At 34.9% G+C, this 72,089-nt stretch overlaps 1 protein-coding gene and 1 long non-coding RNA gene across 2 annotated transcripts; both read right to left on the minus strand.

The window, feature by feature from the left end:
- Window positions 1-5,018: 5,018 nt before the first annotated feature.
- Window positions 5,019-20,325, minus strand: LOC149784641 (uncharacterized). Its single transcript, XM_089932697.1, has 3 exons — window positions 20,188-20,325; window positions 14,801-15,582; window positions 5,019-11,278 (listed from the first exon to the last, which is right to left on the minus strand). The coding sequence occupies exons 2-3, from the start codon at window positions 15,462-15,464 to the stop codon at window positions 10,707-10,709; spliced, it is 1,236 nt and encodes a 411-aa protein (XP_089788823.1). The 5' UTR covers window positions 15,465-15,582; window positions 20,188-20,325; the 3' UTR covers window positions 5,019-10,706.
- A 9,221-nt stretch (window positions 20,326-29,546) lies between these two features.
- Window positions 29,547-52,987, minus strand: LOC149784642 (uncharacterized). The gene is made up of 3 exons (XR_016414175.1): window positions 52,938-52,987; window positions 48,700-48,808; window positions 29,547-31,290 (listed from the first exon to the last, which is right to left on the minus strand). It is a non-coding gene; the product is annotated as an uncharacterized LOC149784642 (long non-coding RNA).
- Between the last annotated feature and the right edge of the window lie 19,102 nt (window positions 52,988-72,089).

A 72,089-nucleotide genomic window follows, 5' to 3' on the forward strand; every position in this document is an offset into this window, starting at 1 on the left:
ATATTATATTACTACACGTACAGCACATTATATTACTACACGTACAGCACATTATATTACTACACGTACAGCACATTATATAACTACACGTACAGCATATTATATAACTACACGTACAGTACATTATATAACTACACGTACAGCACATTATATAACTACACGTACAGCACATTATATTACTGCACGTACAGCACATTATATAACTACACGTACAGCACATTATATTACTACACGTACAGCACATTATATAACTACACGTACAGCATATTATATTACTACACGTACAGCACATTATATAACTACACGTACAGTACATTATATAACTACACGTACAGCACATTATATAACTACACGTACAGCACATTATATAACTACACGTACAGTACATTATATAACTACACGTACAGCACATTATATTACTACACGTACAGCACATTATATAACTACACGTACAGCACATTATATTACTACACGTACAGCACATTATATAACTACACGTACAGTACATTATATAACTACACGTACAGCACATTATATAACTACACGTACAGCACATTATATTACTGCACGTACACTATGTTAGATAGCTGCAGATGTGTGCGTGTGGCGTAGAATAGGTAAATGAGAGTTATGTAAAAATGTCGAAGATGGAGAAACATCTATGTTACTGAATAATAATCCTACATTAAAATATACGCCTTTATGTACTTTTTATATTTTCAGGAACATAACTTCGTCAGCTGTTTGTAATATTCTGAATAATCGTTTAGAAGCTCAGATACATTTGTGTATGACGGGTTCCTCATTTGTTGATGGTGGATCAAAAAAAGACTTGTTGAAATCGTAACACAGCTACTCGCCAGATATGAAAATTGTGACAGGAAATATTTCAGTGAGATTTATTACAGGTGCTGAAATATGGCTGCCCATTTTTTTTTTCTCAATACAAACATCACAATCAAACAGGTATATATATCTAACCGTAGTAGTGTCTCAGGAAATTTTTATATCCTCACATTTTGCCAAAAGCTGTCGAACACTACCGATCCATCCGTCCGGGCACCAGTACTTGATTTATCTGTCTACCCTATGACATCGTACCGACGCATAAATCCGTCCTGACAGACTTCCAGAAATAGCACAACGTCCAAACTTTGCCATAACCTCCATACAGCCCGGACGTAGCTTCCGTCTAATTTTGACCCAATCTTGTTAACACAAATTTCCTTAAGGGTAAACGATTTTGAAGCCGCCATGTTGATAGAAGCGCGGTTTTTTCTGGATGTACACAACATAGCAAACAGTCAATAAAATATGACATAAATATACTGGATATTGAGACTGAGAAAGTATGCATAAGTACATGGATAGGACATTGAGTGGATGCTCTGACGTAATGATCACTAACAAAAAAAAAACTTTGTTATACAGTCAGTTATGTTCACAACATTTTACATATGTATGCACAAAAATGTACTGGCCTATTGTCGCTGCTTTCATTTTACATAGCCCTCGTTAATATACATGAAAGTATATCCGGCTATTGTCGCTGCTTTCAGTTTATATAGCCCTCGTATATATGTATAAAGATATCCAGCTGTTGTCGCTGCTTTCATCTTACATAACCCTCGTATATATGCACAAAAATATATATATCCGCCTATTGTCGCTGCTTTAATTTTACATTTCCCACGTATATATGCATGACGATATACCCAGCTCTTGCCAGGAATCTATGAATATTTCTTTCGTTTAACTTCTTCGCGTTGAATATATGCTACTTTGCATCGATGACAAAAAATTCTCATTAGCTGCTGAGATAAATTCTATTGGATGTCAGTTAAGCGTTATTTTCATGTAGGACCAAGTAGACATCATTATAACTCATTAGATGAAAACAGCGTGTCAATACGACTCGCCATTCAGGCAGAGTAGTGACAATACGATTTTTAAGACAACCGTCGTGTAAGCCATATAGTACATATGCATTGCACAATTTTCATTTCAGAAAATGAAAATTAGTAAAAGTCTGTTTGTGGAAGTCCCTTCTTGATTTAGCCGTTCATTTAGGAGGAGTAGAAATAATAATATTTGCAAGACAGACACCGTGGTGGCCATACTGGTAGGCAGACATTGTCATTTAGGACCAAAACGACATCATAGAAACTCGCCTGAAAAATAATCCATGTTCACATTACTTCACATTTAGGAGTAGTAGCGATAATACCATATTCAAGATGGCCGCCACGTGGTTACACTACCATACCACGTGGTGAGATAAGCATCAATTCAATTTAGGACCTATAAGATATTGTAAGAAATCTTATTATGAAAACCCATGCTTACATGAACATTGATTCAAAAGAACTAGTGATAACAAAATGTTTAAGATGGCCATGTTATTATGATCATCTATTCGGAAGGACGAGCGATAACAATATTTTTAAGATGGTAGTCGTTGCGGCCATAATGGAAATCCCATAGTAACCATTTTCAATTTGGATCATGGGAACATCATGAGAAGCCTTTCGTTAAAACACCGTGTCAGTATGACTTTCCGTTCGGGATGATTGGCGATAACAGCGTTTTCAAATTAAATGCCATGGTGGCCATATTTCTTATCTGTGCGGCAGCATTTTCATTTAGGTCCAACTGGATCGTCTGATAAATGTGTGTGCAAATTTTAATGGCATTCCTCAAAGTTGATTACGGAGGAGTAGGGGAAACAAGCTTGTGCCCACAGACGGGCAGATGAAGGACGAAAGACCATCTCATTCATAGTCTTCTAGTCTATTACAAATATCGATATAATTGATGAGGCGTGTCGTTTTATTTTTGATATGCCTTTCAATAGGAACATAATTTCATGTGGAAACAAAATTACGTAGTTCGACACGGACACATGCTGTTTCATATGACACATCTCAGTATCAAACGTCTTTACTCGCCCGACCAATGAAATCGTATGTCCCAATTAAATTAAGAACTATGTTTAGTATAACTGTTCACTTGGCGGATGGGGTGAGCTCTCATATCTCCAATAAATGTAAAGCTGTAAAACAGCGATCATGTGCTCTTTACATCTATTTCTCGTCAATTCAGTTGATAGACTGTTATATTTGCAATGATACATGACTATCAGTTTACACGATTGAAATATATTTAGACGATGGCTCAATACATAACTAGAAAGTTTCCAGACTACTGCTTTCACGTCTATTACTGTGGAAATACATTGCGTTTGTCTACATGTCACTGGATAAAGCGAATAATTCCTCTGTTACGGATATCTAGACCCATATACATGAATATTTAATTACCTCCACAACTCTTGATCGGGTATTTCATTCAGACGTTTTAGAACTAAATGCAGAAACCAATTCCGGCATTGTATCTGCTGTCACCAAAACTTCATTGTACACAAGTTATAAAAAAAATATACATTTTACAGAACACGGGCCACGGGCGTGTCTTATAAAAGCCGATTTGATTATTTTTTTCAAGACCTAAATAAACATAGTTAATGTTTTAAAGATATAATATGGTCCTGTTGTCAATTCTCTTTATTTCATAGGAATATCTTTGTTTTTATAGCACCATCATTGTATGTGTTCATTATGGCACAATCGTCAGGTTAGATGCAGGTAATGTTTGATAATTCGTTAAGATGTAATGTACCAATGAACGATAACGGACTTGATTTTTTTTGTTTTCATTTTTCACATGGTCCACATGCGACGACCAAAACAATATTTTTGCATTTTGTTATTCGCGCATGCCTTTACAGTCTGTAAAATAATAAAGTGTTTGTTGCATGTATACCACTTGAATTGTTTAAAAATAGCTCCAATTGTAGCACCAAATGAGCATTGTATTGTCAAAAGTGACGGCATGAGCACGCGCATATTATGCTATATCTACAAGATATGTAAACATCAGTTGCAATTGCAAGTGTTTCTAAGGCTGATCAATGTGTCTGAATAATTGGCGTTTGTTTTTAGCAAAACGAGTCCTCATACTACTTACCCTTTTTATACATAGACACAATATTGTTGGATAGACAGACATTGTACTTTTGCATAGACAGACAGGGCACTGATGGATAGACAGACAGGGTACTGGTAGACAGACATATGATAATGTTGGACAGACAGGCAGGATACTGTTGGACAGACAGACAGGACACTGATGGATATATATACTGGATCCAACTGGAGAGACAGACATGATACTCTTGGACAGACATACAGAATACTGGTTGATGACATACAGGATACTGGTGGATAAACAGACAGTATACTGGTGGATAGACAGGCAGGATACTGGTGGATACACAGGCAGGATACTGGTGGATAGACATACAGGATACTGGTTGATGACATACAGGATACTGGTTGATGACATACAGGATACTGGTGGATAAACAGGCAGGATAGTGGTGGATAAACATATAGTATACTGGTGGATAGACAGGCAGGATACTGTTTGATAGACATACAGGATACTGGATGATAACATACAGGATACTGACGGATAAACAGACAGTATACTGGTGGATAGACAGGGAGGATACTGGTGGATAGACAGGCAAGATAATGTTGGACAGACAGGCAGGATACTGTTGGATAGACATACAGGGTACTGATGGATACATATACTGGATCCAAGTGGAGAGGCAGACGTGATACTGTTGGATAGACATATAGGATACTGGTTAATGACATACAGGATACTGGTGGATAAACAGATAGTATACTGGTGGATGAACAGATAGTATACTGGTGGATAGACATACAGGATACTGGTGGATAGACAGGCAGGATACTGGTGGATAGATATACGGGATACTGGTGGATAGACAGGCAGGATACTGGTGGATAGACAGGCAGGATACTGTTGGATACACATACAGGATACTGTTGGATAGACAGGCAGGATACTGGTGGATAGACAGGCAGGATACTGGTGGATGGACAACATTTAGAACCACATATTTAAGAAACAAGCCACAAATATCATTCCGTTTTCATAACATTTTCTCATTTTTTAATTAACATTTGAATGTGCAGTTACGTATAACTGCAGTTAACGATGCACGTGGTACATAATCAACGTTATATTAAATACACAGAATGGCACATAGAACAGAGTCAGATGCCTGTGTATGATGTATAAAATATCTACGATAATCATCTCTTTGAATACTTGCACAAATATGTCTAAGAGCACACGTTTATATGTGTGAGTATAGCTTCTGACTCTAGCGCAATTATTAACAAACAATCATGAATGAATAAACAAATAAAACTCACACACAAAGAAACCGGTCTACATATAAAGTTGGATGATAACATAAGTAACATTTTTAAGGGACTGATCATCTTGTTGTAGAAATATTTTATGAATAAGTCAGGTGACTGCAGTTAGATAAAGATTTTGGTCAACAATGGTTGCAATCGCAAAGTAAAAGTCGATACAAAATATAGTAAGCGTGTTTAATAAAGTATATTGACACAATAATGCAGCACGTTCGTACTCACGGATAGTGTGCTGCCGTGTTATCTACACCTAATTAGACACAACAATATACAAAATAAATAAACACGTATATGTATATCACAGCCCAAAGCTTCGTTGAAACAAAGAATGTATGGTTGCGTTGCACAAAAGTTTACTTTCTTGTCTTACAATAACTAAATATATAGATAGGGTGCTACTCTATTATTTAAAAAAAATAATTAAAAAAAAAAATACAGTATGCCGGTGTTAAAGCGTATAAACATAAATTAACTGTATGTATACAAGGTTTTGTGTATACAGCGTTTTACACTGACGTTTTGCTGTGTGAAGTTTAAACACAAGACAAAATGTAGCTCAATTTCAGATGGATTATATAACGTCTCTCTTCGATGACTTATCTTTATGACAATTAATGCAAACAAAGGTACATGAAATTACACCATATCTTGAAGAGGTGTCCATTTTGCGTTAACTTTGTGTCATTTTCCATATATTTGTTTGGCATTTTACAGTTCACAAATTCGTACTGTCACGAGAAACAAATTTAACACAATCCTATCCTGTACTCTTAATCAACGAACATCTTAAACAATTACGTACTGGGCAGGGTCACTTCTACGCTTTCTAATTAACATAGCACCATGAAAGACACGTGTATAACCAATATTTAAGTATTTACATGCGTAGTAGGAAAGCTAATATTGACGGAATTAGTACAAAAACAAGCTTTTAAAAGACTAAGATCCGGGAAACAAGTCCCCTTTATTTACTTGGCACAATGGAACCTTTGTTCATGTCTTGGACACAGCTTTTCTCAGTTGTCAGAAATGTCATTGAATATTTAATGACTATAAACTGTTATCTTTTATTTTTAAACAAAATGAATCGTACCTTCTGTGAAATATCGATTTTGATTAGATAATGTAGTTCCAGATAGATTTCCTACTTTAAGCCGCTATACATAATTCTTCCTAATTCTTCCTTTGTAAACCATCTTAATTGTGTGACAATAAATATAATTTATATATTAGGATATATATATTACCTTCAATGCTTATATCTTTATAATCATATGAATTTTTGTAGAAGTTATGGTCTTTTTATTATAGAAGTAGAAACGTTTGGGAATGGTACAATCATCACTTTTCAGGGTGTGTGTGTGTGTGTGTGTGAGAGAGAGAGAGAGAGAGAGAGAGAGAGAGAGAGAGAGTAAATCAACAATACTCTTTTAATGTTTCTTTTATACATTTAGCTTTAGTGTTTACTCATATTTTAAATCATTTCTCTTGTCTGATTTTGATCGAACTAATTAAATGTTTCTGACATGACTATATAACAGTATCTGACATTACTAAATAACTGTTTCTGACATGACTATATAACAGTATCTGACATTACTAAATAACTGTTTCTGACAAGACTGACAAAAGGTGCAAGACATTATACATCTCAGAATTCTAAAAATACACATTTGGTGCTCTCCCAAACTACTTCCCAGGTGGCGCTCTCGCTTCTCTAGGAACGCCACTGCCACCAAATAATTTACACAGTCCACAAATCTCTTTTCAAAAACGTCGACAAAGCTAAAGGAAAAAATAGCATATAGCTAACGGCCTTAGCAATAATGGTTAATTTTCGCATTTTCATTATAAAATAAAAAAACCCACAAAAACAAATAAAATGAATAGAAGACTGAAAGACTGACAATGCGGTCAAACACTCCGTGCTGGCAATGGCGTTGTTTACCCACGTCACTGGAGAGCAGTTTGGATACTCCTTTAAAGTTATTGATTAATAAAATATAATTCATAACATTACATGTTTACTTCGTCGGGTTTACAAGACTACGTACTACTTAAAATAATAACTTTTGTACGAATAGACGAGTAGTCCACAAATCGTATTGCTTCAATTATGAAATTCATCGACTATATGAATATTTCATATATTTTTCCTAGAAACAAAGCAAAGAATATGTTTTGATACAGAGACCTTTTAGAAAGTTTTTTGAAAATATGTTTTTACAAAATACAGATTCACCAGCAAGACTTAAATTTCCATTGAAACTTGTATCTAGATTGCGGCGTTCTGATTGGCTGATATTAAAGTTAGACTTGAAATGGAGACACCAGTTGTTTTAAAGCCAGAGTTAACTGTAAGATTTATCTTAGTGAAATCAAGCCGGGCCAGATATCCAGCATACTTACGAAGCGTCAAATCTCAAGAATATTTTAGTCGTTTAAAAAAGATAAAGATTTTAAAATAATAAATAACAAATGAAAATATATACACACACGTGGATATTGATACATCACAAATACACATTAAATGACATCCAAATGGGAATCGCTTAATGTTTTCGAAGTAGAGTATGATGAGAAATACAATTATTGTTAAATATATTGTCCGTGTTATTTTTCGGTTCAATTGCTAAGTTATTTATTTTTTTTTAATTATAAAACTCTTATATATAAACATTCTGTAATGATTGTTCAACGTCATTCAAACTTGACAGCGAAATTTGAATATTGTCCCCAGAAATAGCTATGTATCACTCATCTAAATCAACTAAAGAACCAATGATCTAATGATCGATTACGAAATCAAGTCGCAGCAACTTCAAGAAATTGACGTATTCGATGTCGAAATGTTTGGACTGAAGAAAGATTCATCAATACACGCTGTAAAAAATTCTTTAAATCTTACGTTCCCATTAGGATAGTTAAATGCATGACTCGTATCAACAACCAGATATTTTTAGTAAAAAGCACGAAAAATGGATTAAACTATCTCATAATCCCTTAGCTTTGTTTCTTGTGTTGATTTTGAACACAATAGAGAATAAATCCCCTACCAACGACACATACGCCCATCAATAATTTGGACTCAATCAACATACAAAAGCTTTCGACAATCCAGTGCACAAGAAAAGAAATTGCACAAAAGGCTTTGTGGACTTGACAGGTAAGCAAATGACTGTGTCTTTTTGTACTATCTACCAGTTGTGTTATACAGAACACTTCATTAGAATATTTAAATTTGGGTCACCGACTAATTACAAATGTAACTTGCACATTTTGCTTTATATTGTTATGCAAATTATGCTACTCCATATCTATCTCCGGTGTGTCAAAAATTGTGTCGGAAGAGCAACATGCACAAAGAATCACTCAAATCAATGTCTATAGCATAACTTCAGTAAATTTCCGTTGCCTCACGCCCAGAAAGCCTGATATCAATAGGATCATTACTTATAAGGTAGACCAGTGGGGCACACATCATACAGATTAAGCCGCCCACCTTTTTTAACACCCCTGATTAGCAAAATATACCTTAATGTGAAGACACATTTAAAATTATAAACTTTTTTTTCTAAACGCAATTCTCAGCGTTTTGCTTTATATGATTTCGTCTGGACTTCTGAAACTTTGGAAGTAAGTTGACTAATAAAATAAAATATCTTGTTCTTATTCTTACTTCATTGTATTTTAGTCGAATTCCGATCTTATGGACACTATCGAACGTTTACCAAAACTGTAAAGTGAATTTCGTGTTTCAACTATTTTGATATAATCTCATTCTAGTTTACAGAATATCTCAAGGGAGCGCGTAACCAAGTACAAATAGTACACTTCAAATTAAATAAGTTTTACTCTGTTTGTTCGTTTTAAACGTCCATTTTTGAATAACAGTTTTGGATCGAAACATAGCTTCCGTATTTCAGGTGTTCGATAGGGATTTTACAGTACACTTTTTTTGTACGTTGATCTTTATAACACAAAACCATCGTCAGCTTGGCGAGGATTATGTACCAGCTCAGTGACTGTAAAATGTGTGTTGGAATTTACGTCTTCATGATCAAACGCCAAATGATGAGATATTGGAAAATATAATTGATTGTGGCTTTTCGCTTTCAGATAAGCTGATTGTCACTACGAAAATCACATAGCTAAATACGATCCGTAATGTGCTTCCTGTCAAATGTTAGATGCAATTTATAAATAACATGTTGCAAATTAAGTGGGTGTAGGTCAGGAGGAAGCACTAAAGCATAATTATTGTTTCAGTCTTATATGCTTATCACGCTCTTCTGTTTGTATTATGTGCAAACTTTTCATGGGATCTAACTTGCGAGGAAGGCTCGGGCTTTCAATGAATGCTGTTTTATGCACAAAAATGATAAAATTTTACGTAAAATTCCTAAAATGCCATATCAGGACTATGTAGTTAAAAATGTCTAGGCACATACACTTTAGTGTTTTTTATATGTATTAGGACTGTCTAGGCTCAGACATTTTGGTGTTTGTTATTTAATAATTTTAAGGCGCTTGACGATCACAAGACTTTTGCCCTTTGAAATAACACTCACATTGGTACGTGTACCATATAACGGAGTTGAAAACTGTTACTCGGTAAACCGAATATTTTGAACGATTTTTGTGTTAGTCAAATAGAAAAGTAAGTTTCTATTAGTAATTTGGTACTTATTATAAACTATAGTTTTGCAGCAACTGTGCCAATTGCACTGCTCGTCGAAGCAAAATTGTCTAATTCAGGTAGTTACTTTCCTCCTGTACAAACAGAACACATCTATAAAAAACCAAAACATGCTACTGTAAATAAAAATATTTTTTCCCTTGCTGTTCTTGCCGTATCATATTAAAAACTTTCGTTAACATTCCTTTTCCATACAGCCGTGATTATCCTTTTGCAAATGCTGATAGTGGACCTAGTCACGTTCAGAGTTCGATTTCATTTCATGTCAGAGATACTGTAGCAAATACGTATAATCAAATTAATTTTAAACACAACAGTGTCAGCGTGTAAACCACACATCAGATGAAACTGACGAGGCAAATGGCAATAAATACTCACAGAGAAGCAGTGAAATAAAAAACCACTATACTACGTATCTCTGAAACAGTTTTCCAATTCTAACAAAAGACAGTCGTTATTAACTGGCATCTCCCATTAGTTTGTTTTTCATAACATTTTTACATGGAGCGAAACATGGAATTTAACTTTCCACACTGCAGCCGTCAAGATTTTGTATTATCGCAGTTGTCCTAACGCATGATCCCAGCGATTTTAATTATATTTGAACATTATCTCAAAAACCTAATTTTGTTAAGGTTTCGAACTCTAAAAAAAGAGTTAACCAAATATTCCACAGAACACAATGGCTATCATGAGTCTCCTTCGTACACAATTCTAATTGCAGTGTCCCGTTGAGGGGGTTCATCTAGATATTCAATCACAGGTTCTTCCGGAGGTTCCGCTACCTCCGTGGTTCCAATTATCCACTCAATGATCCTATGACCTTTATCCGAGTCCTCAGAATCACTTTGTTCCTCGTTTATCAATTCCCGGTTTTCACTGGGACTCGGAGTTTTAATGTTTAGTCCAAGCGTGGAAGCATATCTCCTCATTCCGTTTACAGTCCCCGAGGCATCCTTCTTCTGGACGGAAATGTTGCTTTTGTTCTGAGCATTTTTTAAATTTTTCTTTGTTTCGATTGATCTGCTCCTAGACATTGCTGTTTTCACGCCGTTTTGTTGAACCGGCTTCGGAACCTGTTTGACTGGCGTTATATGAGGCTCACTGTTGCTATGGTATCCCAAATGTTGTGGATGGATATTGTTGTTTCCGCTATGGACGGATCTCGTTTTTGAGAATGTTCTTTTGTAATTCACCGACCGAGGAGTTGCAACCATCCCCTTCTTGTTATTGTTTAATGCTTCTAGTTTCATTGTGTGGCCTGTGACAGAAACAAAACCGCAATAAGATTGTGCATAATAAAGTCCTTATATAAACTTTTTTCGTGCCTATTCAATAACTTATATCATGATTATAAATAAATAAATAAATAAATAAATCCATCGATCGATCGATTAATTAATTAATTAATTAATTTTGATACTTTAAACAATATAACCGCTAAATTTCACCCAAGTTTCATTAAACAATTGAACCCGCATTAAAAATGCAAATCAACATGAAGGACACATGCAAGAATCTCAACAAAATCTTATAAATGTCTTGTTAATAAAGGGCAACCTATCTAATGTGGACACATGATATTTGTTTATATTAAAAATGTAATTACTACTGCACACAAAGAACACTCTATTTACTATGCAGTATATCATTTTATACAGATGTTCCTCCTACTGAGTTTTAGGACTGACTTTGTTGACGGCATATTATAACACTGAATATCGACATATAAGTGGAAGGAATTGTGTTGCAGACAACATTATTGTTACTGACAACATTATTGCTATAGACAACATTATTACAGACAAAATTATTGTTACAGACAACGTTATTGTTTCAACGTTATTGTTACAGGCAACATTATCGATACAGAGAACAATATTGGTACAGACAACGTTCTTGAGAAAGACAACAATACTGTTATAGACAGCAAAATATTGGCTAAAGTATATACATGAAGTGAGAGCGAATCTAAAGTTTCGATTGTATGAAGGTCATCCATATATAAAAGACACATCTGGGTCTAATTATTTAATTCCTTCATCCTGTACACCTTCGAGCAGACAAAAATTTAGTTTTTGTTTAGCATTTTAACACACAGAAGGACATTGATTTTTGTTGTTTTATTTTTTTTTGGGGGGGGGCGGCGGGGAAGGATGGTTTGGGGTTTAATTTTTACTGCCGTGACAATAGAAGTATAATAATATTGCCGAAAGATATTTAATGACAGGCGTTCCGCTTTTAGGAATTGAAACAGAACCCTTTAGGTCGCGGCTCTATCCGCTAACCACTGATCTTGGGTGACCTCTGCCTTCGATAGTCGCCTACAGCGACTGTATTCAAGCAAATTGGGTATATCCAACAAACCTATGTCTGTAGTGCATTCGATGAGGATTTTTTTTTTAGCCTGATCAAAACAAAAGAAAAAATATTTGCATTTCAACATGTTTATTGACAGAATAAATAAATATGTAGCCGTCTCTTGGGATTATTCCTGGCCTGGTGGTCAATTAGAGAAAGCAGTAGAAACTTGGCTGACTGTTTCTCGATAAAATAATAATCTATGCCTGTTGGAAATTTTGACGCGATTGTTATCATCCTAGCACGAGGAAAATGTCTTAGATCTATCAACGAATACCCTCTAATACCAAAAGTAACTAATACACCCAGCTCGGATAAAGAGGTATTATATAGATATGTATTATATACGCCATGTTCATCGCATGCAGGAATCACAGTAACTCAGTTGGCAGAGCGTCGGACTCATAATCCAAATTTAGTGGTCTCGATACCAGTCAAGGCCATTTTGGATCGGTTGACACGTTATGTCTTTTTTTTTTTTTGATATGCGCTTAGTTCCGATTTCCTCGGCACGGGATGCCCACCCTACTCCCTGTGTTTAAAAGTCACACAATACAACGCAAGTTAATTATTTCTTTTAAAATGTTGTGCCAGGGCTAAAAGAAAATTACGTCACAAATGAGCAAGTAATAAATTTCTTTAAAGGTTATTAAGTTTAAAAACTTAATAATTTCAATGCCATTGGCAAATTGTTGTAAATTTCGCGTCAACATATCGATTATGTCGACATCGCTACTATATCACAAACATGTGTCTAACATCAACTATCTGTGAACGTATACTGTGCAGGGCCGGATCAGGTAAAGTGTTTTTTATTATGGGGTGGGTGGGTGTAAAAAATGTAAAATGACCACGACTGTTCTCGAAATGGCACAAAAACAAAAGTCTATGTGTCTAGATTCTCAAAGTATTCATAATACAGAATATAAATGTGCGCAGAAAATAAAACAATGGTCAACATTCAAATGACTGTACGTTTGTGTGTGCGTACGATTTTTTTTTTTTTTTTTTAGTCTTGGAGGACGGAAACCCTGTACACTTCCGACTCCCCGATCCGGCCCTGCTGTGTCAAGAAATAAGAACAAACGGTTCACCTTACACAAAAGAACCGCTACCAAAGAAATTCATTTCAAACCACAAGTTCCAGCGTTGATCTCTGATAATGGCACACCATGCGAATCTGTCCTTTTTCGTTGTTCTGTACTATCAGAGAGTCATCGGGACCAATAAGACCCTATGCAATGCACTTCTTGAAAAGATTTCAAACCATAACGCAACCAAAACCAAGAACACTAACAACGTAACAATCAACCATTCTTCAAGTGACTTATTAAATTAACCATAATATTTTATAATATTTATTGTTAAAATCAAATTGTTAATCTCTCGCAAATAGCCGACACCTAAATGTCAACGATATCGGAACATACTGGTCAATTTATGCCATATCAATTCTAGAGGTCTACTATACGGGTAAGGATGGTGTAATTGAATAGTTTTAGTCCCGTATCAGCTGATTTTCAACATAATACCAGTAAAGCGTACCTTTGATAGCCAGTGTTTTTGACAACAAAGCTAAAAGGACTACTGTTTATGACAGTTACCAATTATGTGGCCGACAGGGCAATATCATATACTACTGAAAAGAGACACATTGCAGTCTATTCTTCCGTTCAGAAAATTAGAACAATGACACAAGCCCTGGCACAGTACAGTTTAAACCTTGTCACCCTTGTTCCATTTTCCTACTATTTTAGCATTTATTTAGCTTTCAACATGTAGTTTCTTTTTCTTCGAAGTATATTAACACTAACAAAACCTTTTAGTATCTTACAAATTCTATTGACATCGGATTATTTATATCATGAACTCTATATTTTCGGTTTCATGAACTGGTCTTTTTCGCAGAAGTTTCGCTCCTTTTTGCGAGAAATAGGTATAGTTCATGGCATATCGCCTTTATTTCAATTTTACTGGAAAGATGTTGTCTTGGTATATATATATATATATATATATATAAAACAAAATGTGTTTTCATAAAATAAAAACAAATAAAACGTGAACCGTAGGTCATGATTTTGTGACATATTCGATAAAAAGGGTTAAACATCAAGTACAAATCACTGATACAAGAAAACAGAAGAGGATTAATTAGAAAATGTGCGTAAGGAAGGTCGCTGAAAGCAGACATGGCAAACTAAGTATCACTGTCAAATCTGAATGGGAGTATGGTGCTGTTTTATTATTGGATGTTATTCTGGATTCTTGTCTCTGACCATAAAATCAAATTTCTCTGAGTACGACGTTCATAAACCACATTATATTTCCAAAGGTGCAAACACGAACATTGTGAAAATGGTACCAATGCAAAGTTTGAGAAAACACTGATAAATTGTATTTTAAAGTTTTAAAAAATACTCACCAGAGGCGCTGATATTTTCCCTTTTCATGGTGTGTTCCAAAATAATTGTCCTGTTCACTGCTGTTTGTCTGTCCGTATCAGCGGACAATACTCGACCACGACTCCGCTGACTAGAACCTGAAGAAGTACGACTATGATCAGTTCCTTGAGTATATCCTTGTATGGAGGAATCACTGTGGATACTAAATCTATTTATATAATTCCTTGTAGTGTTGAAAAAAGTTGTGCTCCTGGGTGTAAGTAATCCTGATACTTTTCCACGATTCGATATTGGGGGAAGTTCAGGAGCGCTCATTCTGCGGGAAGAGAAGTCCGGGGCTGAAACTTCATTTGCATCCTCGAACACGTCTTGCTCTCTGTCATCTTCTTCAATGGAATAGTCTACAGTCAAACAGCTTGCACGTCTTCTGTTATACCGGGCCGATACGAACGGCGAGTCACCGATGTCGATACGTATGTGGTTACCTGTCGAATAACCGGTCGCCTTAACCGTAAGGTTATCATAAGCATACGACTTCGAGTCTATCGAACCTTCGCGCACGCGCGTTGGGGATTTCATTTTTGGTCGGAGGTGGCTTTTGTCAAGTGTATTCAGTTGATTATGTGCTTTCTCATGGTTGGGTACAAGGATCCTTTGCAATCTTTTGTTCTGCTCTGGCACCATATTAAAAGAAACCGCTAACAAATCAAACTGCTGACGTAATGGCACATCAGGCAGTTTGTTCGCTGATCGGGTGAGTTCATTCAAATACAATTACGGCTCGGTGGGACGAATTGGACATCTGAAAACGAGGAAAAGTAATGTAAATAGTAAATTCTAAAGGAATTGCACTTGTTTATTAATCGTACAAACCTTGTAGCCCAACATATAATTATAGATTATTATTATAGGCTAGTAGGTGTTAAACCGTTCATTAAGGTGAACAGGTCAATTATATATTTATACCTAAATAAAGGCACCAATTTTTGTATCCTCATAAGTGTATAAAAAAGGAATACTGATAAAAGTATTTTTCTATTTAATCTGAAGGGTCGATTATAGCATGTATCTACTTTTGCTTTGGTCGGTAAAGATGGTGTATAAAATAAGTTGTTGCTATATAAGGCTGAAAGTTTGTTTTCTAACAAGAATATTTTAGTTAAAGGATCAACTTCTTTGATGGCGCCACAGTAATAAATTGATTAGAAGAGACTTCGCAACAGACTTCACAATTGCAACTTCATTGACTATGACGTTAGTATTTTGAGAAGGTATTAAATGGACTGGACAATGTTTTACTATTTATGAAAAATGCACGAATTTAAATAAGTTCTATGACAAATAGAGCGCAACCAGTATTTAATTCCAACAATAAAAATTTAAAAAAATATTTGTGTATGACGTTTTTACAAAACAGCTTTGCAAACACACATGGTGGATAACCCATGCTCTAGCCGTTATGTTCTTCAGTAGTTTCGGTCTAAGCAAATTACTACTAAAGATATATATACCAATTGCGTTTTTACATAAAACAAAAAACGTTGACGCAAAGTTCTTTCTTATCGCATTTTCTCTATTGGTATAATGTTACCTTCGCAATTTTTTGGGAAGACTATTTATCAAATGATGACGATATGTACTGTACCGGCCGTCTTTAATCGCTTATAAATTAGGCACAACTAAATAAAAAAAAAAACAAATACAAATAAAAGAAAGAACTCGATCTAACCTGGCATAATGCACCGGCAGACGAGAGTGTATTTTGTTTGTTCTAATCATTACTATTAACGAACTGATTTGTCTTAGATCTGCCGACGCATTATGGTACGGCAGATGAAGGGCAAAGATGTTTTCAGTTGGATCCCAGTTATAAACAAGTACAAACGGTATGTTACTGAAGACATGCTTGTGACTCAGGTAATGAAAATAAAAAAGAGTGGGACAAAGTCCGAAGAAGTCCCTATGACTAAGTGACTTATTCAGTACCTGTTTGAACTTACTACCTAATCAAAAGATATGTAATCTTTGATAATCACCAACTTAATTAGATCACTTTTGTCCGACTTAATTACGTCATTTAAAGAATAGAACCATACAAAACCTACGGTTTACTAAGAAATAAATGCACACCTTGGTTCGGTTGCAATAACATTTTCAATCAATAAAAATCGTAGTCGAGTTAACAACACCCCTCATCTTTGGCTACCAAAGATCAGGTCAAAGAACTCAACAAATTGCGAGTTTTGAATACAATGTAAATATAACACAAGGTCGTTCTGTATCGTTTGCCATTCAGCTGAACATGAATGAAATATACATCAAATTAATGAGGAGCTAGTTTTAAAGGGCTTGTAGGATTGAGATCAATAAGGTCGGACCTCTGGTTGAGGTTATTTCGATTAGGTCAGAACTCCGGTATCGGAAAGACATTTTATTCCATTGGCATATCTGTGAATTGGAAGAGATGCTAAATAAATAATCCACAAATTATTTAGCAAAAAATGAAGTTTACTTTGTAAACAGGATTACAACTTAACTATAGTAGTAAATAAATCCCGCAAAATTTGGATCATTTCATGATGGAGGTTAAACTGAACACACACACACACACACACACACACACACACGGAGAGGACCGAAGATAATTATAGTTAGGCCTATAACACTTCAACAGTAATACAAGATTTCATAAGAAAGTTTAGTTCAACTTTCTTTAGGATCTGAATGGGACTTTTTGAAATGATCATGAAGCATTCGTGTTAGTAGTAGTAGTGGTGGTGGTGGTGGTGGTAGCGACGGGAGGAGGAACAGAAGGTGGAACAATGAAGGATATCAGGATAGATAGATAGATAGATAGATGTGTGTTTGTGTGTGTGTGTGATTTGGAGTTTTAACAATTTTGCAGTCATGTCGCTACGATGTCTGCAGTGTGGAAGTTTATAGTGATGTCTAGCACTGGAGCACCGTGCAGCAGACATGTAGCATGATGTCCCACCCAGTCACATTATCCTGACACCAGGTCGACCAGTCCTAACACTAACTCTTGATGCTGAGCGCATTGCGAGGCAGCTGTTATTACCATTTTTAAAAGTCTTTGGTATGACTCGGTGTGGGTTCGCACCTGCGACCTCCCGATTCTGAGACGGATGCTCTAGCCACTAGGCCACTGGATCGAGATAGATAGATAGATAGATAGATAGATAGATAGATAGATAGATAGATAGATAGATAGATAGATAGATGCAGAGAAGGAAGGAAGGCAGGCAGGCGGGCAGGCAGGCAGTAAGGAAGGGACGAAAGAATACTAAGAAGAAGACGGAGTAGTATAGTAATTGTCGGAGTGTCAGTATTGATATTGCAACTAACATTTATGCATGATAATTTCTGATCAATGTCAACGCCTTCATATGTCGGCCTTAATATAATTCTTTCCGCTATACTTTCTCCTTAAACCGTTAAACACATATTACTCAAATATATTTATTTAATGCATTGGCAATGAATAATCTGCGTCGCGCGAGTCAAATGAATTAACTTTAAAAGAAGGGCTTACAAGGAAGAAGATTTTATAACTGTGAAAATAATATGTCTAGACATGAATATTCGAATAAGGCAAACAAATTTCTTCCGCATATTAAAACCTACCTAACTTAAGCCAGTCTGTTCCGGCAGTAGTTTATTTACAACTTTTATTTAGTATATGTAATATATATTTTCGAAAGCCCTTATAATTACGTAATTCTGTATAACTGTGGTTTTTTTTGTTTTTTTTTGGCGATTCCGATAGACATCAATTTCAATCAATCATCTTGTTTCATGTGGCCCCGTGTGGCTGAATGGTCTAAAAGGTTCGCCTTTACCGATCACTGCCATCTCAACCCTGTCCGCGTGGGTTCGAGTCTCTGGCTTGGGCAACGTGGGTATGAGAAAGCTTGACAGTAGCTTTCCGTGGGTGGTTGCTTCTTACAGGAGGTTTTAACGAATTATTCCTCGGCCAGTTATATTTACCTCAGTGTATAGCCTATAGTGTGCTGAAAATGACGTTAAACCCACAACAAAAACAACAATAATAACATCTTGTTTGATACATTGCATAGAAACACCCATTAATATATTTCAAATAAGAAGTCTTCCATGTGTCTGCATAATGCAGTTAGACAGAGAGACAGACATACAGTCAGGCAGACCGACAGATAGATAAATAGATAGAAAGATCGATAGATATATAGATAGATAGATAGACAGAGAGACAGACAGATAGATATATAGATAGATAGATAGATAGATAGATAGATAGATAGATAGATAGACTGTAGGTAAGTGGTTGGATGAATGTTTCGATGAATAACTAAAATGACCTAAATGCATGGTATCTGTTCTCAGAAAAATAGTGGATTAGACACGGTTTTCTCTGCATTATCTTTCATATTTAAGAGCACTGAGCAGAAAAAGGGGATTTTAGTTAAATTTTATACAACAAAGAAAGATTATGATACGCAAATGTATAAAGTCTAGCAGAACCCTGTCATCGGACCCCGATCTGATAAAACGACCGGAGGATACCACTTAAGGGTCATACAGGAGTGGTATTACGTGCTTGATGAAGGAAGTTTTCCAAACTTTATCTTAAAAGTATCATTTCTTAACAGTCATTGAATTAAGAGTATTATTTACAGAGCTTCTTCCTGGTAGACAAACTTGTTATAATTAAGAATGAAATGACCACGATGACCACCATGTCTTTCAGATGCATGAAGGATACTTACATCCTGAGAGAGAGAGAGAGAGAGAGAGAGAGAGAGAGACAGAAAGAGAGAGAGAGTACCGCTTACTTTAGATGAAACTAATTGTTTCAGGTAAGCAGAAAATAAAGCCTAATGAAAAAGCATTTTAAAAAAATACTATTGCAATTGACAACTAAGGAAGCTAAAAAGTCCCTTTTATCATCGTCGTTGTCGTCGTTACCACCATTATTCATCTTCTGTTTCTTCTTCTTCTTCTTCTTAATAATAATAATAATAATAATAATAATAATAATAATAATAATAATAATAATATTATTATTATTATTATTATTATTATTTGATGATTTTAATTTCTGATATAAAGTCCTGAATTCGATTTAAAATAATCAATTTTAATGCGATTCTGTAATAACTGAATGCGGTGTGGACCAAATGATGATTGTTTCCTCTCAGACGAACTCCTAACAACATAAATATTATACTGTTACAACATTTAACCATGTTTCAATACCAATTTAGCTTCTCGTGATCCAACAGGAATTTAAGAAAGCGTGTGCTGCTTTAATAAGGGTCCCGTCTATTAAAAGCTTCAATTAAATTTCATAAATAATTTGTTCCGTTCTATCGTGTTATTTAATATCTATACCAGAATTCATCCCTACCTTTTACTAATACTCGTTAGTTCCTTTGTATTCCAACACAACTATGATCAATCAGAATCCATACGAACTGGACCAGTCTAACGTTGTATCTAATACTTTATCCCGAATCTCATTCGACACCTGTAGCCTGCTTTGTTCACTGCCTGAAAATGATTCGTTCAGGCGAGAGCAGACTTATCAACTTCGGTCGAGCTAATTTATAATCCAGGCGTGTGTCAAATTATGTAAATAAACCGTCCATCTACCGACTCCAGGAGGTAGACCTAGCATACCTGAACAGGTAAAGCACAGGTGAGATCAGGTAAAAATTGTGTGGAACAGTAAAGGAGCTATTATCAAACATTCAAGTTAACTATCGCCAGCATTGAAAGCCTAAATAAATATTGATCAAGTTCTATATGTGATATCAATGGGGAAAATAAAAGGCAATTAAAGTTTTGGCAGTTTACAACGTGCTAAAGCATCTGAGGCTTTCATGTACCCGTCTATTTTTGATCGCGTCAGGCCTTTTGTTTCTTTTCTGCACAAAACTAACCTGATAAATCAAGATGACCAATTTATGAGTGAAATCCTTATCTATATCGATATTCCTGTCATCAATTGTTCATACATGAATCCCAGAACGGAAGGTTGTGTAATTTAAAATAACACACCAATTTTTGTCGAACAAACGTTCAATTATATTAATGTTGATATGAATATATAAAAAAAACTTTTTCATCGATCATAGATATTAAATGGTCACTGCTGTAAAATATTATGTTTGATTCGTGTCATTGAAGACCCTACTTCATGTACTTCAAATAATACTGAACTCTTGAATGAGTGTGTATGTGTGTGTGATTAGGATCTTTAACGTAGCTTTAACATATTTTCAGTCATATCGCTACCATGTCTGCAGTGTGGCAGTTTATAGTGATGTCTAGCACTGGGGCATAATGCCGCAGACATGCAGCATCATGTCCCACCCAGTCACATTATCCTGACACTAGGCCGACCAGTCATAACACTAATCTCTTAATGCTGAGCACCAAGCGAGGCAGCTGTTAGTACCATTTTTGTAAGTCTTTGGTATGACTCGGCTGGTGTTCGAACCCACGACCTCCTGGGCAACGGAGCGGTCGAACTCTCGAAGGAAGAGGTCTGTTTATATATGCAAAAACATGCCAACACATCTTTAGGAAGACTTTTTTTGCTTAGTTCAAATTACAATCAAGAAATATCAAGATATATATGACAATGAATTTAGCAAGTCGTCACAACAAGATGCCAACAAAGCCAAGCGTTTGCAACTGTTGAGTTAGACTCGTGACATACATATATGTCCACGAAGCTGGTCGGCTGAGTGATCATGTATTACAAAAAACTGTGAATCGCCGGTAGCAGAGACGCTTACTCAGAGAAGATGGCGCAGAGTGACCTCATCCTTTCGTATGGAAGCCATATTGCCCTTGATTAGAAAACGTATACAAAATTTAAACAGCAAAATACAAACAAAAACACATAAGACAATAGATCAGAAGCATAATAGTCTCTCTCTCTATCTCTCTTTCTCTCTCTCTCTCCCTCTCTCTCTCTCTCTCTCTCTCAACACTTTAACGAATAAGCCATTTTTATACGGGTGCGTGTGGGGTGGTGAAGCATTGGTTCACTCTGTGCTGATAAATCCTATGATATTTAGGTCAAATATCCACATTTTGTCTATATAATTAGGGACAAACATCAGCATAACCTGTACAGAGTGTCTATATAATTAGGAACAGCCATTAAACAAACATTATATATCAATACAAACATGCTGGTTAGAGATTTAAATTTCATTCCAAGCTCAGGTTACACATAGGTGGCATATGAAAATGCAACAACCGCTACAATATTGCAATGCAATATCCATAACCTATGAGATACAAATCGTACCACTGGTCAACATTTCCAGTTAGAGCAAGTGTAAACATTCGGAGGTAACCTGAGATCATTTGGGTACATAGCTTTAATATTGCAATGGCAGAATACAATGACTATCAAGGAGTGTACACAAGCAGAAGCGGACAAAATCAGTATATCATTATAAAGTATGCAAAAATACAGCCCGAATAAATAGCACACCGTTTATGATATTGAATTCATTATTATTACAGTCACAAATTAGGCAAGAGTATGAAAAATTTTGCGATTTAGCAAAAATCCCAACCTGGTTTTGTAATTTCACAATTGCGGTAATAAGACGGTGTTTAGACGAGGAGTCTCAGATTGGAAGTCCTGAACTTTATTAATGCTAAATATTGATTCATAGTTAGCAGTAAGAAGTAGTTTTCGCATTCAGGTATTCTTTTAAACAATGGTAAAATTTTATCTTGGGGGATAGAGTGACTGATTGTCATTCCTCTACATAAAGGTCAGTTGCAGTTTCTTTCTGGATGAGTTTTGTTCCTTTTGGATTTTTAATAAATTCGCAATTTCGGAGGTCCGTTCTCCAGAAGATATCAGAACGTTTCTTATGTTATTCATCCATTTATCGGTATCAGTATGATTCGTCTCGCAAAATATAAAAGGAAACAAATAAGAAAATATTTGATTAGCCAGTATATTATTGATAATAGAAATCCTAAAATATATCATTCAGTATCTGAGAATTATATAAACAGGCTTCCTTCCTTGTTCGGAATAAAGCATGCAAGTGGGATTACGTTTACTCAGTTAAAAACTCTTTCTTAAAAGCTCGACAAAACTCTCATTCACTCATGCGCCAGTGCTCATAACGTACATGAGCGTGTGCTTATGATCTTTTATAAAGGTTCCAGGAAAGTGCTTGGGTTGATTTACCAGTTTGACGATAGGTTTTGTTATTTGTGGCGCGGGTTCGATTTCTGCTAGGAAAAACTCATATCTCTCTGTGACCTATTTGGTATTAATATTAATACTAGGTTAATTGCCCGTCTAGTGATGGAAATAGAAAAATAAAGAAAATAAATATGAAAGAAACTGGAATGAGTAAGTTTAAAAGAAAGTTTGAACATAAAAATACAAAAAGTTAAACAGAATTGGGATGAAGCCGCGAGTTTCGAACTCTTGGCCTATTGTTTGACAGCCGTGATACACAGGAAGGCAAATAAATGCCCGTCCAAGAACGTGACTGATAAAGGACAGTTTCTACATTAAACTCCTAAAAAAACATAGCAAATAAATACATTAATAAATAAATAAATAAATAAATGAATAAATAAATAAATAAATAAATAAATAAATAAATAAATAAATAAAAACAACTAGGATGAGCGAGCTTAAAAAACAGTTTAATCCTAAATATACAGAAAGAAGTTCAAGCAAATTAGAATGTCGCCGCAATTTTCGAACTCGCGACCTCCTGTTTGGCAGCCGTGATACAGAAAGAACGAATGATAAGTGTGGATTTTCATATATACATATATATATATATATATATATATATATATATATATATAGAGAGAGAGAGAGAGAGAGAGAGAGATAGATAGATAGATAGATAGATAGATAGATAGATAAAGAAGTACAGATATATATTTTTCATATTGTGAGAGTGTTTTCTTAAATCATTTTCCTGATAAACATATTTTTAAGGAATAATTTAAAAATACTTACACAGCGTCCTAAAAGGTAAGTGTTTATCTTCATCGACAGATTATTCACTATCTGACAAAAATCAGAAAGGGAAGTTACAACTCCGGTTTCATTATCGGCAAAGCTCGTGAATGATCGCACTCGTTCGTATTTATAATGTATCTGCCAACAGTCTCTAATAAACACTGGTACAATTTTGATTTCACTGAGCGCTAAAAGTCATTTTAGAGAATGCCGGTTTGTCTAAATAGTAATAACTGAATGTATAATTTGATATGTATAATTGACCGGTTGCTAGGGTCAATAGTGATTCGTTCATTTTGAATACTAGGTTGTTATTTAATTATATTGATAATTTACATTGGTAATCTTGTTAACATTTGTCAATTTGATCCTTTTTGTCTCCATTTTATTAGATACAGAATGAACGTATTCGAGTTTCAAAGAGTTTGGTGGCAATAGAAAGATTCTATAGAAAAGATCATAATATATCGATAATACACCATGAAAGTGATCTTAATCTAGAATAGTTTTAATCAGTTTCAAGTTGGCATCGAATTTACGAAAATGGATTATCAACACTCCGGCACAACAAGGCATAAACAGATTATTTATGCTTATAAGTTATCTAAAATATCGCAATTTGAAACTATTACAAAATTACCCTTTGGGATTCTTGTGAAAAAATGTCTAATTAACGTCAATTTGATATATCTTGCCCTTCATTTTCGAGGAATGCGGTTACTCGAATTTCAATATGACATAAAAACAACCTAGTTTACAAAGTATCGATCTTCAAATAGCTTGATACACTGAGACAATTCTTTCGTATCTATGCCACGTTTTCTAGTCCTGTACGGGTCAATCAGTTCAATGATCCAATGTAGAAGCGGGTCAAAATAGTTACAAGATTTCTAAATAGAGGTGTTGCTAATTGAAACCAGATGACTCAGTGATACATGGTAAAAGGGTTGCAATGACCCTGGCATGCGGCAAAATGTTATAGAACGATTGAAAATGGGCTTACATGTATGTATGTATGTATGTATGTATGTATGTATGTATGTATGTATGTATGTATAACACACTTCTTGCTTGTGTCCCTTACTCTGAATTTGTATTCCTTGCCTTTCAGTATCAACGTAACTGCATCCAAAACAACAAACGTAGCCGACATATGTTCCTTTAAAGATAGGAAGTTTCTATTACTTAAATTTCTAGCTTTTAATAGTCTCTGTCACGTGTAATTGTTTTGGCAGACTTAAAATTCTAACTTTAAACATTATTTTTTTAAATATTTTCACAAGTGAAAAAGAAGACATTTCAAAATATAAAATCTACATTTTGAGTAACACGATTTGATGCCCTTCGGTTGGATTGTGTGATATAAATACATACGTGTGACATAAATACATACGTGTGACATAAATAACGTGTGACATAAATACATACGTGTGATGTAAGGTCTTTATAAGCAGATCGCTGCCTTTCGAGGAATCACACCACGATTATATTTAAATTTAGCTCATAAAAAATTATCCATATGCCCTTTATTTTTTGGAGACTACTATTATAGCACAAGACAGAAATATAAAATAAACTGAACTAAATTTGAAATGAGTAAACAAATCCGTTGAAGCGATTTTTGTTTCAACTCGAGAAGCCAAGATAAAGTTGATGACGGAACTGTTCTAATTAAACGCAAGCAAACAAATGACCTATTATATGACCAATTAGGTTGTTTACAACTCTAACATCAAAATCACGATGTACTTGATTCAAATTTGCATCACGAGGTCATCAAGTGGTCACTTAATTATCGCCATTTCCTTACAAGTAAGATATTTTATCTCTTGTGTGTGTGGTGGCGGACGGTGGAGGCGGGTTTAAAACTTCATTCTGGTTTAGGCTCTTTTTGGAGTGGGAATATATAATAGAAAATCTTTATCAGAAACCCGGATCATGTTACTGCTATTGTGACCTTTCAATTTAGGCGAATTACGCCCTGATGATCGTTTAAATGAAAAACAATTTTGTGAATGGACGTGTCACGCCCGTGAAATTGTTGAATTTCTTGTTCAACCAGTTTAATTCTGTGATTGTATTTACAAGAGTCACTGCTTGATTTGAGTTGCATTGGTAATGTTTGGAAATGCCTTTTACCTTTCATACGGTGTCCACTATAAAATCTAATTATTGACAAAGAGGAATGTAAACACCCTATCATATAGTGACCTAATAAAAAAGGAGCGGCTTGTTTTTTTGTGTGGTGAAATTTAGAATTGCAATAAACCAAAACAGAAAATACTGCATTGCTTCTAGAATACTTCGATTACTTAAGTGATGTCCATATATTATGTCTAGATTACTTCGATTAAGCGATGTCCGTATATTACACTGGTCAACAGTGAAATCATTACTGACTTGAAAAGGCCCTAATCTGTAGTATTTTGGTGTGCCGAACACGAATATAACCGTGAAAAATTTGTATTGGCTCTCGTTTTGAAGATATTCATATACTTCATTTTCTATGTTTCACTGTGTAAATTTCTCCAGTAGGACTGCAGCAACATCCGGAATAATGATGTAACATTGCATAATACCATCATGCTCACATCATCCACAGTTGATTGCATCATTTTCTGATGCAATGCAATACTAATGCCATGCGGCTGCTGAAGTAAGTTGACGTCAGCAGTGTACTATACATGTGTAGGCCTATTATACTAATGCCAGGCGGCTGCTGAAGCTGACGTAAGCAGTGTACTATATAAAGCCCAATCAGATAGGTTCAGCATTTAAAATATTTTAGACGTTGTGCGAGACAGTTCAAGCTACTGTTACATAAAACTTATTATTTTATCCATTTACGTACAATAAAGAACAGTAATGCCTCGAAAGTGTGTTAATACCGCGGACAATTTTTGCTATATTTGTGGGGAAGTGACTTTGCCAACCAGAAGAAAAGTATCAATTCTCAAGTGAAGAAGGCATATCATCTTTACTTCGGATGCAAGGTTGGTGACCAAGACAAGCCTTGGGCTCTGCATATATGCTGTGCTACATGTACAACACAGCTTTCACAGTGGTTGAATTGCAAAAGGTCATCAATGCCGTTTGCAGTCCCAATGGTGTGGAGAGAGCCAAGCAACCACCTAAATGACTGTTACTTCTGCTTGGTTCCTCCTCTTTCCGGCGGAATAACGAAGCGAAAGAAGTCGAGAATAGTCTACCCAAACATTCCGTCTGCATTGAGACCAGTTCCACATGGTGAGGGACTTCCTATTCCAGAACCTCCAGCAGAATATTCTCTTGATTCATCTGACGAAGACAAAGGTGAGTCGACCTGTTCTTCTCCTGGTCCATCAGCATGCAGTGATCCAGATTTTCACTGTGGTGCATCATCAACCCCACACAGAATAACACAGGAAGAACTAAATGACCTGATTCGTGATTTGGACTTATCAAAGAACAAGGCAGAATTGCTAGGATCAAGACTCCAACAATGGAATCTTCTAGAAGAAGATGTCACAATTACTGCATATCGAAAGCGCCACCAGCAATTGGAGCCTTTCTTCAGAAAGGAAAGTAATCTGATATTCTGTTCCGATATTGAGGGCCTCATGAATGCTTTAAAAATCACTCATGACCCACAAGAATGGAGACTATTTATGGACTCTTCGAAACTGAGTCTCAAGGCTGTGCTTTTGCACAATGGAAACATTCTTCCATCTATTCCAGTAGTGTATGCTGTCCACATGAAAGAGACATACGATAACTTAAGGCAGCTACTGAATTCCATTGAGTATAACAAGTACAGCTGGCACCTCTGTGGTGATTTGAAGGTAGTTGCCCTTTTAATGGGACTGCAGCAAGGATATACAAAATACATGTGTTTCTTATGCGAGTGGGATAGCCGAGCAAGGGAAATGCACTACATGAGGAAGGAATGGACTCACAGGCAGAATGTAGCCATTGGAGAGAAGAATATCCAACAGCCAGCTCTGGTTGAGGCTCAGAAAATCTTGCTACCACCCCTTCACATCAAACTAGGTTTGATGAAGAACTTCGTGAAAGCCATTGACCGGACTTTGCCAGCATTCCGATACCTGCATGAAAAATTCCCTCGACTCAGCGAAGCAAAGATTAAAGAGGGAGTTTTTGTGGGTCCTCAGATTCGAGAGCTTTTCAAAGCTGACCGGTTCAACAACTTGCTGGAAGGTGACGCGAAACAAGCATGGAATGCTTTTCGCCTAGTTTCTACAAACTTCCTCGGAAATGTTAGGGCAGAAAACTATAAGGAACTAGTAGAAGACATGTTGATGAAGTATAAGAAACTTGGCTGCAATATGTCTCTAAAGATTCACTTCCTTCATTCCCATTTGGATTTCTTTCCTAGCAACTGTGGTATTGTTAGTGATGAACACGGCGAACGTTTTCATCAAGATATCGCAACAATGGAACAAAGATACCAGGGAAAATGGTCCACTACAATGCTGGCTGACTACTGCTGGACACTCCTCAGAGATGCTCCCGAACAGCTGTACAAGAGACAGGCGAAGAAATCTAAGATGTAGTCAATGACTTGATTTTTTATAGGTAGGCTATTACAGTTGACCTTTTACTATTGGAATGCATTTCGTTATGTAAACATTAATTTCTTGCAGATTACAAAAAAACTAGAGCCAATTTTGCAATTTGACTGTCATATTCGTGTTCAGCACATAAAAATTGATAAGAATTGACTAATTTTATTTCAGTAACATGACTTTTGTAAAAATTTGTTGTCCAGTGTTATGTATAGATCACTTCGATTATGCGATGTCCGTATATTATGTGTAGATTACTTCGATTACTTATGTGATGTCCATATATTAGTTCTTAATTACAACGACTACTTATGTGATGCCCATATCTTATGTCTAGCCAGATTACTTCTGTTATGCGATGTCCGTATATTATGTCCAGATTTCTTCGATTACTTATATGATGTCCATATATTATATCTAGATTACTTCGATTACTTATATGATGCCCATATATTATGTCTAGATTACTTCGATTACTTATATAATGTCCATATATTATGTCTAGATTACTTCGATTACTTATATGATGTCCATATATTATGTCTAGATTACTTCGATTACTTATATGATGTCCATATTATGTCTAGATTACTTCGATTACTTATATGATGTCCATATATTATATCTAGATTACTTCGATTACTTATATGATGTCCATATATTATGTCTAGATTATTTCGATTACTTATATGATGTCCATATATTATGTCTAGATTACTTCGATTACTTATATGATGTCCATATTATGTCTAGATTACTTCGATTACTTATATGATGTCCATATATTATGTCTAGATTACTTCGATTACTTATCTGATGTCCATATATTATATCTGAATGTGTTATATATAAAATATATTTAGCTCTATGGCACAAGGTCGTAAGAATAATTTCAAGAGTTTAAAACGTAAGGCCCGTCATCAAAATTGCTTGGAGTCCGATGAATCTTTACTGTGATGCATTATCGGCATTTGTCTGGAAAGAATTGTGATTACCCTTTTATGGTATTAATAAATAAAACCTTCTAAACACCGGACATGAAATGGATATCTTTGTGGGCGTGTATACGAAATGTATTGTAATCGGCGTGTCGAATATCAAATTGATGATAACAAGCATTCTTGCATTACATTATTATGTTAAAAATGCTACGTATATGAAAAGAAACGACACCAATCTCCGGAGATATTTATTTATCTATTTAATAATGATGACTTTGATGACAGCTACCTATGACCGATCTAAGTCTTTATTTATTGGTGAACTCGAACTGAGCAAAAATAAATTGTACAGTAAGATCAAGTCGATAAACATGAGATTTTCTTTCATCGTAGATATTAAGAAAAATACAGATAAGATCTAGTTATGGTAATTAGCAATGATAAATGTTCGTTTCAAGCCATAATAAATAACTAAAATGTATGAGGCAGACTGATTTCGCGATTTTTAGGGATGGGGGGCATAAGGCAAGCATCACGTAACTTTCTAGGAGAGCGGTAAGCAGTCAGCAATCTTTTTCCTGACCATATGTACACTAAATAATAGGTCACTGAGACTATCTTAGTAATTGAAAGTTGTTTTTAATCTTATTTTTAAGAAAATCAATAATTTAGCGTGGTAATGTCATTGATAAAATTAAAAAGGTTCCATCCGCCACACATCTGAGGCATTTTTACGAAACGGCCGAGGATGCACTGGGTTGAAAGTGTGTCAATTTCGTTCCAACGGCGCTGTTTCCAGAATTTGTTACGAATTCTGTCTGTATGTGCTGGATTGTGTCTATATGATATTTCCCAGTAATTATTGACTAAACGCAACATACATACATACATACATACATACATACATACATACATACATACATACTTGTGTTGTGTTGAAAATAGTCACTTTAAGTAACTATCCGTATCGATAGAAGGAGTGATGTCTTAACAAGATTAAGTTTTGGTTTCGGAAAATGCGGGCGAAAAATCACCAGTATAAATACAAAACATTTATCTTTGAACTTAACAGTTTGTTTCTGGCTGGCATAAAGATCTAAATCTCTCCAATTTACTCTCTGGCAACGGCTGAGGAGTACTCTAAACGAAAAGGAATTTGACAATGGGAGTGGTTTCACAACGTAGTTTACAAATATATTCAAGTCCACAATTTTTAACCTGCCCGAGAATAGTTTTATTTCTTACAACATATTCTCTATTTCCAACATAGAGTGGTTTTAATGTATCTTTAAAAAGCGTCCGAATGTTTTCCGTTATGCCATATTATTTGGAGTAAGTTATAGGTACGCCATTGAGCTTACTTTAGGTCGAGACATGAAGGTAATACGACCAGTGTTATGGCCAGATATTGTACACTTGAGTATCCGTAAGAACGCCATCACCTGTTTGATGTTCTCAAAATAAAAATATCATATGTTCATAAGTGTTTGCCTTGCTATCCAGAAAACAAATATACCTGAAAATTCACTGTTATTGTACAAGGTCATAAATTTGCACTTATTTGCAGAAATGAAAGAAAGGTGTGTTTCAGGTTGTTGAAACCGAAATGAATGTCCATCAACAGCAATAAAGCTATTAATATCCCCCCCCCCTCCACCGCAGATTGGTGAATGTCAGCAAGTTCATGAACTAGTATGACCTGTTCTGAGAAATTTCGATGGAGGGTCAAATTTTAGTGGCAAAGATCATCGGAAGAGAGTCTGTTTATGATGAACGTCTCAAAAGAAGGAAGACTGATTAGTTGGTTTATTTCTGCTTAATGGCAGCACTTTAAAGGTTATATCGCCCAGAGGCAATTGGGGGCAAAGTACCTTGCCCTAAGACACACCATGGCAGCCAACTTGTCCTGGTCTGTACATAATTTGAACTCGAGTCCTTCTGGTCGCAAGTCCAGCACGCTATCCACTGATCCAACTCTGCAGAAGGAGGAAAAACATCTCAAAGAAACCGTCGCAATGTAAATAATAGAGGAATGATAGCGTCATATAAAGACAAAGTTGAAGTCGAAACCTCAGTGAGTGTGCTTAAGAACTGTATGAGGTTAATACAGATACTATAGTTATATCCACACAAAAACCAATACGGACACAGTCTTACTATTTATTCATTACGGTGGCTTGGAGGTTAATGTGCCAGACTCACGACTGAATGGGTCTGGGATCGAATCCAATCATCAGACCAGCCTGGGTCAGCTACCATGGTGTTTTGTCAGTTGCCTTGGTACTAAATAACCTATTTGTTTTGCTGTGCCGTAAATTTCCAAACCAAAGCTTTTATTTCTTGAAACGAAAATATAGGATCTTGTGCTTTATCTGACTGAAACGTCGACAAGAGCTTGCATTTTAAAAAAATCATAGATGTCTAAATGAAATATTTCATTACTGGTATTCTTTCTGAGAATTAATTTATTACTAGTGTAAACTAAATAATTGTGCATTTCCCCACCAGCACAATGGTGTCCTAATTGTGAACACACACACACACACACACACCTTCATGCCAAGACCAAAGAAAATCCCCAGATACCAGTGCCGGATTAAATTAGTGCGGGGCCTGTAGCATATGTTATAAAGGGTCCCTAAATAAATAAATAAAAAAAAAAATAAATATTAGAACACATAAATTTTTAACTTGCATAGTAAAGTAATTGTTTTTTTTTTTTGTTTTTTTTTCATTTGCTATACAGCCAGATAATACGACAAATATGTATGTCATTTCACTAATATTATTATTTACATGTAGGTAATGTAAAGTTTGAAAGCATTTAGCGCGGGACCGTGAAAGTGCGGATCCCATACCATATGATAGTTTTGTTACTAGGATAATCCGGCACTGCCAGATACCAAACCACAACTAGCCTGTATTCTTTGTGAAACAAGAATATTTACACCAAAGCAAATAAATCCAGTTTGAAAAATATATTTGCTAAAGAATAAAATAGGTGTAGTCTGTTTCAAAGAAATCAAACAAAGAACTGCGCACCATCATATGCACTAAAATAGAAATACATGAACCAATTGGTAGGGTGATCTCCCTTCGAGAAGACAAACAACTCACGCAGGACTACCGGGATAATCATATCTAAGTTTATGATTGATGTCATACCTAAATTTAGTCTAGCATAAGCCGATACTGGTTACTTGAATTATGTTAATTACTCCATCCCTATATTGCTAAAACTTCCGTGACAAACACGAGTATGCGATATTTTACTGTTATGATGGCTTCCTTGAATTTCAAAGGATTTGTAAATTTAAATTGACAAATTATGTTATGATTATGAATGAGATCCTAGTAAACCTACTGTTTTCGCTTATGATGAACACGACACTGGCCTTTTTGTTATAGTTATGGATTATTTTCGTACTACATGACACTACACGACACGAATGCACATGCTAAAGCCAGCCATTGTTTGTTTGTCATTTTCAGTAAAGATAAATATTAGTTTGACGATATGGAAATAATCATTTAAATTTTAACAAAGGATGAACAAAAATTAGAAATAAGGAAACTGTGAACATAATCGTTTAGTTCGTATGATCAAAGACCCGTCTGAGCCAAGAACATGTTCGTTGCATCAGGTCCACAAATAGGTTGGTTGTTGTACAAAAATGCGACCTTTTCGAGACTGTAAGGTAACAGCTAGAGCTTGCAGACGACAATTAAACAACGAAATATAAGTTGCTAGTCAGATGTCGAAGTCATATTTAAGAAAATATTCTGTGAGAATTAGGAATAGTTGAAAAACGTTCGAAGTGTTAAATTGGGCATTCATATCACAATTCAGGTGCAGCATCGGTAGTGCTGGTGGTGGCGATATTGGTATATATCTCAAACCTGTTAGGTAGTGGTGAGTGAGATATTGGTATGTATCTCAAACCTGTTAGGTAGTGGTGAGTGCGATATTGGTATGTATCTCAAACCTGTTAGGTAGTGGTGAGTGCGATATTGGTATATATCTCAAACCTGTTAGGTAGTGGTGAGTGAGATATTGGTATGTATCTCAAACCTGTTAGGTAGTGGTGAGTGCGATATTGGTATAAATCTCAGTCTGAGGTAGGTGGTGAGTGAGATATAATATGTGTCTATGTGTTTTGGGTTTTTAACGCAGCTTTAAAATAATTTAATTCAATTCGCTACGATGTCTTCAGTGTGGCAGTTTATAGTGATGTCTAGCACCGGGGCATAATGTCACTGACATATATCATACTGTCACACCCAGTCACATTATCCTGACACCAGGTCCACCAGTCCTAATGCTAACATCTAAATGCTGAGTGTTATGCGAGGCAGATACTAGTACCATTTTTATAAGTCTTTGTTTTGATTCGGCCGGGATTCAAACCCGCGACGTCCCGCTTCTGAGCCGGACGCTCTAAACACGAGGCCACCGTAGCGGTCGAGTGAGATATTAGTATATTATGTAGGTGATGAGTGAGATAGTTGTGTATTTGCAAAGTGAGTCTATGTTCAATAACGTCTTGAAAGTTGTTACATATACTGTGGAAGTATTGACGATGTATGCTTTGCTTTGGCCACTCGTGTATAGGTTTATAACAATCTGCAAACTGAGAATGGCTTGACCCTACATTCTTCATTAAAAATACCAACGCCGTGACGCACGCACGCACGCACAAACACACACATAAACATACATACATACATACGTTCGACTTTCATTTAGGTTCAATAAAAATTAAAGAGTTGGACAATTAAAGTATACAAAGTGCATCCAAAATACTAAGAAAAGACCAACGAATAAACGCGCGTGGTAAACTGACAATATGGCTTTGATTGTATATCAAACTCTTGATTTTACCCATTTGCTCCCGGGCTCGAATTCAGAAGACCCCGGGCGTGGAAAAGGTTAATGACCACCATTACATAATCGATTTTCTTCCCGTTCTCATGTGTTATTAATCTTTCTGGCCATCTAAAAAAACAACCACGGTCACAAAAATGCATAATGCAAGGTTGTGGCATTATTTACTATTATGAACAGGTTGTACGGTAGATACTTAAACAAAACAAATGCGAAAAATTTTGATTATAATTGTAGCAAGGACAAGTGAAACGAAACTAAATCTGAGATCTGTAACTTCCGTTTGAGCCTTAAATATGAAACATAAGAATATCAGTCTTGTTCAAGGTCATGCAGATGAGGTGCCTGCCAATTGCATGCAATGGTCATGTACACTCAAACGTTTTTTTTTTTTTTCTTCTGCAATAAACTCTGACAATGAATACCTCTCTGTGTAATGATAAGTCGTGGATATAAATAATGCCTACAATACACCGGTCGTTTTAAATGGGGACGGATAAATGAGCAAATGCAATTACTGAAGCACTTTATATTGCATTCAAGTGTTTTACCATTCGTACCCTCTTGAAAGTTAAAATTTGATGATATGTAATAGAACTCTGCCGTTCTCTTTTTAAATTTATTTTATTTTCATTAGTGTAATTAATTATTTACATTTGCATTTCAGTGCCGTAAAGGTCTCCACCGTGAGAGTCAATCGTTTCAGAACTTAGATTGGTTTTTTGGAAGGTTTTTATGCGCTATCCCACTTTGAAGAAAATGTAATATGCAAGCTGTACGGAATTTTAATTTGCGATTGATCTTTTTTAAAAGCTCCTTTTTCATGCAAATCGCAGACCATTTTTTTCAGTGCATGATTATCACGTGAAAAAGTTCGTGCTTTATTACGTCGCCCATGGTGATTTGTTGGTGTCCTAAAAACTGTCTTAATTACAGTACACTAGTACGGGATATGTAAGCTATGGCGTGATCGTACACAATACAAAGCATGGGACCAGACAACTCAAGAGTGTTTCATTAGGCTGCGCTAATCAGAACGAAACATTGGTGTCAAGTTTAAATAACTAATGACCTATGAACCACTAATTTCTGAAAATCTGCCAGCACGTGGTTGGCCTAACAGTGACTTTTGAGCAAAGGATTTTGTGGCCTCGGTTCCGACAAATCGAGCCTTTTCATTACATCGTCAGAGACAATGCAGGCTTTGTAAAGACAAACGATGATTCAAAAGACTTAAAATTAATGAAAGACCTGGGCATGTAAGTTAACAATAGATAGCTAGGCACTGCATACACGCAGTGACAGAGAACATAATATCTTAACGTTATTTCATATATGGTTAAGTAAATTTCACACTGTAAAACTAAATTCCTATTGAGTGTGGAAAACTATTTTCAACCTTATTGATAAATACATCAAAGAAAGAGCGATAGTTTTAGGCTGGTTTGATGGGTGGGTGGGTATAATAAGTGGGCTGGCACAACATCACTTTCAATGCAGGTAGAGTAACCTACCTTGCACAAAGACATGTCACTGTAGCCGATCGGGGTTCATCTGATGATGGGAATCGAACCCGCACCAAAGCCTTATCCACTGAGCTGTCGAGGCCCGGAAAAGGTTGATAACACTACTTTGACTATTTGGACCGCTTTGGTGGTTTAAGTGGGTAGAGCGTCCGCCTCAGATGCGGAAGGACGCGGGTTCGAATTCTGTCAAAGACTTGATATGAATGGTACTTGCAGCTGCCTTGCTTGGCACAGAGCATTACGAGAATGGTGTTATCACTGGTCGGCCTGGTGTGAGGAACATGTGACTGGGTGGGTCATGATGTTACATGTCTGCGGCATGATGCCACATCACTATAAACTGCTGCACTCCAGACATCATAGTGATATGAATGATTTTAAAAAAAAAAGCTACATTGCAAAATCCAAATTACACACACACACACACACACACACACACACACACACACACACACACACTTTCACTTAAAGCTCTTAATGCAAATGGACTTTTCGATTCAAATTATTATCAATGTCACATATCCATCTTTATTTTCTGCGGTTTGATTTTTATATTGTACTTGATCGGTAACGGTACCCAGGATTAAAAGATTTTAATTTCAACTGATTTACTTTTTCAAAACACACACGATATAAATCACATAAGCATTACTTGATTTTGTAATATTTGGTGTCTAAATGTATGATATTATATTTGATTAGTGTATCTCTATTTTAAGCAGATACCTCGACTCTAATTATTGTTGGTTTATTCTAATTATTGTAACTATTTTAATGAGTGTAACTATTTTAATTAGCATACCTCTTTTCTAATTATTTTGTCTCTATTTTAATTAGAGTACCTATATTCTAATTAGTTTGACTGTTTTATTGAGTGGACTTTTTTCTAAGTAGTGTACCTTTGTTTTAATCAACGAACTTCTGTTCTAATTAGCGAACTACTATTTTAATTAGTTTGTCTCTGTTTCAATTAGGGTATTCTATTTTAATTAGTTTACTTCTATTCACATAGAAGTGCATTTGCATTTAGTGTTTTTGATATCAGAGCTGTAAAGCATGACAACTTCACCATTTAACTGAGTTGTAACTAAACTGATCGTGAGTTAAATTTATTAAGTAATAACCAGAATATTCGGAGGTTGCAGTATGGATCATTTCGGTGTTTGCAATAAACATATATGCTGAGTCAATCCAACTGCCCAGTGGATTAGAGTCGTCTAGTCGACTTTTTTTTTTCAATGTCAGCTCGATATCCGTTTCTTTCCGTACATGGAAGGGAGGAAAACCAGTCTATCATCACAAGAGGCCAACATGGTGGTGACCAAGCGTAGCCACTTACCGGATGGCCTCACAAACTTAAGCATTGTTAAATCGAGTCATACATGCATGCAATTGACATGAAAATTACTTATTGTCTCAGAAATTGCGAGTATTACAGTCGTTATGTCTTTAATCTGCCGAAAGACAAGATAAAACTACAGCGTTGATTAAATGTGATCTAGTACTTGCTATTTGAATTGCTAGTCGCATGAACACACACATCTCACAACCCACATTTGCAAATGCTGAAGAAAAAAAAAAAAAGTCGATTACTGGTTGTAATGAAAATACAAATACGAGAGAACACAAAATTCTCCATATTTATTCCGCGAACAGCTTTCGGAGTCTTGTTATATCACCTGACTACCACACTGACATGGGCTCTCTTCTCTCAGACTCGACAGATTGCTGCGACAGCGACAAGCTTCTTGTTGTTCTCGAAATAAATATGTTGAGAATTATATGTTGTTTCTGGTTTTTAAAAAGGTATCTGACATTCATTTAATATAATTGAATTTCTGTACAACAATACTGAAAAGGAGTTTTTTGTTGATATCACATGACTATTGGACTTCCGATGTCGTCGTTTGAGATTGTGAAGTCATGTGACTAGTAATGCAAATGGCGAGTACCAGGTCGTGTTTCGTCCATGCCGTAGTTTCATCTAGTTTGTCAGCGAATTAAAGAGTAACGATTATAATACTTGCCATTTCTGAGAAAATAAATCATCTTTCCTTCGATTTCATGTAGGTGTGAGTCGATATAATGTAAGTTTAAATTTCCTGGGCCCGCTTATCCGCGACTGCCATATGCCGCTACCGCACAGTGGCGGCAAACTCCAAAATTTTCGATAGGCAATTACAATGACCAGACACCCCAGCCTAAATGTCCAAATGTGAACAATGGGGTGTGAATATTCGGAGGGAACCTGGATAAGAAAACGGACTGATGCTTGGTTTAAAGAAAATTTGTTGTCCAAACTGTTGAATCTCAGAGCTGAACTTTGGTGCGAAACTATTACACAGTGACATGTAGCTTGAAACATTGGTTTCAGATCTTGAATCGAACGCATTAGAATGCGAAATGGATCGTCCCTCGTATTATTTATTAAATAACAATAGAAGCCCCTGTATTAATAAAGGTTTGCGGACTGGTTTAACTAATTACATGAAGACAGTTTGATTTTACGGAAAATTCAGTCCTTGTTTGTGTAACAGTATATTTTGAAGTTCTTTGTCAAAATATAAATCAACCCTTTTGAAATTTTTTTATTTTATAAGATGGATTTTTAACCAGATCGTCTTAAGAAGATTAGGTTGTTTAAAAAATCTTGTTTGGGATTTTATTGGCACAGATAAATTCAGGGTTAAACTCTTTTCGTTACAAGAAAAGTTTTTAATTCTTCGCGTTTTTTGTTTTTTAATATGGTAATATGATATGTTTACTTAGTATTATTATTATTATCATTATTATTATATATATATATATATATATATATATATATATATATATATATATATATATATATATATATATATATATATAATTCTTTAGAAGTAAATGCTTGAAAGGACACAAAACTAATTTGTATTAATTTGTTGTTAGATTTTTTTATTCTGTAAATTGAAATGACTTTACATGCCAATTTATAGGAATATAATCAAACTTGTTTCGTGTGATACATTTTGTGGTTTTGTACATGATCATCTTGTTTGACTTAGATGTTTTGGATAGTCTTGGAATAGAAACATCTTTAGAGTTAGAAAATCCATGTTTTGGAATCTAAAATGTTCTTTAATTCCATTCAGTAATGGTCATATGTGAACCTTGAAAAAATTAATTTCATGCAGAAAAAATCCTGGAAATGACCTGAAAATTTATCTTTAGAAGACATGCAGCGTGATGTCCCACCTAGTCACATTATCCTGACACCAGACCGACGAGTCCTAACACTAACCTCGTAATGCTGAGCGCCAAGCGAGGAAGCTGTTAATACCATTTTAGTAAGTCTTTGGTATGACTCGGCCGGGGATCGAACCCACCACCTCCCGCATCCGAGGCGGACGCTCTAACCGCTAGGCCACTGGAGCGGTGTGCATGTCTCCACTGAACAGAATACTTCTATGCGTTTATCCTTGACTGAACCTTGGTTAATACAACTGAACAAGCAGGTAGTTGTCTAGAAATAAAAATAAAATCTTTGACCATATGTGAAACGGTTTAGATCCTCATGATGAAGGCTAATTGCAGGTTGTGACGTTTCGTAATGTTATGACTGATGTTATCAACTAACACCAAAACATGACCAAATGGATATCGAAGATATGAAGCTACAAAAGCCTAAGAATCTGCATAATTTGAAACTTGTGTATGATTGCATTTCGTGTTTGAATTTATTACCAAAATATGTGTAATCTGTTGTAAAGTAACATTATGTGTAATCATCGACATTGTGTGTCAGAACATACTGAATGGGATAATCATCTTGATGTGCTATTCTTTGCATTTTAGCGGTCGAAGTCGACCACTTACTTACTCGCATAGCTGTCCTAATCTTAAAGTGTAGTGGCGTATACGCCGACTACGGAGCAGATAGCCAGATTTGATTCGCGATCACGACGCTTAGATTTCGTACTCCCTACCCGTTACATCTCGTAGTTCGTATTTACGATTCGCAAACAACAAAGTAACGGTGATTAGTGGAGATGTGGAAATACATACGAACCAGATTCGGTTCTCAGCTGAGACAGTTATCTAACATTTGCATCGCTTTCTTTTAAGGTATTTAATCTGCGAAAGACTGATATTTATTTTAAATATTTTTTAATTAAAAATCTGGTTTAAAATGTCAAACCAAAACAACGCCGAAATCACTTTTGCTTATTAGAAAAATAATTTTAACGTTGATATTTATCAATAGGAGAAGCTGACTGATTTCACAGCGTTTTCTCTTGAGTTCGCAGTTGAAGTTACTTTTCATGTATATGCATGACAGCATATGTGTCGTTACTTCCCAGAAAATGTGGGGAGGGGAGAGTTGTTTAGACTGCGATAACGTTTGCCCTAAATATGAAAAATATATAAATATAGGCTAGTACAAATTATTACAGAATGCAATTTTATTTGCAAAATTAAAAAAGTATGACAGATTAGATACATCATATCATTCATATCAAAAGCGAATGAAAGAAAATCAGATATTTGGGGCTAGACATATCTTAGTCAACAAAATTTAAATATTTATATGGCTTCTTGTATAGTAAACAGAGTGGTTGTTATCGTTATTATTATTACTATTGTTATTGTTGTTGTTGTCGTTATTTTTCTTCTTCTTCTTCTTCTTCTTCTTCTTATTATTATTATTATTATTATTAATACTTCTGCTTCCTTTTACTGAGAAACTGTCTGATGTGGTCATACTTTGGATAAGGATAAATAATGTTAGTAAATAAAACCAAATTGGGTCATTTCATGATATACCACAATTACTACACAAATTAAAAGGAACGTTGAAAAATAACATTTTGCTCTGCTGTTGGATCAAATAAACGAACCAATTAGTTTCCAGTTTAAGAAACTGCCCCAAATTTCCAAATCTCAGCCTTGTATCGGGTCGACGGGTAATTGAGGAAGCCAATCGATATGGCGTGTAATTAGTCTTTGATAAGAAATAAGGTATCGATTTTACCTTGAAGTTGCAATTACTGAGGCCGGCCAAATCGTATTTACTTTAGTTTTTGCTGAGTAGCTATCTAAAGCCTTGAATGTAATGAACTAGAAGGACAGTCAGTACCAGGGGTCTTACTGTTTCAGTAAACGAGATTCTTGTAAAGCTTGTTGAAACTTTTAAGATTAAATGGGCTTTGCCTTGGTACAATCAAAACGTAATGTTTACAGATAGAAGCAAAGATTTTAAAAACTAAATAATCTTAAAGTACAAGGAAAAAAGCTGTAGGATAAAGCATATGAGTTTTTTTTTTGTGATAGATATTAATTCAGCAATTATGCAGTTTTCTTGTAGACGAGTTGATTCCCAGGGTGTTCTTTGCTGAAGTAAAATTAGTTGGGATCTTTTTGCCATGTTAAGTTTTACATCGAACTTCACACACTTAAAACCATCTTTAAAAATGTTATTAATTACAAAATATTATAAAAACATTAAACACATATTATGGGCATCTATTTGTACTGATCTCATTTTAGTCAATGAAAAACGACAGTGCAAGGAATGCAAATAAAATTGTTGTTTCTTATATATTTCTTAGTCTAAAGCATTGAACTCAAACGTTTCGCGCAGGACGCTCGTCATTACGACCAGGACCCCTTTTGAAGCACTCGGCCTTTTCCATCTCAAGCTAGACAATAATAAGAGGGGGAGAACCTCGAATGACAATTATCGTCATACTGAATTTCATAAAGGATGTGGTACTATTGCATCACAATAACTTCATAAAATCACATGATTAGATAAGGTATCAGCACTAACAGCAACGTAAGCAATCCTTTAAGGATATGGAAACCGAACGATTTCCTAATTTATTTTCATTACAAATAAGCAGGAATAACATTACACATTAAAAGTGTAGGTGTTTCATTTGATTGGTAAAACCCGTCGTTCGGTGTTATTGCAACAACTTTCATTTTTGAGGAAGAAAAAACCCCACATGTTTTTCACATATGGTGTCATTAAGAGTTTCTCAGAGTCTCTGCCAGAGTCCAATTTATTTAACTCGCATCCGAAAGAGACGAGCATATTCCGAATGAGTTGGAGTCCTGTCGACGCGGGACAAACAGTATAATAACGGACTTTCCGAATGAGTGTTTAGTGTTTCTGGGACGCGACGCCATTTGTTATCATGTAAGGGGCTATACATGGCAGCTAGCATATTTTGGTGGAGGAAGAACCTTTAAAGAACCACCCTTGGGAAGATAATGGCACGTCCAATCGGACAGAGGCGAAACTTGAGTGATCTGTAAAAGTGAACGCCTTAGTTTACTAGGAAACCTCGGGTTCCCCACTCCGACTGAATTAGGCACTATACGCTACGATATCTATGAGTTTGTTATATGCTGATAAGATATTGTTCAGGTAAGAAGCAGACGATTGTAAGCTTATGGTCGTAAATGTGTCTGTATTATGAACGAGCTGAAAACTGACCAAATCTACAATAACTTGTCAATTTGAGCAAGCCATTATTGGACAAAATCAGCACACAAAAAAGGTGCTTACACGCACTGGGAGAAATGATATATATTCTACTGATTAAGGGTTCTGGTTTGCTTTTGGTGATTTACGACACAACACGTAAGTTACTTTTAATGCAAAGGTAATTGGAGAAAGGTGTATTGCCCCAAAACATAGCACAGTAACCAACTTGAGGTAATCCGATGGTATGATGCAAACCCTCACCCTGTCGATCGTGAATGTGGCTCACTTACTCTAAATAATCAAAGGATGTTTTTAAACTGTCATTTAAATCGAAAAGAAGGGAGACTTTATTTACTTCGGGCTATTAAATTCTTCTCTCATCTCAGATTTATTCATGAAGGAGGACTAGAAGAAGAGAACACATAAAGCTTTATGTATTTGCAAATTTATATATGATGCACGAGCGGAACATGTTCAATTTTACATTTCTCGTGGGTGGCCCCGAGTGGCCGAGTGGTCTAATGCGCTCACTGTTACGGATCGTTGCCGTCTCACCTCTTTCTGCTTGGGTTCGAGTCTTGGGCTCGGCCAGTGTGGGTACGTGAGAAAGCTTATCAGTAGCTTCTCGTGGATTGATGGTTCTTTCCGGAGATTTCCCCGGGTTCTTCCTCCACCATTTATACTGGCCGCCCTGTATGACCTGTCTTGTGCTGAAAAATGACGTTAAACCCTACAACATCAACAACTTTTACGTTGTACAAAAAGACCCCGTATGTAAATTGCGGCCATTTCGAACCGACTCCAAGCCCGTTGTTGGTAACATGTCTTAACTTTATTGACATAAGAACGACCAGATGAAGTGTCATCACTACTGGCAACGTAAGCAATCGTTGTATGTTATTAAAACGAAATAATTTTTTTCTTCATTTCTTTTTCATTATTATGTTGCATGAATAATATTACAAATTAAAACTGCAGGCATTTCACTGAGTGTCGCCACGGTGTTGAATGTTATTTTCTATGCTGATCTGTGATATATTCTCAGCAAATCTATCCGGATTTTTGCCCACGAAAAACTCCTTAATAGAACCGCTCCGGTGGCCTAATGGTTTGAGCTTCCGCCTCGGATGCGGGAGGCCGTGGGTTCTATCCCCGGCCGAATCATATCAAAGACTTACAAAAATGGTACTAACAGCTGCCTCGCTCGGCGCCCAGCATTAAGAGGTTAGTGTTAGGACTGGTCGGCAGGTGTTAGGATAATGTGACCGGGTGGGACATCGCGCTACATGTGTGCGACACGATGCCCCAGTGCTAGACATCACTATAAACTGTCACACTGCAGATATCGTAGCGATATGACTGAACAATTGTTAAAGCTACGTTAAAAATCCAAATCACACACACGCTCTTTAACAGAGAAGCATCGGAACGACTGCTTCATGTCTTATTTCAGGTAGTCGAAGGTATTCAACTCCCATCAGAAGGAAACGACGATGTTTTTATTGCTTGAAGCACTGAATAGCCTGGGGCAATGAAAAGCCAAAAAAGGGTCCGCGGGAGGGAAAAGAAACACACACACACACCTAGCTTAAAGGAATCAAAATCGAGGCTCCCGCGCTAGACGCGCCGTACGCGTTGACTATTGTAAATATTTATTATTGAAACAATATTCTACTTTACACTTCAGTGCAAACAATTGTAAAATTTATAGCAATGAAAAAGAATGTTGTAAGATGAATTTCTTTGTAGCCTCATATCATTTGTGACGTCAAAGTTTTGCTGAATTCAAGACTTTCTCAAGGAATAAGATAAAGGCTTACCCAACTGAAGTAATCGAACTCTACTGGGTCTTATTATAGTATTTATATTTTGTTTGGTCGTATTTAAAAATCTTCTTTCTGGTATATGTATTATCTAAATGCTGATACACTATTCTTATATGTATTCTTTGAAATAATTGAACTCAATACTTCCAAAAATGTATTTAGATGTTTAATGTGGAAATAACACAAACCAGTCTAACTTCAGTGAAAAACAACCCAGTCAGTTAGTCCCTATGCATACCCTTTAATTAGCTCATCAAACAGTAAAAGTACATACCTTTATTTGACAGAGATTTAATCTTGTAACAGATCTCTTACGAACAAGTCTGGTCATAATGCGATCATGCTGGTGAATTGTGCCATAGTGTATCAATGTTAAGATAACATTTACGACTTTGAAGCTGTTGATATTGATATGCTTAAACCCGGATGCGTGTCTGAACTACCTTTGGAAACGGATGATACCGACCACCCCAGCTGCGTTATTATCAACGTAAACTCGTAGTTGTTTAAATCTCATTATTAATAAATTTAAAAGCATTTGGTTTTAAATAGAGAAGAAAAAGGGTAATTTATCCACACGAAGCAGATACAAAAAAAAGAAAAAAAAAGAAAAAAAAAAAGGATGTCGTATAATGAGTGGTCCCACGCGGAAACTTGATTTCTAAGAAATGTATTGTGTACATATCAGGTACAGATCCAAAGGCGTGAGTAGGGTTGGTGTCACCTAGGGCGGTAACTCATGGTGTCACCCCACGGACCTCCTTCCGTAACAGATTATACAGAATCCTTTTAGTAATATCATTTTGGTGTCACCCCCTCTGATGGTGTCACCGGGTGCGGTTCGCATCCCCCGCACCACACCTAGTGACGCACTGGACCGATCTTTCAATATCGTTTTGAGTCAGCGCAAACAGTTATTCGAGTGGTCTGTGGGACAGGCCCCTCTCCCAAAGGGGACACAAAGGGCGAAGTTCCTGACAGTTCCCCCATTTTAAGCGTTCCCAGAATATACTTGTAACCATCTAACTTTAAAACAAATATCAGGTTATTTCGCGCTGGAGTGGGGTAGGGGCACATATGTAAACGTTTAAAGATAGGTTTGCCCCAGTAGGAATTATCAGAAAGTGTGCACACATTTTCAGACATTTTGCGATGATCATCAAAACGAATATTGTAGTTTTCTAACTTTTTTTGGTAGAATTAGTAACTTTTCGTGCGTACAAACTCAGACCGTTACCTCGGTAATGTATCTTTATAAAACATCCACGTTTTATGTTCTGATTCGTGCACGAGAAAACTGTGAAGTTACTCCTATAAGACCTTTAGTACATTTCGTGACGAAAAGTTGAGAAACCTAATCATATAAATAGTGATTGAACTTAATAAAAATGTTCACGCTTATCGTAACTAAAATTATTGCTGAAGTATCACTTTTGGGGTATATAAAAAAAAAATCCTGAAACATTTGTTGCAAAATATATAAAATTTTGGGTAAAAAAAACCGTCCTCATTTGGGAATTATACCTAACCAATTTCGGCCATCGCGGATTGTATAATGACAGAGCATCACGAAGGCAAAACGTTTCCAAGTCGTATAGCATAAGAGATCAGCAATACAATACAATATATTGTTTCCTGTTAGTGAAGTATTGGTGTATGTAAGTTATTACCATTTGAAAATAAATCTTTCCTGACACAATACAGTGTTTGAAATTTTCCCATCTTGATTTCTACATTCGTTTAAATAAAGATCGAGTTTACCTTTTTCAACCATATTTATTTCAAACACATCAAAGAATACAATGTGTGTGTTATGATCACTGTATTTCGAAACAAGAGCTAAACGCACTTATATAAAACCATTTATAAACAGAAATATTCTTACATTACAAAATTGACACATTAGATATATACCACTGAAGTATTATTTGAGACATTAGGAATACAGCATGGAAGACATATTTGGCAGATTACGGAAGCAACATAAACGTCATATTTGCACATTATGGATAAAACATTGAAGCGTATTTGGGACATTCGGGATACATCATCGAAGTCATATTTTGCTCATTATGGATACAACATTGTCATTTGGCAGACTTGGGATACAAAATAGAAGTCACATTTGGCACATTATGGATATAACATTGTCATTTGGCAGACTTGGATACAAAATAGAAGTCATATTTGGCACATTAGGGATACAAGATAGAAGTCCTATTTGGCTCATTACGGATACAACATAGAAATCATATTTGGCACATTAGGGATACAAAATAGAATTCATAGGGAAACGCATCGCAAGAAATATGATTAGGGAGTAGGGTAAAGGGATTATTATCAAGCAAATATAATATACTGAAGCAAGAGTTATTGCCATCTTGTGAGTAAGATTACTGTACATACGTATACATAAGGTTACCGTACACATGTATACATAAGGCTACTTTAAACATGTATACATAAGATTACTGTACACTAGTATACACGTATACATGATGGTACTGCGATACTAGATTATACTAAGATATTGACTGACACTTAATTAATATAAATCAACATAATTTAAGTTGGTATGTTGATTAGTTGTACAGAAATGAAAGATATCGAGAACTGACAAGCAACATTTTTTACATTGTATTAGAAAACTATATCCTCGATTTTTCTGTTTGTTATGTTTATCTTGAACAGAGGATATCTGTCTATCTATCTATCTGTCTGTCTGTCTATCAATTTCTCTCTCTCTCTCTCTCTCTCTCTCTCTCTCTCTCTCTCTCTATATATATATATATATATATATATATATATATATATATATATATATATATATATATATATATGTGTGTGTGTCTGTGTGTGTGTGCGTGTGTGTGCATGTGTGCGTGTATGTATTTTCTTTACATGAAAACATATTCTGGAATTATAGTTAGAAGAATATCCAGTTTAAAATCATCATACATTTATAATAGGCTAACTTTTCTTTATTTCAATCGCTATCGAATTCCAGTCCTTAATTTTGAATGGAAGGAATGATAAATAGTTGTTGTTGTTGTTGTTGGGTTTAACGCCATTTTTCAGCACACGATATGCTATGCTTGGCAGCCGGTAATAATGATGGAGAAGGAACCCGGGAAAACCCCGGGAAGAACCACCGACCCACGAGAAGCTACTGGCAAGCTTTCTCATATACCCACATTGGCCGAATCCGAGACTCGAACCAACGCAGACAGAGGTGAGATGGCAGTGATTCGTAACGAAGAGCGCTTAGACCATTCGGCCACTCGGCCCCCCTCCCATGATAAATAGTACAAATGAGTGTACATGATCGTCTGTATAATTGTACTATTACGAGGAAAACGCCCAAAAATGTTACGCGGCTGGTTAGGCATTTTATCTTCTAGATACGCATGTAGTCTTTCGTGATTCGTTTCTTTCATAATTTTATTTTAAAGTGCTACAATATGTTGGTTCTTTTTTGTCTAAATTCGAATTTGTTCCAGAATACATCCATAAGCAACAGATCAGAAATGGGAACTTAATTTACTCCTGTGACAATTCCGTCCGCCTCTAAAAGTATTCTTCCATTTCTTGAGGTTCTTATAATGTAAAGTCGTCCCAAAGTACATCGCGTATTGGATAATCGAGTGTGACTGACTGTATCCGTTTAAACGCTTTATTGAATAAAAGCACTAAATTATATAAAAAGATTATTATCACATCATTTGAAAAAATATCTTTTGACCTTAAATAATTAGCTATCTATAACTGATGTATTAAAAACTGATAAAAGATCGTTCATAATAACGGAGGAATTGTTATCCAGCTATTGTGTATTTACTACAAATATATCTCTTCAACTTTACATTCAAATGATATAGTAAACGGATAACTTACTTGATTTGACACACACACACACACACACACACACACACACACACACACGTCATTTTGTTTGAATGGATTTTTCTTCTTATCGTTTATTTTATTCAATATTTCATCTTTTCAATTTTAGACATGAACGTTTGATTGGCTTTATAGCCAGTATTGCCCCGAAGTGCCGTCAAGCACTACTTACCAACTATAGTTATAGTGTTGCATTCTTCACTTCTTGAAATTTTTTTTTTTAGGGGATTATATGTATAATTTTTCAAAACAGTGTCAACATTTTTACTCCAAGAACGACACAAATAAAAGTAAATTTGATATGCTATTGAAATACCTAAAATAGTCTCATCGGACAGCTAAGTAACGGAAGTGTCAAATAACGAACTCTATTTAGAGAGAACTTAATTCATGTGTTAGCAAGTTTTGAATTAATGAATTCGTGCTGCATGGTCTGTCGCACGTTCAGATAGTAGGTATCAAATTTCACAAGTACCGGAATGAAAATTAGAACTCTAAAGATATAGAGTTTATATACTGGACTACGGATTGTCTATAGGAAGTAGTAGTTGTGGTAGTTATTATTATGATGATGATGATGATGATGATGATGATGATGATGATGGTGGTGATGATGATGGTGGTAACGACAGCAAAAACGGCGATATTCTCAACGTCAACCGTTGTTTAAATTTTCACATGTTTTCGATCGATTAAAACCAATATGTTGGCCTACTTCAAAGACATGCACTCTATTAATAGCAACAACATAATATTTTATTTTTAGGCATACATACCATCGGATGTAATGCAAGTTCTGATTGGTCGGACGTCAAAATCGCAGCAAACTCTTCGATAGTGGTCTGAGATCTTGACGCCAATGTGTTATGACTCAATGGTCGTAAACTTGGTAATAGAAAAGAATTGAAACAAACAACTTAAATAGAAGGAACGTAATTTATTTGCCTAGAATACAAAGTGAAAATTAAAATAAATTTAAAAAAAAGTATTGAGGATTTAATTCCAAATAATCATAAATGTTCTATTGCAGGTCCAAAAAATGCAGAATGTTCCGAATACATTTCAATCATCTCATTAATCCAAAAAGCAGCGTTTTGATCCAAAACGTTACTGATCATTTTATCTGTATACAAGTATAAACTCTGATCATAGATTCTAAAGGACTGATATTAAACAGGAATGAACAAGTGTGTACCAATTTCCTTTATATACATATTTCACTTGACTTATGTCGCAATAGATTGCTCAGCAAAAGAAACTTTCCATAGACAATTCCACCGATTTGTAAGCAATGTCTCTTCCACAACAATGTTAGCTCGTAAACAAGGTTAGGCCTTGAACTAAAAGTTTAGTCAATATCTTATAAACACGACGAAAGTTAGGTAGGTAAAAACTCTATCCTCAGTGAAGAACTTGCTATAGATCCACAAAACAGTTGGAAGGTCATGCAATTTCTGCGTCGTGATGTAATTGAGAATCGAAGGCATTGCTATTTTTCGACTAAAGTTGCAACAGTGTTACAATAGGGATAAGAATTACAACAACGTGTCACAATATTGGTAAGAATTGCATTAGTGTTACAATGTGGATCACAGTTTCAATAGTGTATAACGATACGGATAATAGTTACAATAGTGTTACGATAGGGATCACAGTTGCACAGTGTTACAGTAGGGATAATAATTGCAATAACGTGCCACAATATTGAAAAGAGTTGCATTAGTGTTACAATATTGAAAAGATCTGTATTAGTGTTAACAGTAGGTATAACAGTTGCACTAGTGTATTACAACAGTTATTACAAATGCAATAGAGTGTTACGATGGGGATAACATATACAATAATGTGTTACAATAGGGATAACATGTGGTATAGTGTGTCTGGATGTAGATAACAGTTTTGTATTTGAGGAAGTTAAACGAGGATTTACTGTAGCAATATATCTTCCTTCGGCTAATTTCACGCTTGTACACCTCCATTTGCGACAGTAAAACTACTTCTGATTGTCTGATCATGAATTTGATACGTGTGCAGCCATTCGGCCATTTACGTCTAACCACCTCTAATACCATCATATCTTCGAACACAAGGCTATTGTCAATAATACAAGGCTATTGTCAAGAACACAAGGCTTTTGTCCTCATGGACGAAACGTCAGGACAAGAGCTCTCTACCTACCTATCTCGGTATGGTTCAGTATTGTTCTTCAACTTTTGGCAACACTTAAGAACTATAATATGGTCCAGTGATATTACCGGATTATATAATACAAAGATTACTGCATTTGTATGGGAAATATTAACTCGTTTTCTCGGACAAATATTTCACTCCCAAAGTCATGCAGTATTACTTTGAACAAATTGTTCATATTTGTATCATACAAGTGCAGTAACCTATAAAACTATATTTCACTGGCGTGTGCTTACGTCATAGACTGGACACACATCATTCGGAATGTAAACTGCACAGCAAATAACTGAATAAGCATTGCTAGTGGACTCCTAGCAACAGTCTGTGAACGGGCAAATGGGCAGACCATTCGAAATGTCTTTACCTCTTTCCAAAGGTAATCGTAGTAATTAAATTTCCTAGCTAGAAAGTTTAAGGCGGACAAAAAATACGGCTTGATGGATAAAGAACAGATTTGTACAAAATAATAGATGTTGAAGGTAGAACTCGACGTCTCAGAAACAATAATCAAGGAAACACCTGCATTTGTAATGAATTCCAGCAACTTGCAATTAAAGAATTGAAAAACTTATCCGGTTTCAAAAGCTTAAAATTATCGCTGACGTTGTTATTAGTGAAGACATGTCTTCCAAATATTGTGACGCCAGATAAGTTACTGTGATATAATAACAACGAAGGGCTTGAGTGAAGTTCAGAATTGTCATTATTTTTATCAGACGTTATTCGATCGCACAGTGATAAAGGCTAACGATGTTCTGATTACAGGTGATACGCATACATTCGGAATAACCTCTTCCCTTTCCGATATTAGTATAACAACTTAGACAAACTGGAAGATACACAGCGGTAATCTTACTGATACTTCCCACATCTGTAAGTTGTTTTTTTTTTTTTTTATAGCTGACGAACAGCCAGCTAGATATGCGAATAGTTACAATCTTTATGAATTGACTGAGTTTTCTGTCATGTGACTGGACAAAACGAACCCAGCCCCCAAATCACATGATGAGCATGGGATATAACTAAAAATGGACATAATTTTTTCTTTTGAAAGTTCAAAAATACGTACAAAACATGAATATCTAAGGCTATTAAAAAATACAGGCACACACACGTGTGCCATACACAAGCATAACGTTGAAAGGAAAAGCAAAAGCATAGCTTGGTTAAAAAAAAAATTCATACAAAAGTTGCTTATAACATGCCATGATCTTTTCAGACATATTACATATAATTGGAGTTAAGAACTATTGGAAAGCGACGATGGGCTGGGTATTCTAGTGCATTGAAGATGCTAATGAAAAAATTATGCTATTAAAAGTACACGCACTTTACATTTTTAATGTTGTTCACGATATTTGTAATAAAAAGAAAATGGGTGAAATGATCTTATTTCGTTAACATGAAACTATTTTTCACGACACAGTTAGTAATTGTACGCCATCTAAAGTACAAGTCGTGCAAGATATGTAGGCGTTTAGTGCCGACTATTTCGGTAATGGGTGTCGTGTTTTAGAATTTGATTACACATACCTTAAAATGGCAGATATTCACGTTGTTCGAATCACTATGCATCCACATTCTTTTAGAAGGTCATTAGTTATATGCCGCGAGATGTGCATACGGCAAAATCAATTTTAAAATACGTGGGCATATTTGTTGAGGTCAACCTAATTGAATAATCAAGTTCAAGCCAAACTGAATGTCACACGCTGTGGTATCACAACGAAAGCTGCGCGTGTTGAAAACCAAATCATGCAACTCTGTTATTTATTATAGTAGACAATACATTTTCCATTCGAGATTGTATCTAGCATGCCATGAAAAACTGCAAGGAAGTTTCGATTGTAGAGCAAGTAAGTCTTTTATATGTCTAATTAACTTTTAATTTGATTGGATGCAAATGCTTTCGTTTCTTACATCGTAAGTTTTACCCATAGGTCATACAATGTGTTTAAAATGCACAGGGAAAGCATATCTACAGACAACAACATATCGTCAGTGGTGACATTAAATTGATTTTAACGAAAATATATCAAATCACTATATACCAAACTCCAAAAAACGAGAAGAAATAGAATTTAAAAAAAAAACACACAGAAAATAAAGCAAACATTTTCAAAGCAATCCACTTTTAAATAACAAAAGTCATTAGAATTTTATAACACGACAGTAACAATAATTCTTGCTGGAACAAATGTATAAAATCCTACAAAGTACCAACATGGCCGACGAATGTTATAGTTGTATTCTGTCTGAGAGGACGATATGTAAGATCGATCGCTGCGCCCTCTTAAGGATTATAATGTGGTGACTCGTCATAATGAGACGTGTCCTGGTCCATTTATCATGCAGAATTCTTTTAGACTTGATTTAAATAGCATGCAATAATACAAATATTTTCTCTCAATAGAATGCCAATAGAATATTTATTGTAGCCAAATAGAATCAATAATAAAAAACAAAAAACAAACAAGTGACTTGTACTAGAATGCACGCTCTCAAGGGACAGTTGATGGAAAGGACGAAAATGATTTAATTATTGTGTCATAACATTATATATTCGCGGATCAACATCTCTTTGTGTATATGAATATACCTATTCATGATACACACACACACACACACACACACACACACACACACACACATATATATATATATATATATATATATATATATATATATATATATATATATATATATATATATATATATATATATATATATATATATATATATATAATAGATAGATAGATGGATGGATAGATCGATAGATAGATGGACACTTTTCTACAGTATTACAGATAAAATGGCAACTTACCTTACATCCGAATTACAAATCAACAAGGTAAAGACCTAACTAGATTTGACCCATATTCTATGATAATTTGCGATTGAATGCTATAAGTGATCTTTACAGGCATTTAAACAATTTTCTTTGTTATACGATACTTCTTGCAAGACGATTGTTGGAAAAGAACAATGAATAGCCAATGAACGACAGCTAAAACCGAACATGGTAAAGTGATTTTTCTACTTTGCTCTAAGTATGTGAAAATCAATAAGTACTACTTCACATAAAACAAATCTAGTAAAGTGACTTTTCCACCTTATTTAAAGTATGCCACGAGCGATAAGTAATGCATCAAATATTGTAAATGCCATACAGAATGAAAACACTTTTTTCGTCCGTTTAGTGTGCTTATGTGTCTTTATTTATAACATAGATATATAAACCTGAAAAAATGGTTGAGTTAAATATATCTCTTGTTTCTTTATAATTGGTCATTCGGTTGATACAACTTGTTTTAATATTCAAGATGACTTATTGAGTGTGTTGACGAATACCAGTAAGATCGTCCATAGGTTATGTAGACGTGAAAACGCTTTCATATGAACTAGAAATGCCCTGAAGATTTAGACTACGTCTAGTCTTACAATTCTAAAGAGCTTGATCTCAAAGGAGTTTCGTAACGTTTCAAAAGCAAAGTTTTATAACAAGTACAAAATATTATTGAGGTATGTGTCTCCATACATGGATTATCGCCAGTTTCCCCCTCCCCACCCATCAGTATCTTGTTGTAATCTTCACTTAAGTTTTCAAGGAAACTTAACGGTAGTATCTCACAAATCCAATGCTGATTTAAAAGATGTGTACAATCGTTCTGTATATTAGTAACAAGCGTTCAATAGTTTTGTTCATTAGTGATGAGCGTACAATATTTGTGTACATTAGTGACAAGCGTACAATAATTTTGTACATTAGTGACAAGTGTACAATAGTTTTGTACATTAGTGATAAACGTACAATAGTGCTGTACATTAGTGACAAGTGTATAATAGTTTTGTACGTTAGTGATAAACGTACAATAGTTATGTACATTAGTGACAAGCGTACAATAATTTTGTACATTAGTGACAAGCGTACAATAGTTTTGAACATTAGCGACAAGTGTACAATAGTTTTGTACATTAGTAATAAAGGTACAATAGTGCTGTACATTAGTGACAAGCGTACAATAGTTTTGTTCATTAGTTATAAACGTACAATAGTGTTGTACATTAGTGGAAAGCGTACAATAGTTTTGTTCATTAGTGATGAGTGTACAATAATTTTGTACATTAGTGACAAGCGTACAATGGTTTTGTACATTGGTGATAAACGTACAATATTGCTTGTACATTAGTGACAAGCGTACAATAGTTTTGTTCATTAGTGATTAGAGTACAAAAGTTGTGTACATTAGTTACAAGTTAACAATAGTTGTTTCATTTGTGAAACGTGTACAATATCTTTCTACATTTTAAAAGAAAGAAAATCATAGATATACTTAAACTATCCATGCTATTTCAAAATATTTAATATAAATTTAAAAATAAATATAAAGTGAGCTTTCACTACTGCCTGCTTGAAAATATTTCGCATACATGTGTTGTTTGTGTCATACACTACATATATCTTTGTTTGTAATGCAATTCATTGATAACTTGTTTCAATATGCCTGGGAAGTTGCTTGTCTAAATCTAAGTTCGAGGAATAAAATCCATCGAAAATGAATTCCAACGTTGGCTTGCCGTGTCAGTATTGGGAGATATTGGTGGTATTAGGGAGCGATCGTTTATTTTTCCGGCTGTGGCGTTTAGGATTATATTTCGAACTTGGGTACTTCTTTCTTTTACTTATGATATTTTTTCAACTGATATAATGGATATAATTAGTCTCATACTTATATAAATGAGAGCAATGATATATCTTTGTCAGGTTTCTTTTTTTGTTGTGGGGGTTTACTAGAACCTTTTTCCCCAAATCCCAGCTTTCCCCAATTTCCTTTCCCCATAAGTAAATAACACTAAAACCGTTGTCTTCTACTTTCATTATGATGTTTGGGAATATATTTGACCTTAGCGGGATATGTTGTCTCTTGATCACATGCTCCGCTTCATGTGTGTAGACTTTCTTGGGGATTATATATTACTCCTGTCATTAAAATTAATTATGTCTGTCCCTTAAATTTTACCAAAACAAGAATATTTACACTGCAATGAATGCAAAATTGGAATTTGACGCTTGTAAGCGAGTCTACCTTAAAAAAATGCAAAAACATTTACATAGCAAACAGCGTGTAATTGCATAACAAAAATGTGCTATCAGTAATTAAGAAAATAAACATTATTAAGTCTTCATGTCTGTTTTTATAGTTGCAATAGGCTTGTTTTAATAGCACTCTGAATCTTCAATGAGAACATAGTGTCCTTGTATCAAAGATCGATGGGTAATTCATTCCATGTAGCTGAGCACTGGTACACAAAAGAACGTTCTCCGTATGATTACGTGTTAACAGTGGAAACAAGTTTAATACGAGTGTCGAAAGACCAGCGTAAGTTTCGAGCTGGGAAGAACACATCGGTGGGGTCAGATAGTAAACAGAATTTGTGCTAGGTTCTGTATCGAACAAGTATCCAGTTTACAGAGCATGTAAGTTGCGTGTTTGCTCCGTTCTTCGTACTGTAATTATCATCCTAGCAGCCATGTTTTTAACTTTTCAAGGTTCTGTAGAACATGACGAACCCGATAAAAGCGAATTAACAATAGCCCAGTCTTGAAAGTACAAAGGAGCACACAGGTGTTTTAGTGGCATAAACCGAAAGGAAAATCGCGAATGGAACTAATTCGTCTCAGATCCAGATATTCATCCTTGTATATGTTCATTACATGTTAGTGTAATGAGAGCGTACTGTAAAGAGTGATACCTAGGTTTCGCAATGATTTTTCAAATTTAATGTTAGTATTGGCGATGCTGATTGTTTGAGGTAAAGGATGCGAATGATAAAGTCTTTGCGTCGTAATCAGGATGGCTTCAGTTTTATCGCTATTCATCAGCAGCTTGTTAAATGTCATCTATGGAAAAGCACCTCTATAAGCTTTGGATGGTATTGGTGAGACAACGGATGTTGATCTGAGACACTCATTTGAGAGTGGCTGATAGTGTAGGGCGAAAAGATTGAAGCTTAGAACAGAGCCTTGTGAAACACCAAAACAAAGATCGACTGGACTGGAATGTTTTCCATTTACGGACACAAATTATGTCCTGTTGACTAAGTAGGACTTAAGCCATAGTATGGCTGTATCGTGAATACCAAATACACGCTGGAGACGGTGAATTTGTTTGTCATGTTCTATTGTGATTGTTTATGATGGTGAGGACTGTAACCTTTCCACTATCCAAAGCAGAAAGAAGGTAGCTAGCTACTCTCAAAATGGGTGTTTCTTCAGTACTGTTGTGAGGGCAATATGCATATGCCACATTGGTAATATGACTAATTCAGGCTGATTTTGTTGGGCACATGTACACTGTTATTTTCTTTAACCGTGTGCTTAGATCATGTACAGTTTCCATAACCACACTATTCAAAGCAATTGCATCCACAGTACGTGAAAGTGACACAGAGGTATCCCAACATTGTCTCCCCAAAACCACTTCGCATTACACCTGTCACTCTCTTGAAGGTCATAATATATGTAGATCGCCATCATAAAGGCCACTTATGTATTATTATTGTATGATCTAATTTTGATTGTATAGTCGAAACATTTATGTCGCAAACATCAAAACAATCCTTTTAAATAATTATCATGTTTTCCTCTCTGAAGAGTATTCATTAATAGCAAAGTCCCACATAGGCCAAGAGCCCCCCCCCCCCCCCCCAACCGACTGCATGACAGTGAGCATTTTTATTAATGCACTTTGCAGTTGCTCAGCATAGCAGCCAATGTTATATTGAAAGACAGGAACATGAAATTTGCCACAATTATTCCTGAGATGTCACTACTACATTTTTCAGCTTGAAAAAGGATAGAACAGATCAGGTTCACGGAGATCAAAGGTCAAAGGGTAACTTTTGGCACATACCTATTTTATAGTATGCATCTGCATACAAATTCACATTTGAATATATTTTTTAAAAAATATTTTCCTAAAAAACATGACAAACATGGCAGACTACTTTGATGCAGCCGTGACTGTTGCTTATAAACATTGACAGAGAGCAGTCATTTGTAACATTAATGTGATAGAGAACAGACCTGGAAAGCATATGAGACTGAGTTAATTATTGAATTATAATGTTAAGCCAGTCAAAATTTGACATATCAGAAGTAAATTCTAACGTGATGAGATTAAATAAAATCTCAAGCAAAAACTCACACGTTTTATGATCTCCAGGTTAGCGCATCTTTACAGTGAAGACCGGTCTCTTCGAACATAATTCAATCTTTACATCACACTTATAATATATCCATCACACTTATAATATATCCAACATACTTATTCATACGCACCATCCATCATACTTAAAATACATCGATCATACTTACAATACATCCTTCATACTTATAATACATCCATCACACTTATAAAAAAATCCAGCACACTTATTATATAGCCATCACACTTATAATGCATTCATCATACTTATAATACACCCATCATACTTAAAATACATCGATCATACTTACAATACATCCATCATACTTACAATACATCCATCATACTTATAATACACACATCATACTTACAATACATCCATCATACTTATAAAACATCGATTACACTTATAATACATCCTTCATACTTATAACACACACATCATACTTACAATACGTCCATCTTACCTATAATACATCCATCATAATTATAATACATCCATCATACTTAAAATAAATCTATCATGCTTATAATACATCCATCACACTTATGCACATCATACTTACAATACATCCATCACACTTATACAAACTCCAGCACAATTGTTATACAGCCATCACACTTATAATACATCCATCATACTTATAATAAATCTATCATACTTATAATACATCCATCACACTTAAAATACACACATCATACTCATAATATATCCAACATATTTATAATACACCCATCTTACTTAAAATATATCCATCATAATTATAATACACCCATCATAATTATAATACATCCGTCATATTTATAAAAACATCCATTACTCTTATATAACATCCATCGCCCTTATAAAACAGCAGCACACTTATAATGCAACAAGCATACTCATAAAATGTCCAGTACACGTATATAACATCCAGCCTCCAGCATACTTATAATACATCCAGCATACTTATAATACATCCATTATAATTATAATAGATCCAGCACACTTATAATGCATCCATAACATGTACAATACAATTAGCACACATATAATACATCCATCACATTTATAATACATCCATCACACATATAATACATGTATCACACTTATAATACACCCATCACACTTATAATACATCCATTATAATTATAATAGATCCAGCACACTTATAATGCATCCATAACATGTACAATACAATTAGCACACATATAATACATCCATCACATTTATAATACATCCATCACACTTATAATACACCCATCACACTTATAATACATCCATCACACATATAATACATCCATCACACTTATAATATACCCATCACACTTATAATACATCCATTATACTTGTAATAGTTTCAGCACACTTATAATACATCCATCACACTTATAATACATCCATCACACTTATAATACACCCATCACACTTATAATACATCCATCACACTTATAATACATGTATCACACTTTTAATACACCCATTACACTTATAATACATCCATTACACTTATAATACACACAGCACACCTATAACACATCTATCACACTTATAATAGATCCGTCATACTTATAATACATCCATCATGCTTACATCACATCCATCACTTTTATAATTCATCCAGCACACTTGTAATTTATCCATCACATCCATAATACATCCATCACACTTATAATTCATCCATCACAATTATAATACATCTATCATACTTATAATACAATAATAAACACTAATAATGCATCCATCATACTTATGATACTTCTAGCATACTTATAATACACCAATCATACATACACTACACCCATCATACTTTTAATACAGCCATCCCACTTATAATACATCCATCACACTTTTTATACATCCAGCATACATATAATACATCCATCACACTTTTTATACATCCATCATACTTATAAAATATCCATTACACTTCTAATACAGCTATCACACATATAATACATCCATTCACACTTTTAATACATCCATCATACTTATAATACATCCATCACACTTTTTATACATCCATCATACTTATAATACATCCATTCACACCTTTTATACATCCATCATACTTATAAAATATCCATTACACTTCTAATACAGCTATCACACATATAATACATCCATTCACACTTTTAATACATCCATCATACTTATAATACATCCATCACACTTTTTATACATCCATCATACTTATAATACATCCATTCACACCTTTTATACATCCATAATACTTATAAAAAATCCATCACACTTACGTTGCAAGTAGCATGGGACGTCATAGTAGACTTATCGTAATATTGTATGTCATGGTAAATTTATGGTAACATGGTACATCATTGCAGACATAGTAGTATTGTATGTCGTGGTAAATTTATAGAAGCATGGTACATCATATTATACATAATAATATGGTACGTCATAGTAGACATTGTCGTGAGGTGCGTCATACTATTATATATAGTATGTACGTTATAGACACAAATATTAATATGGTACGTCATAGTATACATATAGTTATAGGTTGCTGCATTTGTATGGGAAAATATGAACGAGTTTTTCGGATGGAATACTTCACGACCTTGGGTGTGCAGTATATCCATCCGAAAAAAACGAGTTCATATTTTCCCATACAAATGCAGTAACCTTTTTATTATATGCTCATTTTCTTATTCTACCTAAGGCTTAATTATATAAACAAAATGCACTATAAGAAACAACGTAAATGAATGTACGACGTATTCCAAACTAAATACACAAGCGCAGATTTATCATTACACAACAACATTATTAATGTGCACATAACTCCGCTCAAATAAATTTAAACTTCGTCGCGCGCTCGACATAACTTTCGAAAGAAAATGGCGTGTCTAGTTAAAATTGAAATTTGCAGTCATATTGTGAATGAATGTGCATTACAACAACTTTTCCATTGATCTGGAATGAATAGATTTTGGTATTTTCTTTCGATTCGACGAAAGTTTGTGATTTTGGACTGGATTCATCTGTGCAAATTGTACATGAAATACATCAGACTGAAGCGACGCGGGAGAATCGTGTTTACATCGGCAAGTGTGTTTGTTCTGTCATTGACTATCTGAAATCATAATGTGGGAAAAATATGAAGTCTTTCAATTGCAATTATCAAACAGACGCTATGGAATTTAATGTTTATTTCATTTTGAGAACAGTAAGGAAGATGTAATTGCACCTGGAATATAGTCGAAATTACCGTACAATTTCGAAATGTGTAATCAAGCTTGAGAACTCATGACATGGCTCATGTAATTCGGATTTGCAGAACTAAGAAAGTACATTTTCAGGAAATTCAGAATGTAAAACTGTCAGTATATTTTTTTGCCATTCTTGTTACCAGCTAAAGGAAACAATTTATGCCTTTATAGCTTGCATGTTGTTTGTAGGTACCAAGCAATTTTATGAAATCTGGTGTCTATCGCAAAATCTGAAACAATGTATCAAAAAGTTAACGTGGAATGTAGCAAAACAATTGGTATGTTGCAGTCCACGAAACATCTGCTTTAGTTCATTCAGAAACAAATTTAGTCAACCAAAACGCATTGCGCCTACTGTGCGAATGTACATGATTTGTTTACAAAGTAGTTCCTAATACACTACTGGGGACACGTGTCCTGCGCGTGGGTGCAATACGAAGGTGGCCAATATCATACAATATTCTATAATGTAAAGTTAACGGAGAAATAAATGAGCATATAATAATACTATATACGTCATATTAGACATATAGTAATATGAACGTCATAGTAGACAGTAGTATTTTATGTTATGTAGATATATGGTAGCTTGGTATGTCATATTAGACATGCAGTAGCATGGTACGTCACAGTAGACATATAGTAATATGTATTTCATAGTAGATCATGTACACTAGCGTAGTAGGCGCTTTACGTTTTGGTTGATTCGATTTGTTTCTGAATTAAGTAAATCAGATGTTTCGTGAACTGCCACATACTAGTTGCTTTGGCACACTCCACGTTAACTTTTTTGATACAGTGTTTCGTATTTAGGCTAGCTATACAACAGAAGCAAGAAAGGGTGTTTACAAATAACATACAAGTGACAAGGCATAATCTGTCTTCTTTAGCTGGTAATAAGAATGGCCAAAAATATACTTACAGTTTTACATCCTGAATTTCCTCAAAATGTACTTTCTTAGTTCTGCAAATCCGAACTACATGAACCATGTCCTAGGTTTTCAATCTTGATTACACATTTCGAAATTGTACTGTAATTTCGGATATAAGTTCAATTACATCCTCCTTACTGTACTCAAAATGAAATAAGCATTACATTCCATAGCGTCTAGTTGATAATTGCAACTGAAAGACTTCATATTTTTCTAACATTATGATTTCAAACATTCAATGACAGAAACAGAAACACATAAGCAGATGTCAACACGCTTCTCCCTCGCTTCTTCAATCCGATGCATTTCATGTGGGATTGTCACATATTAATCCGGTCCATAATTTACGAAATTTCGTAGAATCGAAAGAAACAAACCCAAAATCTATTCATTCCAGATCAAATGGAAATTATTTGGCAATGCGCATTTTTTCAAAATATGACTCCAAGTTTCAATTTTAACTAGACACGCCATTTTCTTTCGAAGGTTATGTCGAGCGCACGACTAAGTTCAAATTTATTTGGGCTGAGTTATGTGCGCAGTAATAATGTTGTGTTCTGTAATGATATATCTGTGCTTGTGTATTAAGTCTGGAATACGGCATACATTCATTTACACTGGTTTTTTTTAGGGTATTTTTGTTTACATAATTAAGAATTAGGTAAAATAATAATTGTTGTTGTTGAAGGGTTTAACGCCATTTTTCAGCACAAGATAGGCTATACATGGCGGCCAGTATTAATGCTGGAGGAAGAACCCAGGAAATCCCCGGAAAGAACCACCGACCCTCGAGAAGCTACTGGCAAGCTTTCTCACATACCCACATTGGCCGAATCCGAGACTCGAACCTACGCAGACAGAGGTGAGATGGCAGTGATCCGTAACGGAGAGCGCTTTAGACCACTCGGCCACTCGGGGCCCAGGTAAAATAATAAAATGAGCATATAATAAAAGTTCCTGCATTTGTATGAGAAAATATGAACTCGTTTTGCCGGATGGATATATTTCACTCCCAAGGTCATGTAGTATTCCATCCAAAAATCTCGTTCATATTTTTCCATACATTTGCCGTAACCAATAAGTATGGTACATCGAAGCAGACAGATATACAGTGGTATTTATGTCACGGTAGATATATGGTAGCTTGGTACGTCATAGTAGACATAAAGTAATATGTTACGTCATAGCAGACATATGGTAGCGTGGTACGTCATAGCAGACATATAGTTATATGGTACGTCATAGCAGACATATAGTAGTATGGTAGGTATTGGTAGACATATGGTAGCTTGGCACATCATAGTAATATGGTACGTCATAGTAACCATATTGTAGTATGCACGTCATGGAGATATATAGTTGTAAGGCACGTCATAGCAGACTTATAGTAGCATTTTCTGTCATAGAAACATATAGTAGTAAGGTACCTCATAGAAGACAAAGAGTAGTATTTATGTCATGGTATACATATAGTAGCTTGATACGTCACAGTAGACATATTGTAGTATTGTATGTCATAGACACATGTAGTAGTAAGGTAGGTTAAATTAGACATATAGTAGTATTTATGCCATTATAGACATATGGTAGATTGGTATGTCATAGTAGACATAGGGTAGCATGGCACGTCATGGCAGACACATTGTAATATGATACGTCGTAGCAGACATATTGTAGTATGGTAGATATTGATAGACATATGGTAGCTTTATTCATCAAAGTAGTATGTTGCGTCATAGTATACATATAGTAGTATGGTATATTATAGCACACTTATACTAGAATGGAAACCTATAGTATACTTTTAGCAGTATGGTAAAATTATACTTGTACAGTATAACAATATCATATGTATTTTATATTTACCGATAGAGCATACTTATAATAGTATGGTAACATTATAAATATTGTATACTTGCAGCATATAGTACAATTATAATTGTCTGGTAAGAGCATACTTATTGTATACTTGCAGCATATAGTACAATTATAATTGTCTGGTAAGAGCATAATTACTGTATACTTGCAGCATATATTACAATTATAATTGTCTGTTAAAAGCATACTTATTGTTTATTTGCAGCATATAGTACAATTATAATAGTCTGGTAAGAGTAGTCTTATTGTATACTTGCAGCATATAGTACAATTATAATTGTCTGGTAAGAGCATACTAAAGTATACTTGCAGCATATATTACAATTATAATAGTCTGTTAAAAGCATACTTATTGTTTATTTGCAGCATATAGTACAATTATAATAGTCTGGTAAGAACATACATATTGTATATTTGCAGCATATATTACAATTATAATAGTCTGGTAAGAGCATACTAAAGTATACTTGCAGCATATATTACAATAATAATAGTCTGTTAAAAGCATACCTTTTGTTTATTTTCAGCATATAGTACAATTATAATAATCTGGTAAGAACATAAATTTTGTATATTTACAGCATATATTAATTTCAATTATAATAGTCTGGTAAGAGCATACTTATTGTATACTTGCACTAGCATAGCATACTTATATTAGTACAGCAAGAGTTTACTTTGAAACGTACGATAAGTTCTTTCAATTCATATCCTCAATGTTCCAAATGTAATACGTAGGCGTAAAAGGAAGATTCAACGCAAGGCCTCCACCTATGTAATGAAATATATTGAGAAGAAAATACCCCATCCCATCTCCATCGTCAATACCTGTCCACTCCCACCGCGCATCACACTCTATTATTATATAGTCTTCCATGTACTTATTGTTAAAAAGTTGAAATAACGTCTCTTCATGGATCTTGTTTTACTTAGATAAGTACTTTTATAAACTATGAATATATATCTACTTAAGATAATTTATTCGAGCACAGACTTGTTTTTCCGAGAGAGGGAAAAAAGTTTATATTTCAGAGAAAACATATATAGTAACAGCTGGGTAAAACGCCGTAAATAAGAGACTGCCAGTCTGGTGAACAAACGCATCTCAAATTATGCAAATTGGCTGATTCGTGAAGGCTTTGATAAGCATGGAAGTTCGTTTTTAGGCGAGGATTTATAATCGTTTGCAAATAGCTTTAACCCCTGTGGTCCAAGTGCTTTTACGTATATATTAATATCTCTAAGTTCAATCTAATAATATGTTATTTTAAAAGAAAAGCATTGCTACAAATCGACTTTCTAGACGGAACTAGAAACCGTACATTATGATACCTATTAATAAAGCTAGCATATCGATACCAATTAAACAAATAAGAAGGATTTACCAACCACCCAAAGGCATCTGAAAGATTTAGTGCCTGGCTAACTCACTTTGACAGTGGCACCACATACTGAAGAGAGAGAGAGAGAGAGAGAGAGAGAGAGAGAGAGAGAGAGAGAGAGAGAGAGAGAGATTTTGTATGTTACAGATGAATCAGACTCTACATTGAGGTTCGCTTGATTCATCTACATCTGGTCATCATCTTCTTTGCTTTATGTAGCGATGTAATGTCCTACCTGAATTCGAAGACTTGTTATTTTTCTTTTGATAGATAATAGAATGGGCCCAGATGTCTGAGTAGTCTGAATGGCTCACCTTTACGTAGAACTGCCGTTTCCTTTATCTCCGCCTGAGCTCGAGTCTTGGGTTCCCAATGTCGGCATGTGAGAAATCTTGCCAGTAGCTTCTCATGGGTCGGTTGTTCTTAGCGGGGTTTTCAAGGGTATTTCCTGCAACAGTTATGTATAACCTATCTTACTCTGAGAAACGGTGTTAAAACAAAATTATCAACAGCAAGAACAAGATAATCCATAATCTTTTGAAAAGGTTAATAAATTATAAGTGAAACGTGAAATGTTGGCTAAGTTACCGTTTTATTGCTCTCTGGCAAACTTACGTTCAATAATAGCTTTCTGTTCTGACGTTAAGTGTGTATATATTTACTTTTGTCTAACTTTGACACATAGATTTGTTTCTTTAAAAATTGCATGCCTCCTTTTTGCCTTCTGTCCTATATTGAACATATCACAGAAAGCATTTATGAAAATCTTTTTTATAATGATTGTAACAAAGCCCTTATGTTATTTATGTTAGTTCAAGAATCCATGTTAGAATAAATGCAGCGAACGTAATAATTAGTGCGCACAAACACGAAAACACACACACACACACACACACACACACACACACATATATATATATATATATATATATATATATATATATATATATATATATATATATATATATATATATATATATATATATATATATATATATATATATATATATATATAATAATAATAATAATGAGGACTTTGAATAGTGCCTAATCTTTAGAAGCTCTAAGCACTTTACAACATTATACAACACATACAAGATAAAAAAAAACATATAATGATATGATTACAAAAACAAACACCATGAAATTAGAAAACATAAAAAACCATGCTGAGAATATTTAAGGTAGGAAACATTATTAGGTCTTTAAGTTTGTTCTTGCAGTCAAAATAAGTGAGTTTTGAGAGCACTCTTGAATGGGATCACTGTGTCTTTGTGTCTAAGTTCAGTGGGCAATTCATTCCACGTTGCTGGGCCCTGGAATGCAAAAGAACGCTGTCCATATGACTTTGTTTTCATAGTGGGAATAATGAGTATACGATTGTCAGAAGAGGAGCGTACATATCTTGGTGGTGTGTATACATGGGTGAGGTCGGATAGGTATGTTGGACTAGAGTCTGACAGAGAAATGTAGCACAAATAACAAATTTTGTGTTTGATTCTGGATCGAATGGATAGCCAGTTTAGGGTACAGAACAGTGGGGAGGTGTGCTCTGATCGTGGTACACACACACACACACACACACATATATATATATATATATATGTGTGTGTGTGTGTGTGTGTGTGTGTGTGTGTGTAGTCAGGTACGCAGTGAACTTGATTTTGGACACGATCAAATACAAAATAAATTACCAATAGCATTCAGTGAATTAAAGGCAAAATGACAATTAATTCCAATTAAATATACATAACTATATACACATAATTACCCAAATGCATTATTTATATTGAAAAACACAACGAATACTTTGATTATACATTTTGTTTACGATCTCTGTTTCGGTTACGCTACACCACTACGACCATCTTTTTTCGGTATAAGTGTCCTTGTGTTATTAGCAGTGTCTAATAACAAACATTCTCGCCCTATTATCAATATAATAACATCTCGTCGTATTATTGACACTATATCATAACATCTCAATTCAAGCGTTCTCATACTGTTAGCAGTGTATTATAATCTATCAATGCAAGCGTCCTTGTAATATTAGCAGTGTATTATGTGTCAATCCCAGCGTCATTGTACTATTAGCAGTGCATTATGATGTATCAATGCAAGCGTCCTCATAACATTATCAGTGTATTATAATCTATCAATGCAAGCGTCCTTGTAATATTAGCAGTGTATTATGTGTCAATACCAGCGTCATTGTACTATTAGCAGTGCATTATGATGTACCAATGGAAGCGTCCTCATAATATTATCAGTGTATTATAATGCATCAATGCAAGCCTCCTTGTAATATTAGCAGTGCATAATAACATCTCGAGGTAATATATTCAAAAGACCTAAGAGTACAAATAACCTGCTTGATCCATTGATGTGAATTTCTTGTCTTGGAGAACGCAATTGGTTAATAAAAGCTTAGCTAATTTTAATCACGAAATGTACTTTCCCACTATCAGAGCTGGCAAAACCTGTTCGAACGTTGATGTACTTGAGCTGACAAGTTTTAGTATTGTATTTTGTATGGTAATGACTTTAAGGTCAAATTTCTCGAGTTTCGGGATATGAATATGCGTTTAACTCAACAATAAACAACAACAACAACAATCCCAACACCAACAACAGTCACTGTCATTATCGCCATCCTCATCACACAAATCTTCGTCATCAACTTAGAAAACCTGAATTGCCTCCATAATCAATGCCTGGGATCACTTAGTTCTTTGCAAATTGATGGCGATTTTGTTTGTAACTGTATACGAACGGAGATTGTGCGAATCAATATTAAATGTACGTGATACCGATATAGTCTTATTATACTGCAGCAATACATAAAACATTACGCAGGGATGTCTTTTGTTACATAAATTAATATATAAGTTTGACAATAATATATTTGTTTTAAACAATCAAATTACGTTGTTTTTTTTTTTCGTACAAGCGAAAGGAGAACGTAATTCTTTCTCCGAAAAATTGAATTTCCTTGTAATGGAGTGAACATATTACAGCTGTTGATGAAACATTATTTGTTTCTTTGAAATGTAATAAAAAGTAATATTTTTAAATGTAATAAACAAGAATGAATGCATTTAAAATTGAGGTTTCCGAAAAGAAACCGCATGCATCCGGGACAGTTGTAGGACAGATGCTTTAGAGAGGTTTTTCATGTCAGATAAAAAAAATACCAAATGTTTCTGATGAAATTTAGCATACATTTTCCGACATGCCATTTAAGACCATACATATTCCGATGTACCAATCCAAAGCATACGTAATCTGATGTGCCATTCTAAATTATGCAAAGTCTGATATGCTATTCCAGATCATACTCAGTCCAATATGCTATTCGAGACCTTGCACAGTCCGATACGCCATTCCAGACCATGACAATACATGATTTACAAAATTAACATCAGATATGGTTGATTCTTTTCTTCATCATGTATCTGTACTTTTCCGGTTGATGACTATTCCTTGTGCACTTTTTCACGTTGGTGACTCTTTATTATGAAGTTTTTACAGACTGATGCATGTCCATTATATACGTTAGACAGGCTGTTGACTTTTCATTGTGTACTTTAACAGGCTGATGACTATTCATTATGTAATTTTGACAGAATGATGACTTTTCAATATATACTTTTGAGAAAATGATGACTGTTCATTATGTACTTTTAACAGGCTTAATAATATTCGTTATTTAATTTGACAGGCTGTTGACTATTATGTACTGTTTTTTATTTTTCATTCTGTACATTTACAGGCTGATGACTATTCATTATGTACTTTTGACAGGCTGATGAATATTCATTATCTACATTTGACAGACTGATGACTGTTCATTATGTACTTTTGACAGGCTGATGAATATTCATTATCTACATTTGACAGACTGATGACTGTTCATTATGTACTTTTGACAGGCTAATTACTGTTCATTATGTAATTTAGACGGCTGTTGACTATTTATTAGGTACTTATTATGATTTTTTATTCTGTACATTTATAGACTGATGAATATTCATTATGAACTTTTGAAAGGCTGATGACTATTAATTATGTACTTTTGATAGACTGATTAATCAGTATGTACTTTTGACAAACTGATGACTGTTCGTTTTATACCTTAACGGGCTGATGCCTGTTCATTATCTACTTGTATAGGCTGTTGAATATGAGCATTAAAGAGCGCCTGCAAACTTGATGGATATCAGTTAAGTAAGCGTAATTGAAAGAAGAAAAAAAGCTATATATCAAAGCTTAGGGTTCCTCCCCAAAGTATGGTTACGCAAATCTGAAACATAACATAAAAATATATTTTTGTAGTTCTACATACATTATATAGATAAACTGATTTGTTATATTATTGAAACTTTTACGTAGATCGAACACTTAAAATTAATTTAAAACTTGGTAGAACTTGATGATTTATCTACACGTGATACTATATTATACCCACCAATGTTATTAAAAAGGATTAACCGCTAGTTGACACTAACTGAAATGTGTAACTACTATGTTTCAAAACATTCCGTTGGTCCATATGATCGAAGCGTCCAAAGATATGTCGTCTGTACAAATGGCATTTCGATAGAGAGATTTGAATTACGATGAAAGGCGATTAAATGAAGTTCCGGTTGGGAATAACTCAAAACTAAATAAATTAGTTATTACAAAATCCTTTTCATTGAAAAACAGTTTAGTCATTTAAGAAAATGTTAATTGTTGTCTGATTCGTCTTATACTTGTTATAGCATTCTCTCTCTCTCTCTCTCTCTCTCTCTCTCAGCAATAAACATTTCAGAAGAAACCCACCGTTTCTTATTTTTAACATTACATCTGTTCTGTCTCAAATTTCCTGTTGAAATTTGTAACAGGAATAGCCGAATGATTTTAATGTTTGGAAACGTAGGATAAAAATGACAAGAATATGATCTCTTGTAATAGAGCGGGATTATATATATATATATATATATATATATATATATATATATATATATATATATATATATATATATATATATATATATATATATATTATTTTAAAACGGGACTCAGTTAAACAAGTCTTGCTGCCATTTGTCCATTACTAAGCCTCAGTTGACCTTTCAACATATTTCATCTTGCACTGTGCTGTGCATATTTGATTTAATTTATATTTGATTTAATGTAATTGTTTGTTTGTTAGCTTTCTTATTTTATTCCACTACATGTGAAAGTAATATAACTTTGTTTACTGGAATTTGACATTTTACAGGAATTAGATTGCCGGACTGTTTTGCGTAAACATTTATTATTAGAACTTTGTATCTTAATGATGACCTAGTTTCTGGCCTTGATTCAGAGTTGAAGTAAACAGCTTCTCTTTTAACATTCATTTTTAGTGTTGGATTCGTAAGAGTGAAATAGAGGCTGAATGGGAGTACGTGATGGTAAGCATTTGAAGCTTCGATCTTGTTCCAAAAAGTGATCACCTGACGCTCACACGGGTGTCTTTTTTGCGCTTTACTTAGACTGTATTATCGTTTCCTTGAAATGAACCAGCCGGCTGGGCTTTTAACCACTACGACGTCAAGGTCACGACTTTTTCTGTTGTGATCAGTTAGAGTTTAATACTTTAATTTTTCTTCGAATTATTTGGATCGTAAGAGATAAAATTCTTTTCCCTGTGAGTATTTAAGTACTCAAACAGAGTTCTTGGACAAAGACATTTATTGAAATTTTATTCAGAATTCAAACACCGGAATATTATTATTTGTGGTTTAACAAAGAACTGTTGACACTTCAATGCTATACTGACTACATATACGTCATCGCCTTCCATTTTGAATTTTGTCGGGACTAGAACTCAAATCCAATAGAACATTTTATTGCTAGGACTTCTAACTTTTAAGTCTTCGATTATTCTTGGATTCTTAAAACCGTAAGTTCTTTTCTTTATTTTTGCCTTGTTTTTCTAGGGAAATAAATTATTTCTAAATTTTTACAAATCTTATTGTCTTCACTTTTTTCTTTATTATTGTTTATGAGAACCTAAACACGTAACAACTGATTTACAGAAAATTGTAATTATTAGCTAAAGTGCTTCTTAACAGAGTTGTTCGTTTCTCTTTCTTACCAGAGTCAGTCTTTTCATTTTATCAGAGTTACTCGCTCTTCTTTCCTATAGAGTTACATCCCTTTTAGTCTTCCTTAACAGTCACTCACTTTTCTTTCGAACAGATTTACACGTTTTTCTTTTTTACCAGAGTTACTGTTTTTTTTCTTCCAGAGGTAATCGATCTTCTTCTGGAGTTAAACAGTTTTCTTTCCTACCAGAATTACTAATTTTTCTTTATTCCAGAGTTACCAGCTTTTCTTTCTTTCGGAATTACTCGTTTTCTTTCCTCCAGAGTTACACGCTTTTTCTTTCTTACCACAGTCACTAGTTTTTCTTTCTTCGCAAGTTACAAGCTTTTCATTATTTACAACTTATGCAGATATTTGGTTGCGGTAAAAATTGGTGTGTTGATTTTTCATAGCCTCAATGGCACAAGTAGTAAAATACTGTAAATATTGTATCTGTTATTGGAAATAAACACATAAATACATACATACATACATACATACATACATACATACATACATACATACATACACACACATACATACATACATACATACATACATACGTACGTACGTACGTACGTACATACATACATACATACATACATACATACATATATACTACAATTTCCTTGACGACTGCGGTCTATTTATCACGTGATACAACCAATATGTGAAGGCCGGTGCTATTTCGATTGCATTCCAATAAAGAGGCGGTGAGATCGATCATTAACTATCTAGTGCGGCATTGTATGATATAAAATTTGGTATGTTGATTTTTCATAGTTGTAATGGCACAAGTAGTAAAATACTGTAAATATTGTATCTGTTATTGGACATACATACATACATACACGCACAGACACACACACAAACACACATACATACATACATACATACATACATACATACGCGGACAACTTGCGGTCCTCCAGCTCCATTTAGGTCGTCCGAGGTAAGGCGGCGTAACAACTGAGAACCAGCATTTTTCTTTTTATAAAAGTCATAAAAACCAAGCAGGCTCATCCGTCGCAATAGAAAGGAAAGATTACTGACGTAAAATAGGAGTTGTGTCTTTTATTTTTAGGACAAAATATGTTAGTTTTATTTTCTATATTTAGCGCTTTCATGCAAAGCGATTAACAATAGTTGGCTAACAGTACAAGCAACATTATAAAAGGTCATTAAGTATTCCTCCAAAACCCTCAAGGCAGCTGTTTGTACCATTTTTACAAGTCTTTGGTATGAC

This window comes from Sinohyriopsis cumingii, chromosome 14, assembly GCF_028554795.1.
Source record: "Sinohyriopsis cumingii isolate HCF-2022 chromosome 14, ASM2855479v2, whole genome shotgun sequence".
In the NCBI taxonomy this organism is placed as follows: Eukaryota; Metazoa; Mollusca; class Bivalvia; order Unionida; family Unionidae; genus Sinohyriopsis; species Sinohyriopsis cumingii.

What these genes read in the sequence shown, in the direction of transcription:
- LOC149784641 (XM_089932697.1), bottom strand. Translation starts at nt 15,464, where the DNA reads ATGGTGCCAGAGCAGAACAAAAGATTGCAAAGGATCCTTGTACCCAAC. An exon ending in GGAAAATATCAGCGCCTCTG is followed by an intron (nt 11,279 to 14,800) that starts GTGAGTATTTTT and finishes TTTCTGTCACAG; the next exon opens with GCCACACAATGAAACTAGAA.